General features: G+C 36.1%; 2 protein-coding genes and 1 long non-coding RNA gene across 4 annotated transcripts; 1 reads left to right on the forward strand and 2 right to left on the reverse strand.

The window, feature by feature from the left end:
* Positions 1–14,117: 14,117 nt before the first annotated feature.
* LOC133789963 (uncharacterized) lies at positions 14,118–17,683 on the reverse strand. 2 transcript variants are annotated; one of them, XR_009873809.1, is made up of 3 exons: positions 17,266–17,683; positions 17,105–17,183; positions 14,118–14,359 (listed from the first exon to the last, which is right to left on the reverse strand). It is a non-coding gene; the product is annotated as an uncharacterized LOC133789963 (long non-coding RNA). The 2 variants fall into 2 exon arrangements; XR_009873810.1 differs by lacking the exon at positions 14,118–14,359 and adding an exon at positions 15,031–15,557.
* A 3,397-nt stretch (positions 17,684–21,080) lies between these two features.
* Positions 21,081–22,454, reverse strand: LOC133792308 (uncharacterized). The gene has a single exon (XM_062230213.1). The coding sequence runs from the start codon at positions 22,452–22,454 to the stop codon at positions 21,141–21,143; it is 1,314 nt and encodes a 437-aa protein (XP_062086197.1). The 3' UTR covers positions 21,081–21,140.
* A 1,464-nt stretch (positions 22,455–23,918) lies between these two features.
* Positions 23,919–25,007, forward strand: LOC133792309 (glutathione S-transferase T3-like). The gene is made up of 2 exons (XM_062230214.1): positions 23,919–24,209; positions 24,294–25,007. The coding sequence occupies exons 1-2, from the start codon at positions 23,919–23,921 to the stop codon at positions 25,005–25,007; spliced, it is 1,005 nt and encodes a 334-aa protein (XP_062086198.1).
* Positions 25,008–72,089: the final 47,082 nt, after the last annotated feature.

The following is a 72,089-nucleotide window of genomic DNA, read 5'->3' on the forward strand; positions in this document are numbered from 1 at the left end:
AAACTGATCAAGGTCTGAGATAGAGCCAAGGTAAGCTTTGAATTTTCATTTCTGAGGTTAGGAATTTAGAGAAATGGCTGAGTCTTAAATATCTGTGGTTTTGGCATTTAAGGTGGAAATTGAGGCTTGAAACTTTGAAGATAGGTCATGGGACTCTTGAAGAAGTGATTCTACAACTAAGGTAAGGTTTAATTTAAAGTTTTATGATTGAATTTGAGAGCTTTCATGGCTGGTTTTGAGTTTTGTAGGTTTGAAATCTCATAAATTGGAATTGGGATTTTGGTGAGTGTTAGGCTGGATTTTTGGTGGAGTTGTGTTGTTTAAATCATTCTAATGTTGTTATTATTAATTGGTATTGAGTTGGGGGCTTTGGGATGGCTTAAGGTGAGGTTTAGAGATTGAAAATGGTGGTTTTTTATGGGTTCGAAGGGTCGGGCCGCAGCATGGTTCTTGGTGAGTCGTGGCCCTTCGAGGCTGTTGCATGCTGGGGAAGGAGGGCGGGCCGCAGCATGGCCCTAGCAATGTCGCGGCCCTTACCTATTTTTGTGCCTTAGATGGTTCTGTTTGGGGGCCATGCCGCGGCATGGGTGGCCTATGCCGAGGCGCTTAAGGGATTTTGAGATTTTAGGCTTGGGAATTTAACCTAAGGTGTTCGGGATTGAATCTGTTACCATATTTGGTGAAGTTCAATGATCCGGGGACTAGAACTTGGTTTGGAAACTCATTTAAGATTATTAATGGTATCTTTCATCATAGTTGTGACTAGGTGTTAAGCTAGGGCTCGAGGATCGGATCACGCTCAAGGAGTATCGCCCGTAGCTAATTCATCTAGAAGCTAAAGGTAAGAAAACTACACCCGGTTGAATATTTGAATGGGACTAAGGGCTCCCTGATATATATGATTGAAAGAATGGTATTATGCCATGTAAATTGTAAACCAATGGCCTAAGCGTTCCACGGTTAACTTGTACAATTGGCACGGCTCAGACACTGGCATCCGAGGACAGCTTAATATGTACTGAGCTCGGTTTAAGCGGGCCAGAGTCAGTGGGTTAAGCAGAGGGTGCGACCTAAGGTGTCGACCCTAGTATTTGTGTTAATTGATTATTATATTTGGCTATGAATGTGATTAAAGAGATTGTTGAATAATCTGAGTATAGTTGAGGTTACTTGTACCTTGAAGTGTGCTTATATGTTGTGGATTGGATATCTGAACATGCTTATTGGAATGTCTGTTTGATAATATTGTCTTTGCTATGTATGTTATTTTCCTGCTGGGCCTTAGCTCACGGGTGCTGTGTGGTGCAGGTAAAGGCAAGGGCAAGATCAGTCAACCTTGATTGGAGAGCTTTGCAGGGTGAATGTACATGTCAGGCCGCTCAACCGCCACGGTTGAGGAGATTACAGGGACGAGAGGACAAGAACCTTGTATTTTGCCTTAGTATGGCTAATGTTTACTCTTAACTGTTGAATTTTGTAAACCAACTTTTAAACATTGCAAGTTTTGGGGATCCTTTCTGTAAACTGTTTATAACTTATAAAATGTATCTTTTGAGGCCAAAATGTCTTTTATCCCTAGAACACTTTAGCTAATGACACGTTTTGATTAAACAACTTGATTAGCAAGTCTCACACCTTTATAAATACACAGTGTAGCGGTCTTGGCTATCCAGGGCGTTACAGAATATTCTAGAGAGAAAATTCTATACTTTTCACAAAGAGAAAAATATAACATATTATTTTCTTATATCTGAAAACTGTCTCAGACTTAATATTCCAAGATGACATAAGTTGAGAACATCTTGTGAATCAAAAAAATTTCCACCATTACTCTACGTGCACACACGTCTTGAGGACTAGAGATACAACTTGGAAGATCTTGGTCCGAGTATTCACAAGGCTACTTTGGATTGAATGTTAGTTGGAGTTACTAAACGATAGCAAGGATTCTTGATTGTTTTAAAACTAGTATATCCTCATCCTTTTCTTTCTCTTTGATTAATGTTTTGCATATCAATGGATCTAGTTATTTAAATATATTTTTTTTAAATCTTAAGGCCCACCGCCCCGTTCTTTCCGCTGCGCATATGGTAAACAAGTTACCAACAGTTGTACACGACACTAATTTAGCCAAATTTGTATTGACTGTTGATCTTGGAGAATTGCTTGTGCAACAATCTGATCAACCAGCAACATATGTTGAAACCCCTCAGCGGCCTTCCTCAGTTGTGCAGGATAATGAAGATTTTATTAATGATGATGAAGATGATATGATGGAAAACATAGAATAAGAAGATGACGAGAATGAATTGCTTATCGACCTTAGTGATGATAATGTCAAACATTTGTCCCCAACAGATGTAAACTTAATTAGTGATGATGGTGATTATTCTACTTAGATATTTGTATCTTTGTTTGGAAAACATTATGTTAAGAATTAATAAATATGTTTTCAAGGACTGTGCTTCAAATAATTTCAATATAATGCTCCATGTTTAAACTAACAAACAAATTAATAATGCTTAGTATAAAAGATGTCCTTAGATGTGGCGCGAGCACATTGTGGAGATGTTGGCGGTGACCATTCGCCAGATCTTGGAAGGATCCCCATTTCATGCGAGTTCGGTAATTTTTTTTTCTTTTTATATCTGATCCACTAATGTTGCTTCTTTGTAATAAACTAATTTTTCTAATTATTTTTCATTGTTCAAACAAATATAGCTGCCCAACCTAAGAAAATGGTTCGTGGCACAGCTACTAGAAATGATATGGATGCCAAACGTAAAATACTTGATAAACCATTGCTTCTAATATTGGATAAACGGTTAGTAGATTTGATCCCAAGCATTAGAAATTGAAACCCAGAGCCAAAAACCCGCAAAAGTACCCAAAATAGTACCCTGGAAAAATAGGGTAGTGCTACGGTGCTGCCCCCCCAGGTGCCATGGCGCTATAAGCAGGGCTGCTATGCCCTGGACAACACTGTAGCGCCCATCTTTGAGAACCCCTCTATGAACCGTCTGTAATAACCGGCCAGCCCAAGGAAACTTCGCACCTTCGAGCGTTCCTTGGCCTCGGCCAATCCCTTACTGCTTCTACCTTGGACGGATCCACCTTAATCCCTTCTGCACCAACTATATGCCCAAGAAAGGTAACCTCTGGCAACCAAAACTCACACTTCTTAAACTTGGCGTACAACTGATGCTCCCTTAACCTCTGTAAAACCTATCGGAGACGCCGCTCATGCTCTGCCTCTAAACTGGAGTATACCAAGATGTCGTCGATGAAAACAATGACGAACCGATCCAAGAAGCCCTTGAACACCCTGTTCATCAGATCCATAAAAGTTGTCGGGGCATTGGTCAAACCAAAAGACATGACCAAGAACTCATAATGCCCATACCGTGTCCAAAAGGCCATCTTCAGTATATCCTCATCTTTGATCCTCAGCTGGTGATAACCAGATCGAAGATCAATCTTTGAGAACACCGTTTTTCCCTGCAGTTGATCGAACAAGTCATCAATCCTTGGTAGAGGATACTCATTCTTGATAGTCAACTTGTTCAATTCCCTATAATCTATACACATCCTCAAAGTCTCATCCTTCTTCTTAACAAACAACAGTGGAGCGCCCCATGGAGAATAACTAGGCTTGATGAATCCCAAATCCAGAAGTTCTTGCAACTGTATCTTCAATTCCTTCAACTCTGCTGGAGCCATCCTATATGGTGTCCTTGATACTGGTTCTGTCCCCGGTGCTAACTCAATCTCAAACTGAATCTCCATGCGCAGTGGCAACCTTGGTAAATCCTCAGGAAATACATCTAAGAATTCACACACCAATCTGGTCCCTCCCGGCCCTCCCGGCATAACCCTAGTAATATCCACCACACTAGCCAGAAAACCTATACATCCACCCTGTAACAAGTCTCTGGCTCTCAATGCTGAAATCATGGGTACGCGGGGTCCAGACACCGCACCCACAAAGACAAAAGAGTCCTCGCCCTCAGGCTCAAAAGTCACCATCTTCTTCCCGTAGTCAATAGTAGCTCCATACCTGACCAACCAATCCATCCCTAAGATCATATCAAAATCCTCCATATCTAACTCAATCAGATCCACCGAAAGTTCCCTACTATCAACCATCACTGGCAATGCCCTAATCCATCTCATAGAAACTACCAGTTCCCCTGTAGGCAATAAATTCCCAAAACCTACAGTCCGATACTCACTAGGTCTACACAATCTATCAATCACTCTACTAGAAACAAAAGAATGTGTAGCACCATAATCAATCAATACTGTAAAAGGAGTGCCAGCACTAGAAAGCTGACCTGTCACTACCGAGGGACTACCCTCAGCCTCTGCCTGAGTCAAGGTGAATACTCGAGCTGGAGTCAAGCTATCCACCTTCCCTGCTTCACCTTTCTTCACCGTCGGGCAGTCTTTCCTGAGATGCCCTACTGCTCCACACACAAAGCATGCCTTGGCCCGACACTCGCCCAGATGGCGTCTTCTACACCTCGGGCGCTCCGGATAGGTCTGCCATGCCTTGCCGCCACCCTGACGGCCACCCAGTCCACCCTGACCCCTCCTATCAGGACCAACAATGGTCGAAGTATCAAGAGCCTTTCTCTTGAAGTCACTGGGGCCTCCGCCCCTACTTGCCCCTGAATAAGGAGGCACCACTCTGCGGCTTTCACACCTCACCGCACTTTCCCTCCATATCTTGTTCTCCGCTTCCTCAGTGGTAAGAGCCTTCTCAACGGCCTGGGCATAAGTTGTTCCTCCAGGTACCGTTGTGATCCTGACATCTCGGGCTATCATAGCATTAAGCCCCCTGATAAATCGTTCTTGCCTAGCAGCATCTGTAGGCACAAGATCTGGTGCAAACTTTTCAAGCCTATCAAACTTTAGGGCATATTCAGTAATAGTCATATTGCCCTGCACAAGACTCACGAACTCATTGACCTTTGCTGCTCTGACAGCAACATTGTAGTACTTCTGACTGAACAAGTCTCTGAAACCTTCCCAACTCAAGGTAGTAACATCCCTGATCTGCGATGCCACTTCCCACCAGATGCAGGCATCCTCCCTCAATATATAAGTGGCACAGGCCACTCTATCGTGCCCTTTTATCCTCATGAAATCCAGAATTGTTGTAATCATAGTTAGCCATTGCTCGACTTTCAATGGATCCGGTCCACCCTCAAAGATGGGGGTTGTTGCTTCCTGAACCGCTCATACAACGGCTCCCATCTGTTACCAACCTCCCCTGACTGCACAACTGGTACCACTGTAGGTGGTACAATAGGGGCAGCACTCCCTGATGGAGCCTGCTGTCGCAGAATACGGATATGCTCATCCTGACTCTGTAATCGAGCCTGCATATCAGCCATTAACTGCTGCCAGTTCTCAGGGACTGGCGGAGGAGTCTGGCCCTGGTCATCATCCCCGCTCCCGGACCTAGTGCTGGCTAGTCGTGTAGATTTTCTTGGACGCATAGCTATCCAAGTCAATATGCAAATAACGACTCGGCAGTCAGACGATGATGACAGGGTAAAATTTTTTCCAAGATCCACCAATAGAACATAACCAATCACAAACAATCGACATATAAGCATCCATTCTCATGCACTGGCTACTAATAAGCATGCCTCCAATCTCATTACACAATAGCTATGAAATAGGCATTCACCCATGCACAATATACAATTAATCATCCAAATATCCATTTACATGCATGACGATGCTAATAAACATGCCTCAATATTCTCACACAACAGTCAAGGGCTAGGCCCTACTAGTATCTCATGCTTCCTATTAACCCGGTAAATAACAGCATTCATATTCGTTTCAAGCATATAAGCATATAAACACATATACACATTACCAAACCCTGATTTGAGCTTGTCTCTAGCAGCGAATATACATGTCCAGCCTGTCTTCAGGAACCCTTAAACCTGGGACGCTCTGATACCAAGTTGTAACGCCCTAGATAGCCAAGACCGCTACACTGTGTACTTATAAAGGTGCAAGACTTGCTAATCAAGTCATAAATTTAAAAACGTGTCACTAAACATGTATGAGCTAGGGTTAAAAAGGTTTTGGTCTCAAAAGTTTCATTTTATACAAGTAAGCAGTTATATACACGAGATCCCAAAAGAAACAGAGTTAAAAAGTTGGATTACAGACTCCCAAAATAATACAAACAGTTGTCAGCCATACTAAGGCAAAATGGAAAATTTCTGGGTCTCGCGTCCCTGCCTAAACCTCAATCGTGGCGGTTGAGCAGCTGGCCATGTACATTCCACTCGCAGAGCTCTCCAAATCAAGGCTGATCAAGTTTACCCTTGCCTTTACCTGCACCATGTAGCACCCATGAGCCACGACCCAGCAAGAAAACATGATATGCAACACAAGTCATAATAACAGATAGTAAATTCACTAAGCATGAACTTCCACCAAGTAATCCACATTAGTCAATCAGCATATATTCAAAATCATGGATGCAATCAATCACTTATAACACTCATATCAAATAATAATCAGGGCTGACAACTTAGGCCGCACCCCCTGTTTACCCCACTGACTCCGGCCCGCTTAAACCGAGCTCAGTGCATATTAAGCTGTCCTTGGCTACCAGTGGCCAAGCCGCGCCCTGTGCGCTAGTGTAACCCTTGGTACCCTTAGGCCGTTGGTTCACTAATTAGCTTGCATGACATAATACCATCTATTCAAGCATACATAATAGGGAACCCTTACTCCCATCAGATATATTCAACCAGGTGCAGGTTTCTTACCTTTAATCTTTGCGGTTACTGATTAAGAGCAACGCTCCTCAAGCACGATCCATTCCTGAGCCTTAGCTTATATCACCTAGCCACAACCAAGGTATAGGATACCATCAACAAACTTAAATGAGCTTCTAGACAAAGTTCTAATCTTCGAAACATAGAATTTCACCAAACATGGTAAAAGATTCAATCCCGAGCACCCTAGGTTAAATTCCTAAGCCTAGAATCTCAAAATCCCAAAATCCCTTAAGGGCCGCGGCATGGCCCCAATCAGAGACCACCCAATGCCCAAAAACAGGTAAGGGTCACGGCCCTACTTAGACCATGCCGCGGCCCGCCCTCCTTCCTCAGCATCCATCAGCTTCGATGGGCCGCGGCTCACCAAGAACTATGTCGCGGCCCGACCCCTTCGAACCCAGATAAACCACAATTTTTAACTCCCAAACCTCATGCAAACTCACTCAAAACCACAACTCAATTATCCAAAAACTTCCCACAAGATTACAACAACACAACCCAGCTGAATCCTAGGCTAGAAACCCATCAAAAACCCATTTCAGTTACTGAAACTTTCTAACCCAAGAACTCAAAACCCAGCCATGCCAAACTCGAATTTAAGCCTCTAAATCATGAATTATAACTTACCTCTTCAGCTGAACTCCTTTTCTAAGCAGAATCCCTGTTAATTCCCAAGTTTTCTAGCTCCAATTCAACCTTAACATCAATATCACAATCATCTCATTACTCAGTCAAAAACTCAAAGTTTCTAACTTCAAAACACAGTTTAATTCTTACCTTAGCCTTGATTAAATGTTCCTTGGAAAATCCTTGAGTTGAGCCTCTAAATCCCCACCTCAATTCTCAGAAATTCCCAACTTGATTCACTAAATTTTCAGTGGTTTCCTCCTTGTGTTTTTCCTTGAAAGAGAGAGTAAAGAGAAGAGTTGAGAAGATAGGTCGGTCTAATATCTGTTCTACTGTTTTCCTTTAATTTTTAACCTATTCTTATCCCATTAAGTCAATCCCGAGGCTCGGGGTGCCAGAAACGTCCCCGAGGGCAAAACGGTAAAATTCCCCAATATTCCCGCCTAGACTTCCTAAACTCAAATATATCTCCATATATCTATTTTCGTATCCCGATAGTCTAAATAGCTACCCGATACCTAAAACATCCCTGACTTATTCAAAGTCAACTATTAAGCCTCGTTGTGACTTTTCCCGCTATCTAGCCCTAGCCTCGAGTCGTGCTCTGCAGATTTACCCACATAATAATGTGGTTCTCACAAGTATAACATTTAATCACATTTATATTCATATAATCATACAAGCATGCTTATCATGTAATCATGCATTAAATCAATAAATTCACACATAAACCAATTATGCCCTCCCGGCACACTAATCAAGGCCCTTAAGCCATATTAGTGATTTTGGGTCATTACAAGATGATCGTGGGAGAGGAGAACGAAGGCTCTGTTTTGCTTAAGCTTTAGTTAATTCCACAACCTTCTACTTAGTTCACATATAACCTAAGGTCAATAGACCAAAATGCCCCTAGGTTAAGTAAAACCCTTCTAAAGCTAGCAAGGTAAAATCGTCATTTCCCGTCCTTCTCGTTAATTATAATTAACGTCCTCCAATTCCCGTTATTCCCAATATTCTAAAATGCTAATAAATCATATCCCATTACCCTTTAATTCTTGGTAATTTACTAATCATCAAATTACCTCGAGACTCACCCCGAGCCCCGAAATTAACCCCGTTATGACCAAATTGCGAACTTGCATTCAAAGATCGTCTCATGTCGAATAGCTCGAACAAATCCACATTATAATGTGGCCTCATACATAATTCACCAACATGCACAAAAATATGCCTTCAACAGGCCAAATTACCAAAATACCCCTATAATGAAAAGTGGACCCACATGCATGCATTTATCATGATATAATAATATAATTCACATAATCATGCATATAATAACTTAATGGAATAATTAATCAATTATGGCCCTCCCGACCTTCTAATCCAACCATTAAGTCTCATTAGGAATTTTGGGGCATTACAGAATCAGTGCCAAAACACTACAATGGACTTGTCATTGCAAATATTAAAGTACGTAATTTATTTTAATTGTTACTAAAGAATGTGCCTTTTAAGGTGACTAATTATTTAATCAATTACTAATATGTTTTCTTTTCCATTCAGTTGTTTTATCAAATTGATGGCTGAGAGGATTCCAAACGGTGTCTAGAGGGTATCGATCAAGTGAAGAAAGATCGATACCATTACAGGAAAACAAAAAGACACCAAAATTTTGAATAATATTACAATGGACCTGAGGACTGAGAAGGGATCCTCAACAACCCACCAATGAATGTCAATTAGGACGAGTGGAAGTAGATTTGTGAGTTATTTACTAGTTCTTGTTGGATGGAGCGCTAAAAAAAGAATAAGGAAAACAGTGCGCATCAGAAATATCCAACAACCCAGGGTTCAAAATCGATGATGACTCGCCGTCACAAAAAGTAAGTAAAAATATTAACACAATTAAATTATAAGTTATGTAACCCTATGTTTATATTTTTTTAGACGAACCCAGACCTTATTGAGTATTGGAAGGATTATCACGAGATGAAAGAAACAAAAAATTTTGTCCACAAAGATGCTCAATCAAATTATGTAAGTTTACCTAATTATATCTGTGTTATTCTTAGAATTATTTTTTTGTATTCCAACTAATGTTTTCTTTAAAACATGAAAAATTGAAGGTAGATTTTATATCACAAAGTCAGTAGACATTTGTTTCTGTCTCGAATTATAATGGTTCAACCACAGTTTACCAGGCGGAGGTGCTACAAAAAGTACTACGATGGAGGCGTGGTCTTGAGCGAGGATTGGGTCACAAATTTAGGGGGACAGGGGCATCCTTTAGCCATCACTCTCAAAACACCTAGTTTCATGTGGCTCCTCAACAATAGACTTGTGAATACAGTGATTTGGTGGACAAGTTAAAAAAATTGATTGACCAAGTCAACTTCATATCTCAATTTCTTCCAAGTTGACCTAATGTGCAGGTTCCACCTCCACAAAATTCATCGTCTCAGCCTTCGGTCACTCCTGACATGTTTGCAGCTTTTTCTTCCCATTAACCCCCGATCCATCCCTACATGTACGGAGCAGCATTGCAACCCTCATCACAACTCATGGGATCTCCTTACATGTTTGGAGGAGTACCATCACAACCTCCATAAACTTATCCTTACATGTTTGGAGAATTGTGAACGTAACGTCATCCATATCCTTACTACACGTTAGGAACAAGATCATCAACATCACCTCCATAGTATCCATGGTCGCTGCCGCCACAGTCATCACGGGGTAACGATATGGACGATGCTACTAATTTAGGATAGCACGAGTAGTATATTATTGTACTGAATTGTAATTGCTACATTTTATTAACATACATTTTATAATTATGGATGTTATGGATACAATTTATTATAATTATGGATGTAAAGTGATATTTTAATTTTTAATTATTAAAAATTATTTTTATTATATTTTTAAAAGAAAATAATTATTTGGTGCGACAAATTTTACGCCTAATATTAATAAAGTCGCCGCAAATGTATTTCCACAAGTCACATCAACACAAATTTTTGGCGATTGTGAAAGTATTAAGGATGACGAGTGTCGCCACTAATAATCAAGTATTAGACGCGACTCAACCTATCACTGCTAAAAATGTTTTTAGGCACAAAGTATTGGTGGCGACCCATTAGCGGCGACATTTCGCACCTAATTGATATCAGCATCGAACTGGGCCCTTTTCAGCTGCGACGTGCCTATCACCACTAAAAGACCTTTTTCCTGTAGTGTGTAGTTATTGGAGACCTCTCACAATTTTTTTAGAGATTCTAGATAATTTTGGATGCCGAAGTTAGGATTTAAATAACTTATTGCACGCACGTATAAATATTGAAACAAACACGGGTGCAACAAAGTATTTAAATATTGATTTCGACATCCTAAATTATTCAGAATTTCCTAAAAAATTTGTGGGAGGTCCTTTGTAACCATATTATACACCATCTTGTAAAAAAAATTTAGTTCCAATTTATTTATGTATCAAAAATACTAAAAATACATGTAGATAGTTATTAAAAATAATCACTACTGTAGTGGTACAAATAGATAGATGCTAGATGGAAACAATGAACAATGCACCGTTGTTTATTTTTTTTAAATATATTATTTTATGTTTATTAAAATTTTAAATTGTCACATATATTTTAAATAAGTAAACAATATCACATTATAAAAGAAAATCTTTAATATCATGTAGGACATGAATATATTAAAAAAATTAAAGACAAATATTGTATAGTTTGAAAAAAAGTTTATTCACATATATATATCCCATACAAATTGGATGTTTAAATGTTTAAACTTCAAAATATTCCTAATATGCTTTAGTGCGTGGTACTAGTTATTATAAACTCGATAATTATAATTATAATTTTGTTTATATTATTTTTAGGACAATTATTGTTTTGGAGGTAATTTGGTTTTTCATTAGTGGGTACTAGCTTAAAGATTAATTTTATGGTGAGTGAGAATTTTATTTTTATTTATTACTATTGTACATATTTATAGAAGTATAGTTAAACCATATTGAATTTAGTTGAAATTAGGTTTGAAAATTAGTGCAGTAGGTTCTGAGAAATTTGTGTGCTGCAGTGGTATAAGGATGAAATTATGCATGTTGATTATTGTGTTTGTTTGTGTTGAATTAATAGGTACGTATGAAATTGGGATATATTATAGAAATAGAGGAAACTCTGCCCAATTTTTTAGGATTTTTTAATTGAGCATGCTTTTAAATATGTAGTATTTATTCATATAGTTATAATTTAAACTTTTTAGGTTTTGTGGTATGATTTGAATAGGATATCGGGAATTTATGTGTTGTGGTGATAACCATATGTCCCTAGTTTGCAGTAACCTTATCATGCCTCTTGGACTAGACAAGGATACTTTTAACTAGGGGGTTTATGGATACCGTCAAAATTCAAGGCAATCATTCAAGATGAAAATGGATTAACATGAGTTCTATTGTCATTGGAGACTAAACTTTGCTTTTCGGTATGAGGTATTCATCCAATTTCCAATAAACTTGACATGATTATGCTTATTTTCTCTGTGAACTGTTGCAAATTTTAGTTGTAAATTGAATGTCAACAAGTTTGGGTAGTCCTATTTATAGCGGAAATTCTGCTAAATTTTTTTAGAAATATTTAATACTTAAGAAATTTCAATATTTCAAATAATTACTTAGGTGAACTTCACATGTTTAGTTGTATGAACATATTAGATTTTTATGTGGTACTTAGCTTTTATTTATGTTTGAATGTGTATATATATGTACATTAAGTCTATATAGTTTGTGAATTTATTTTATTTTAAGTTTATTGGAATGTTCAAATATATTTATTAATATTAAAATAATTACAAATTAGAATTAAAAAAATAATTATTAAAATATTTTATAAAGAACCAAATTAATAATACAAATAAAATAAATATACTTTTTAAGGAAAAAATACATTTAACTTCAGTTATTATGTAAAAACCGAAGTTAAAGGGTACCCTTTAACTTCGGTTTTTATGTAAAAACCTGTAACGCCCTAATTTCTCATAAATTATCGAGAACATAACATTGGATCATAAACATAAGCATTGCTCTTTTATTGATTGAAATTTTAAAATAAGTAAATGGATCCATGGCTTTACAAAAATAAAATAGTTGTCTTTAACATAATAAAATGAGCAACATTCAATAAAACATTAAAAGAAACATGCTTTAATAAAAATAGGCCTGCTTGATCTTTCTCGACTAAATGGTCCCCACGTGTACATCATGAAGCTTCTAGGTCCACTCGCCACCACCCTTTCTATCTTTAATTGCTTGAAATAACAACATCATAAGAGGTGAGCTTCTAATCCCAATAAGAAAAATACAAACAAGAGTTAGTCATTTAATCATATAATCAAACATATCATAAATTTTACAAGGGTCATAACAAAATGTATTTATACTAATCATACAACATCATAAAACCCTAGCTCATATCATAGCCTAGTCATAATCATAAATCATAATCTAAGTCATAGTTCATAGTTCATAGTCATAATTTATAGGTCATAAGTCATAATCATAGGTCATAATAACAAGACATATATAATAAAAAGATAAGTGCTTATACAACGGTGGCAAGTAAGCCCCTCACAATAGTCTGTCATACATCGAACATCAACTTAGGTCCGTCATAAATTTTGGCAACCAAGCCTACCAGACATAGGTCTGTCATACATCATTGGACACCTTAGGTCCAGCCACACTTATCCCTTTATTGTACCTGAAATGTTAGATCATACAAAACATAAACTAGGCCCTAAACTAAACTAACTAATTTTCTTACCTTAGTGTGGAGAGAAAAAGAAAGAGAAGAGATTGCTTACTATAGAAAATGTCCATTCAACGTTATATACAACATAAGATCTTTATATTAGAGCCTTATAATAAAACTATACTTTCAAGGATTTTCTAAACCTCATAAAGTCATACCTTCAATCTAGAACTAAAATGATGAAATCTCGAGTCTTCTCTCTAATGTCTATCTATAACAACAACACCAAGATGATACTTTGGTAGATTTTGGCTATATATTGGCTTGATGCGGTTAAATATTTAAGTTATAATAGGGTTTAGAAAGGCAATAGTGTTTAAGGCAAAATAAAGAAAATAGAAGAAAAAGATCCCAAGCACTATAAGGACTAGTGTTTCGGCTATGGCTATGTAGAGTGTTTATGGAAAACTGGAGAGAGCTTTCTAGACTATAGATTTCAAAATTATGAGAGGTTTTTGAGAGCTTTTGAGTGTGAGAAAAATGGTGAAGGGTAAGTCTATTTATAGGCTTCAAACCCCAACTCACTTCCTTGATTTTCTCCACACTATTCAACTTAAATTTTAAAAATCAAACCTTCCATCCACTATATGGTTTTATCTAGCCTAGTCTTACTACCTTCTTGTTGCTACATCCACTACAAGAAAATAGACTTTTGCCAGCACAATTCGTAGTTGCGCCGGCAAAAAAAACCATTACCAGCGCAAGTGGTGAAATGCGCCGGCAAAAACAAGGTCTTTTGCCGGCGCTTATTTGTGCTAGAAAAAGTTTATCAGAAAATAAAGAAGAGACTTTTGCCGGCGCGTTTTGTAACGACCCGGATTTTCAAGACTCGATAATGCGGAAATATAAATGTTTTCATTTAACAAAATGTCTCAAAAACCCATAGAAAAAAAAACTTTTTAAAAAGTCGTATGGCCATACTTAACATTTAGTTACAAACATGTTTTATAAAGATTAGAGTGAGCCTAGTTTAGGAAAATTACACAACATTTCCAAAAATAAAAAGGCTTCCCAAAAGGTCGGTCCACATGTACATTTGCAAGGAAGACTCCAGCGCTCACTGCTCTGCCTTGCCCTTGCACTTACCTACAACATGAAACAACTAGGTAAGCGAAAACGCTTAGTAAGATCAACTTTCAAACAAAGCATGTAGAGAATTAGGGTTCCGGACCCATCCGGACCCTACACAATCAATTTCAAGAACGCTAAAGCGTCCTGGAAAACTTATGGTCATGCCTGATAACCAATGATAAATTAATTCGTAACTAGATAAAAAATCCTGCACTCAGAAAAATCCCAGAACAAGCAGATATATTATATCACAACTATATCTTATCAACAATTATATCCCTGCACTCAGAAAATCCCAGAGCAAGCAGATATATTATATCACAACTATATCTTATCAACAATTATATCCCTGCACTCAGAAAATCCCAGAGCAAGCAGATATATTATATCACAACTATATCTTATCAACAATTATATCCCTGCACTCAGAAAATCCCAGAGCAAGCAGATATATTATATCACAACATAATTCGAGACCAACGCTCGACAATTTCTAACAATTCATGCGTAACGCGCCCTCCAACATAATTGCTAATCTGTAAAAGAGAACCGAGTCTCCACACTAAGTTCTAGCCAATAAATATTCTCATCAAGGGTAACTATCGTGTTACCTAGGGCATCGCTACTTATTCAAGAGTGTAATCCAATTTACACGGTTTTACGGAGACTTCTATATTAATCAGTGGTGCTGGTGAGCAGCTGCCCCTAGGGTGTTCAACCTCACTCAAACTTGGCAACCCCTAGTATCTCTAGGCACTCTCACGGAATGGCCAATATTCACGGCTGCTATCCGGGAATAACTTATCAGAGCACTTGCTCGGATTCTAACCGTCCAATGATTAAGTAAGCATGAGGGCCCCTAGGTCCCATTTATCTTGGCGCCCCTAGGTTTAACCAGCTTATCCTCATCTCATGGCCACTCGTCGCGGTAATGAACCGGACATAAATAAAATCAAGCAGTGTGACGGGGATCAACCGTCTAGGATATGACGGACTTCTACCGTTCATATTTTCTAAATCAGCACTCACTAGACTAACGTCTCTAAGCAACCTTCTATGACAGCCTATATATATGCATGTATCCCTATACTAACATACAAGACAATAATCATTTCATGTTGCAGCCATACAATATAAGTTGACTTACTTGGAGTCCTTAGCGCTCAGCAGGTTTTCACCCTCCAACGTTCAGTCCAGTTACGCTTAGCCAATACTGTAGTTATCCATACAGTATACTCGGATTAATTATGGCACTAATAATTCATTATTATTATTTTGGGCAGTTTGGTCATTTTAATAAAAGTCATTTGTAAGGATTTATAATCCTTATTTGGTTTTAAACCTATTAAGGAAAGTTATACAAAATATTCGAGACTAAACCCTAAGTCTCGGGGAGACCTATCCTAAGGTCTCGATACCTAGGCTCGGGTATCACAATGGTATTTCCCACAATCCGCTAAAAATCTTATTCTTTCAAGGTATCGCTATTAACCCGCACTTTCGACTAGTCGGTTAAAATATGTAAGATTTTAGCCGGTATTATATCCAGAAAATACAAATAAATTCCTTAATTATTTTTAAAGAAAATAAACTCTTTAAATTTTCCTTTTATTTTTCTTAAGGTTTTAATATCTAAAAATTGTTTTAAGAAAATTGCCTAATTTGTCTTAATTAGGAAAACCGTTATAAATTTCTCATCTTGACTAATTAATTTTCCAAAAGCAATTAATCAATTTTACTTACTAGGAAAATAATTTATTTAATTATTTTCTCAAAATATAGGGTTTTAAACCCTCTTTTAATTTATTAACTATTAATAAATTAAATCTCTTATTTTTAGAAAGAATAAAAACTCTTTAATAAAAATAATTCATTTAAACTCAAAGGGATAATTTTAGTGAAAATATGATTTCAAGACTTACCAATTTATATCTTGAAATAAGCAAAATTTTACTTTTTACCTTATGTTCCAAAATCTCATTTTTACACTAAGTGTGAAAAACCTATTTTTCACATTTTTAACTACATACTTCGTTAGTTCATAACTTGAAATTTACTTACCCAATTGTTACCAAAATTTCCCAATTCCATTTTTGTTATGCCATTTAGGTCTTTGAAAAATCTTAGGTCAAAATGAGCATTTTTGATTGGTGAAATCATTTTCCAACAATGAGGTAAAAATGACATTATTTTCAAGCCCTTATTTTTTCCAAACTTTGACAGTTAATAACTTTCAAACCGTTCAATATTTTCTTACCAAATTTTACAGTGGAATAATAGGTTATGCCAGTAATATGTCCAAAAAATTTTAGAAAAAACTGGGTTCATTTGCCCTATACAGTGGCTGTCCAAACTTGGTTCCGAAAATAAGAATACGAAAAAAACAGTTTTTTACCTAAACTTTGAAATAGCATAACTTACTCATTTCTAAACATTTTTTTGTGTTTCAAAAGCTCAATTTTATGTACTCAATCTCAACAACATCACAGTACAATTTAATTTTACAAAAACAATATACAATGGCTGCTTGACCCCTTGGAAGTCACAGCTCAAAACATTTTTTGTTTTAGGGTATCCTACAAAACCCTTGGGGGTTTTGGTTCCCATTTTCAAAAATCAATACACATGCATCATAAAAATTATTAAACAACTACCATAACCTTATTACATCACCAACAAGAAACTTTAAGCATTAGATATACAAAATAATGCTTAAAACTAAAAACCCTACAACAAAATCATCAAAAGTAAACTTTTTACCTCTTTGGTGTTCTTGCTTAAGGTTTGGACCTTCCTATTAGCTTTGGCTCCTCCAATACCTTTCAAAAACCCTAACCAACTTCCCCCAACAACATAGTTAATTAGCTATTTGAAACTCTAAGCTTAAAACTTTACAAAAGCCTAGATTAGTGAATGTTTACCTTAGGGAAAATACTTCCTAGACCAAGACTTAGCCTCCAAGTTTTCCTTGGTGTTCTTGAGGTTGAATATTGAGAGAACACTTTGAATGGTCTAAAAAAATCAGATGAGTGAATGAGAGAGGGTGGTGTGGTCGGTTGGGGAGGGATGGAAGAGTTATATACTATCTAATTTATCTCAAAAACACTCAAGTGTTTTCCTCCCACTTGCCCACTTGACTTGACTTAGTTAAAATGAGATTTATCTTTATTAAGTTGGGTTCACACCACCTAAAACACCACATGGCCGGCCAACCCTTGATATATATAATCATTTCATTTTTTTTTTTTTAATAAAGGTTAAAAAAGGTTTCATAAGAAGAAAAGTCCAAATTGGCTTTTGACACATTTTTCACTCTTATTAAGTTTTAATCACCAAACTTAACATTAATTAATTAAATTAAATGTCTCTCACATTTAATTTAATTAATCACATAATAAAATTTAACCTAAGGTCCATTCATGAAATAAAATTCCCCATTTCGGTAGAATTAGGCATTTAACACAAAATGCCCTAAAATTTCCATTTTCTTTTAGGTTTATTATTTTTTACCAAACTTTAACTTTTATGAATGTATTTTATGCCCAAAATATAATTGCCATGATTTTTCGTTTTATTTTCCGAGATTTTTACCCGATCAGGGTTTTTGTGTCGGTCCAGGACCGAAAGTCTTATCTTGACTTTTAAAATCACAAAATTCATATTTTGGCTAGCAATAACTCATGGAATACTTACAAACAAAATATAATATTATTTAAAATAATATTCTTAACCCGGGGGAAAAATCCCGACCCGAGTCGTTTAAAGGTACCCGAAAACGTAGGACGTTACACGTTTCACCTAACGCGCCGGCAAAAGTCAACGCAGATATTAAATTGATGCACGTTTTTAAAGAGGTAGGTGGCCAGACTTTTGCCAGCGCGTTTTGTTGCGCCGGAAAAAGTCTCAAAATGCATCGGCAAAAGTGTACTTATTTAAACGATGTCGTTTTGCATTAGGGTTTTTTTGATAAACTTTTCCCGGCGCATTTTTATACTTTTGTCGGCGCAATGAAACGCGCCGACAAAAGTCATAACGATATACCACAGCCGCCCGAGCCTTCTTCCCCATTTTTGCAATTTTCAATTTTCTCTTTCCCTTCTTCCCCTTCTTCCCTTCTTCAATGGCACCATCACCACACCCACCCTCCACCACCCCCACCAGCCGCACCCCAAGCCCACCCCACCCTGAGCCCACCCACCCCGACGGCACCCCACCCCACCCGAGTCCCCACCCCACCCCGACAGCCACCCCACCCCGACAACCATCCCACCCCGACAGCCACCCCACCCCACCCGAGCCCCACCCCGACGACAGCCCATGCCCACCCACCCCACCCAACAACCACCCCACCCCACCCCACCCCACCCGAGCCCCACCCCGACGCCACCGCGAGCCCACCACTGCCGCTCTCCTCCTCCTCCAAGCTGCCTCCTAAGGTAAGTTTTATAATATAGTTTTGTATTTTATTTTATTTATGTATTGAATTTAATTTTTATTTGTTTCTATGGAGTCTCCGAGCCACTGCCGAAGTGGAGCCACTTATTTATAAAATTTTAATTTTAATTTTATTTCTAACTAAATAATATTACAAAAAAATTAAATAATTATTAATATATTAAAATCAAAATTTGTTAATTAATATTAATATATTGAAAATAAAATTAGTAATATAATAAAAAAAGATTATTTAAAGAATACTTTTACCGGCGCAAAATTACGTCGGCAAAAGTCTCAACCCTCACTGCATATATACACCTTTCCCAGTGCAAAAACGCGCCACTAAAAGAGTCATCTTTTGCCGTCGCATTTTTGTGCCGCTAAAAGTGTTTTCCACAACAACGCGACAAAATTTTTTGCCGACGCATTACGTTTTGCGTCAGCAAAAGTGAAATTAGCGACGAGGTACACCGCGGACCTTTGCCGACGCAAATTTGCACCGGCAAAAGTGGGGTTTTTTGTAGTGATCATCTCCAAGTATGCCACATAATCTCCATTTGGTTCAAACTTTAGTCAAAGTCCAAACTACTATTCTATATCTCATAACTCTGGACCCTTATGTAGTAAAATTAACCTAACTAGAGTTGTATGAGTCTGATTTGAACTATTTTTATAATGTTGGAAAGCTAATTCAATTGTCTAGAACTTTGTAGAAATACGATTTTTTTTAAATCAGAATATAACTGGGTCAAAACTAGGTCCGAAGTTACATCACCCTAAAGTTACAAAAACTTCATTTACTTATCTAACTCTTAGTTCAACCATCACACTACTATCTCTACTTAGTTATTTGAATACTTAAATTAAATCTTTTAAATCATCACTTATCTAACTCTTCATGACACATAGTCACTTAATTCAAATAGATTTAATATTGCCCATCTTTAAAATTTAAAAAGAGTCAAATGCTTCCTATTTTTTTGTGTCAAACCTAAAAGTAAGCTATTTTGGTTTTCATTTTAATTCTAATACTTGGACTAAGTTTAATGCCACATGTTCACTTCTTAACCCATCAAATAACATGTGCATTTAATACTTAATAAAACTATATACTAATTTAATCATATGCTAAAATATTTATAATTACACAAACTATAATTATTTCTAAGTCATAAAATCATAACTTAAATAATTTAAACTTAAAGAAATCTTTATTCCACAACTCAAGTCATAACTAAATCTAGCCTGAGATCATATTTAAGGAGCTTATTACAAAGCCGAAGTTAAAGCCCTTTAACTTCAGTTTTTAGATACTTTTAACTTCGCTCGGATTAACTTCGGTTAATATCTCCGTGAGATTTGAAGCATAACAAGCAAAAAAATTGAAGTTAAAGCCTATTTTTGTAATAGTACTTATGTATCAACCGAGCAAAACAAGAGAAATAATTTTAATTAGAACAAACTAAAGATGCCTCAAAGTTGCTGATCTCTTTATTTGGTGAATGTTTTTATATATGATAATCTGTATTATGCTTAAAAAATCATAATTAACATTTCTAGAAATATACAAATATGAGAAACTAATTAAGATGAAAGAAACACTTATTAATTGATTTATTTAGTGTTCTTTGTTGGATGAATCCACCAACTAATGAGAACAAGAAAATAAATAAACAAGTGAAACAAATATATTAAATGAGTTAATTACATTTGTCAAAAAAAAAGAATTAATTACGAAAGATGTACAATATTTCCTTGATGAAAAATAATGACCGGAAGCATTATCCGTGGTAATGAATTAGGATTATAATAGTTAGTTAGCAAGTTTGATACTTTGTAACTAATGTTAAGTACACATAACTAATTTATCTTTGGCTATATTAGTAAGGCCTTTTCTAGTAATTACACATTCAATTATGATGTCAATAATAGAAAAGGGATTTCTCTTTTTAAGAGCATCTTCAACCTTGACACCTTATTTGGTGTTACACCAACATCAAATTTGGTGTCAAAAACTATTTTCACTCCAATCACAACACTAAAAACTACACACAAAAAAATATTATTTATTATTATATTATTTTTTTAAATAAATTTAATTTTATTTTTATTATTATATTAATTTATCAAAAGCATCACAATTATTATATCTAATTAATATTTTAAATAAAACTACTCATTAATTACATGACAATAATACTATATAAATAATTAAAACTCGATAAATTAAAAAATCATATTGCATGTAGTAACATAAAGATTGCGTCACTAGAGAAAAAATATTACATTCATAGAAAAAAAAATATTACAATACATTAGATTAAATTAAACCTAAAAGACACACTTGAAAATATATATTTTAATTTTGTGAGTTACCATATTCGTCCCACAAGTGCTCAATTAATGCATTTCGAAGCTCAATGTGAGCTTTCTTATCCTTGATTTTTCTATGTCTAGTAAGAAATTCTTGAAACCGAGCATTATCATCTTCTTCCATCTGAACTTCTGGACTTGGCACTTCGACTCGCTCTTCAATTGATGCATTAATATCACGTTCATCTTCAATTATCATATTATGCATAATAATACATGAAGTCATTATATCATGTAATACTTTTTTATTCCAAAGACGTGCCGGTCCAGCAATAATTGCAAATCTAGAGTGCAGTACTCCAAATGCACGTTCCACATCTTTTCTACATGCTTCTTGTTTCATTGCAAATAATTTCTTTTTTGGATGACGTGGATCATGAATACTTTGAACAAGAGTAGACCATTTTGGATATATACCATCAGCTAAATAATGACCCATATTATACTCTTTTCCTTTAATAACATAATTAGCAGGTGGAGCAATACCTTCAGCAAGATTAGCAAAAAGATGGGATGCCTCCAGCACATTAATGTCATTATTAGATCCCGGTAAACCAAAATATGCATGCCATATCCAGAGATCATAGTCAGCTACAGATTCAAGAATAATAGTTGGGGACCCACTACGACCGGCATATTGTCCTCCCCAAGCAGTTGGGCAATTTTTCCATTTCCAATGCATACAATCTAAACTTCCCAACATTCCTGGAAAACCTCGACGTTCACCAATCTGGAGTAGTCTTGCAACATCATTAGCATTAGGTGATCGGAGATAGCGGGCTCCAAACACCTCGACAACAGCACGACAAAATCGCTTCAAGCTTTCTATAGTTGTAGATTCTCCTATTTTGATGTATTTATCGGTAGCATCTGCTGGTACACCATACGCCAACATTCGAAATACAGCTGTTACTTTTTGCAAACCTGATAACCCGAGTTTACCCATTCCATCCCTTCGCTGGATGAAGTATTTGTCATGTCTTTGTATAGCATCCAAAATATGAAGGAATAAAGGACGACCCATTCGAAATCTTCGCCGAAACATCAAATCGGTAAATCGAGGATTCTCTGCAAAATAGTCGTTGAAGAGATTGCGATCAGCACTTTCCCGGTCACGGTTGATAACTATATGACCAGGAATCGAGCCTCGACGTGAGCCTTTGTTTTTTTGGTGTTGAGCAACGCAAAAATTATTGTTAGCAGTAATTTGACCTACTACTTGCATTTCTATATCATCATAATAGTCATCGTCTGAAGAAGATGATGATAAATAAGATGAACTACCAGGATAAGAATTCATATTTTATCAAAGTTAAACTGTATATATATTTTTCGGTGTACCCTATATCATGTGTGATATTCATGTTTTATAGTGTAAATCTCCTTATCTTCTGAATCCAAAATCAGAAGATAAGAAATCTCACGGATTAATCTTGGCCGCTGAAATAATTTGACCACAATCTCAACCGCTGCATTGTGTTGTCAAATCACATCTTATCTTCTGAGTCCAAAATCAGAAGATAAGAAATCTCACGGATTAATCTTGGTCGCTGAAATAATTTGACCACAATCTCAACCGCTGCATTGTGTTGTCAAATCACATCTTATCTTATGAGTCCAAAATCAGAAGATAAGAAATCTCACGGATTAATCTTGGCCGCTGAAATAATTTGACCACAATCTCAACCGCTGCATTGTGTTGTCAAATCACATCTTATCTTCTGAGTCCAAAATCAGAAGATAAGAAATCTCACGGATTAATCTTGGCCGCTGAAATAATTTTACCACAATCTCAACCGCTGCATTGTGTTGTCAAATCACATCTTATCTTCTGAGTCCAAAATCAGAAGATAAGAAATCTCACGGATTAATCTTGGCCGCTGAAATAATTTTACCACAATCTCAACCGCTGCATTGTGTTGTCAAATCACATCTTATCTTCTGAGTCCAAAATCAGAAGATAAGAAATCTCACGGATTAATCTTGGCCGCTGAAATAATTTTACCACAATCTCAACCGCTGCATTGTGTTGTCAAATCACATCTTATCTTCTGAGTCCAAAATCAGAAGATAAGAAATCTCACGGATTAATCTTGGCCGCTGAAATAATTTTACCACAATCTCAACCGCTGCATTGTGTTGTCAAATCACATCTTATCTTCTGAGTCCAAAATCAGAAGATAAGAAATCTCACGGATTAATCTTGGCCGCTGAAATAATTTGACCACAATCTCAACCGCTGCATTGTGTTGTCAAATCACATCTTATCTTCTGAGTCCAAAATCAGAAGATAAGAAATCTCACGGATTAATCTTGGCCGCTGAAATAATTTTACCACAATCTCAACCGCTGCATTGTGTTGTCAAATCACATCTTATCTTCTGAGTCCAAAATCAGAAGATAAGAAATCTCACGGATTAATCTTGGCCGCTGAAATAATTTTACCACAATCTCAACCGCTGCATTGTGTTGTCAAATCACATCTTATCTTCTGAGTCCAAAATCAGAAGATAAGAAATCTCACGGATTAATCTTGGCCGCTGAAATAATTTTACCACAATCTCAACCGCTGCATTGTGTTGTCAAATCACATCTTATCTTCTGAATCCAAAATCAGAAGATAAGAAATCAAATCTTATGTAGCTTTTTCATCCCTATATAATCCCACAGTACTCATTCAAACGGATTACCTCTTCCACACTACTCATTCAAATTGATCACATCTCTTCAACATATTTTCAAAACAACTACATTTTCTTCCAAAATGTCTTCCAGTCGCACTGCTTCATACTCACTTGAAGAAGATATGCACTTGTGTCATGTATATATTGACATTTCTCAAGATCCAATCATAGGAAGAAACCAATCAGGTAATAGTTTTTGGGCAAGAGTTAAATCAGACTACCACAAGAATGAGAAATTTAGTAATCAACCTCGACCAAGAAGATCTTTGCAAACTCGAATGACTACCATTATTGGTGCAGTTGCAAAATTAAGGGGATGCATCAACCAAATCCAAAATAAAAATCCAAGTGGTGCTTCACAAGAAGATATTGTAAGTGTTTGTTATAATTTACTTATTGTTACTAAATTGTTTTTAAATTTTATTGACACTATTATTTTATTTGTGTTTTAATAGTTAAATCAAGCGAAGATGTTATTAGCCCAAGAAAAAAAATATAGTAGAGGCTTCAAATTTGATCATGTGTGGCCCATCCTCAAACACATTAAGAAATTTACAAGTGATGACAACATCAATGGACCAAGTAGATTCCAACAAGATGGTCCTAATTTTACTTCGTCAAAATCATCATCTCACAATTTTGATTCTCCGACGTCAGCATCCACCGGTATGAGTTCATTTGATCTTAATATAAATAATGAGGAAATCATTACTAATTCAACTGAAAGACCTATTGGTGTGAAAAAAGCAAAGGCAAAACAATTAGGTGATGATCAATTTAACAAACTAATGGAACAAAGTAAAAAACTCGTTCAAGTTATTGAAAAGAGTAACACAGATAGAAATGAACGTCATAAAAGAAAAACTGAAGATAAAATTGTATTCACGGATTTGGATTCTATATCCGATCCAGAGTTTCGCCAGTACATTCAAAGCGAAAGAAGAAGAATTTACAGAGAAAGAGCACGAACATCCGAAGTTGGAGAACAAGGAGAAGGATCTCAATATCAGGGATCACAATATCGAGCATCTCAATATCAAGGACAAAGTGCTCAAGATGAAGGGCAACGATCTCAAGATCAAGGTGAAAGATCTGAAAATAACTCACAAGATTATAGTCCATATTTTGACTATCTTGGCGGAACAGGGAATAATTTTCCACATTATTGAATTGTTGTCTTTGTATCTCATAAGGTTCATTTCTATGTTATTGCTTTCCGTTTGATTTTGGCGTGCTTAATTTTAATTTTCCAATGTATGTTTAAGTTTGTAACATTTTTATTGTGTAATATTGATTATGATTTAAGTTTATAATGTTTTATTGTATAATTTTGAGTATGTTTCGTATGCATTACTATGATTAATATTAAAAAAAAATTGTAATGTGATTGTGAATGTTGAGAATGTGTACTATTAATTATAATGATAATGTGATATTTAATGTGTTCAATTTTAATTTTTTTAATGTGTTTTTAAATTTGTAATGTTTCTATTGTGTAATATTAAAAAAATACAAATATTTAATAATGTTTTATTTAAATTATAATTAAAAAAAATAATTTGTAGTATATACAATTTAATTTCTACATAATAAACTAAATTCTAAATTATATATATAATAATATAAATATATATATAAATAATAATATAAATATATATAATAATAATTAAATATAATAAAATAATGAAAGAAAGAAAAAAAAAAAAAAAAAGTATGCCGTGTGCTACAGTACATGGCATATATGCTGTGTATTGTAGCCAAGACATCAAATTTGATATATGTATGCTGCTTCATTGGAGTGCCTACTACTGCATATATGCAATTTTAGGGACACGTTGGAGAAGCCCTAATATGGTATCCAAAGAACACGATTTCTAAACCTAAATTTTTTTTCCTTCACCTTTCTCTTCTTCGATCCACCTTCATGGCTCGTACAAGAACAATATCCACAAGGGAACAACCTTCATCCTCCATTGATTCCATTCTACCACCTCCTTCTCCACCTCCGACATCCGCAGCTGGACATGGAGTCAACACCTCTACTTTGATTCTTTTTTCAAATCCCCCTATTCGTGATCAACCTGCTCTAGAAGTTACAAACAATCCCTACTTCATGGGCAATGAAGATGACCAAGGCTTGATTATTGCTTCCCCTCCCCTCACGGACACCAATTTCAAACAATGGGCCTGTGATTTCAACATTTCAGTTGGTTCCAAGAACAAATATGGCTTTCTCGCTGGTTCTATTCCCCAACCCCCTTTGAACATCACTATTTTGATTCTTGTAACTGGTGCAACCAAATGGTTATGTCATGGGTTATTCATTCGATCTCACTAGAAATCAAAAGAAGCATCATGGTTCTTGATACAACTGCTGCAATGTGGACCGAACTCAACACTAGATTCAATCAAGGATACAACCCTCGCATCTTCGATCTTCAGGAATCTCTCATCACTCTTCATCAAGGAGATGATTCTGTTTGTGCATATTTCACAAAGCTCAAAGCCATTTGGGACGAAATTCATGAACTCTGACCATGCACACCTTGTACTTGTGTTGTTGCCTCTAATAACATTGAGCTCCAAAATCTCGAACAAGCTTTGAAATTTCCTACTAGCCTTAATGAGTCTTACAATGTCGTTCGTGCCCAGGTACTTCTCATTGAGACTTTTTCATCAATTTCAAAAGCTTTTTCTACAATTGTGCAAGAATAAATACAGAAGAAATTGAGGCCCTCGACTACAATAACTTTGATTGTTGCATCCACTTCCAACATTCCTTCTTCCAATCCAACTTGAATTCCGTAATAAAAAACCAAAACGATGTGCCCTACATGCTCTCATTGCCAAAATCCAGGGCACCTCAAAGAAAAATGCTATTTCATCCATGGTTTCCCTCCTCGAGATGGCACCAAGAATTTCTCCTCCAAACGTACTGTTAATCAAACCACTGCTTACAGTTCTACTCCTCATGAACTGAGTAATCAAGTTGTCATTTTGAATCTGATTGCTTTGCTGAGTTCTCAGCTTCAGTAAGCCTCTTCGTTCTCTACCGATGCCCAACCCGTGGTCTCCAATCTTTCTGGTAACTTTGTATCTTACTTAAGTGCCTATTGGGTTGTAGACAGTGACACCATGTCTATTGTGATATGTAGTCCTTTGCATATTTTTCAAAGAAATTAGTAGCAATTTACCTTGCTTTACCTACTGGTTTGAGAGTTTAAGTATAAAATTATGGCATTATCAACTTAAATCATAATCTATGCATATATAATGTGTTATATGTCCCAGATTTTCAATTCAATCTCCTTTCAGTTCCTGCATTATTACAAACTAACCAATTTATACTATATTTCTCTCATTATCACTCTCTCATATAGGACACCACCTAGAACAAGATGCTTGAGATTCCTAAGCGCATGGGACATCTCTATTTTTAGCAACAAGACAAGTTTTATTCACCTTCTTGATCATTTGTTCATTCTAAAAATTCTTGTATTGATGTCCATACTTGGCATACCCAGTTAGAACATCCCTCCATGAACGTTACAAATTTATTGAATAAAATTTTACATTTTGTAGTTTCCTATACTCACAATCCTCATTGTATATATGTCATTTAGCTAAACAAAATAAAAATTGCCTTTTGATGCTCACAATAATATTGCACCTACTGCTTTTGATTTAGTGCATATGGATATTTAGGGCCCATATTTAGTTTCTACATTGGAAAGACATAGATATTTTCTTATAATTGTTGATGACCGCACTAGATTAACTTGGGTCTATTGCAAATCTGATGTTCAAAAATATATTCCACAATTTTATACATACATTCTAACTCAATTTTCGGACCCAATAAAAACCATATGATCAGATAATGCTAAAGAGCTAAACTTAAGTTCTTTTTATTCAGAAAAAAGCATTCAATTATTCCATTCGTGTGTTGAGAGCCCTCAACAAAACTCGGTAGTTGAGTGCAAACACCAACTTATACTCGATGTGGCTCAGATACTAGCATAAAATCTAAATTACCTCTCTCTTATTGGAATAATTTCATAATTACTGATGTATATCTTGTCAATAGAACACCTTCTGCACGTTTAAAGTTTCATTCTTCTTTTCAACTTTTATATGGGAAAATACCTTCTTATGATCATCTTAGAAGTTATGGTTGCCTTGCTTATACAAGTTCATTTGGTAGTAACGTAAAAAGTTTACTCCTAGATCCCGCGCTTGCATGTTCATAGGCTATCCTCTAAGTATGAAAGCTTATACTCTACTTGGTTTAGCCACTAACCAAATATTCCATTCCCTTGATGTCAATTTTTATGAAACTATTTTTCCATTAACTCAATCTAGTTCAATAGACACTTTTCACCCTATTTTTTTTTTCTAAAAGTAACTCACCTACAAATTCTATTGTCGAGAGCATATCCCATGCCCCTGCTGCGGACACACATGAGCTGTTAGGGTTTATGCCCTAAAATCATGTGAAAATGATATTTGATTGATTTAATTAAAAGTACATTATTATTATATTTGAATATTATTATTGTTTGAATAAATTGTATAAATGTAAGAAAACTCCATATTTATTTATGATAATATGATCTTGTATTAGTATTAGAAAATTAAGATCATATAGAATGAATAAAATAATCGACAACATATTAAAGTACAAAATCTTTAATGAATGGTTGCTACCACGATTTACTAATCATACAACATGCGAGTAATCTATATTCGGATTACTAATGTGGATAGAAATCTTGGTAAATGTGTAGTATGCAATAGTGATTATACATGACATGATCGATATGAATTAATTATCTTACGTGCCCACACACGTCCTTGTGTGTTAGATGAACAACTTTGAAGGCTAAGTTGTGAGCTTTCATAAGTATAGGAAGATCAATGATTTTTACTAAAAGACTCAAGAACACTTGATAGTTTACGAGAGCTAATCTCTATTCCTTGTATGTGCTAATTTAATATATGTATATATTCCACTGTGTTTTGATATCTTTCTTATTTAAAACCAACAATGGGCACTAGAGCATTCCCCATATATATATATTAAATGTTGTATGGGTTTTTTGCATTTTTATATGTATGTTGATATGTAAATTAAATGGATTGTTCTATTTTTTGAATGTATGGTTGAATGATGGATCGTCAAATATATGGTGTTACTGGGTTATGAATTTTAATTTTAATTTGATCTTGTGTAAGCCATATGTGGCATAGGACTTTTTTTAAATTTATTTTTGAAATGGTATTCTAAAAATTCTGGTCACACAAGAGGAGAAAGGGACCCGAGCCACCAGCCACAAGCCAGCGGCTCGAGCCCTATCCTGCGCCCCTATGCCAGGCACCATTGCGCCTACAACTAGCCATGAATGCCCATGTGTCAGGAACCATTATGCTAGCTGCCCTTGCGTGCCTGCAGCCTGTGTAGTTGTGCACTGAGCCATAAGCCTTGGGCTCTCCTTGCCGCCAGCCCTAACCCTGCTATGGCACCAAGCCCAACAAATCCCTAATTTTGTGCAAATATCGCTTATTTAATTAATTTTAAATTGTTTGAATTTAGAAAAATAAAATATCAAATAGTTGGTTAAGATCTTATCGTAAGTTTGAATAGTTATTTGAATTTGATTCTTTTAAGTATTTAAATTTAACTAAATTAAATAGATGACAAGAAGGGTTCTTTAATTAAAAATTAGTTTTAATTAAATATATTATTTAGAAAATTAGTTTCTAATTAATTATCGAGCCTAATGGATTCCTAAGAATTATGAAGATGGGCCTATGAGAAAAGATGCAGTGTAAAGTCTTGTAAACAACTGAAGCCCACTTTGTAATTTAAATTTTTATTTTTTCAAGGCTTGTAAATTTAGAAATACCCAATAGTACGGTTCCTCATTTATTATTTATTTACTTATTGTATTTGATTGATAACATGATCATGCATAAGTCTATTACATGTAATACATGAAACCCAACACAATTTTTTTTTATTAATCATGCATCTTTTAGAAACATGATTATCTAGGATTGTCCTAAGTGTTTACATGAATTGTTTTGGTGAAATCAATTGCATGTAAACTGCTAAGTCTTAAATTAGTTAAAACTTGATAAATCATACCATAATAAGTACAATGGTTATTATAGGCCTTTAAGATAACCAACTTTATTTAAAATGTGTTTTAGTAAAGTTAGATTAATGTAATGGGTAATTATTCAGATCACATTTATTGTAGAAACATGCTCTTTTATTATTATATTGTTTTTTGGAATTAACTACATCCATAGTGATATTAAAAATGTAACACCCTATTAATTCTATAAAAATAAATTACAAAAACATAGCCTTTTCATTTGAAAAGTTCCATTAAAATTCATATAACTAAAACTTTTAGAAGTATGCGCATACTTAAAACATTAAAATTAGTTTAAACAATATTATTAACCAAAGTGAGCCTTAAGTTTAGCAAGTTTAACTAAAACATTAAAAATTTCCTGTCTCCCCACAGTCAGGCCACATATACACTCCAGGAAAGTAGAATCCAGCTCTCACTGCTCTATCTTGTCCTTGCCCTTACCTACAACTTGAAACAACTAGGTAAATGATCACACTTAATAAATCAACCTTAGAAACATAACATAAACATAAACATAAATGGGCATATATAGAATCCAGTGACTGAAATTATTGGAACAAAAAAAATAAATAAAGCATACCATTGCTAACCTAAAGGAGGGTTCAGAAAGAGTACTAAACCCTAAATTTTCCAGATAAGGGAGCCTAAGCGTCCACAATAAAGTAGTAGTACCCAACAAATAAATTTAACAAAAAACCAAACATCCATTATAACTCACAAGATAACCAACATGGTATAACACATTTCAAGGTATAACGGGACGAACAATAGCATTCTGTAATAATATCATAACCCCAAGAGTAGTCACATCACTTACTGGAGTATCGTGCTACTACGGGTTTGAGTAAATTCACACCAGTCTAATTATCGAGCAGCTATGCCTCTGGCAGATTATAAGCACAACTATACATAACTCCCATCTAGACCCAATTGGCACATAAACTTACAATATATCCATACAGGCTCAGTAGTGTTGTCGGACACAATAAATGCTAGCATAAAAAGGCACCTGATGCCATATAATATAATAATAAGCTTAGTTGGAACCCGGTTCACAACTAAAGTATGCTAGGATAACTGTCTCATAGACTTTCTATATAGCATTGGTGAATGCATGTGCTTGTGTCATTTTTTCTGAGAATAAAAATGATAGCTCGCTTCTAAAAAAATTGGATTTGCAAGGAAAATCCTCAGAATTATACATTTTCTTAAGTAAAAGGCATCGACAGGCCTAGAATACCATTCATTTAAATATCTCATTCAACATAAAAAATGTTCCTAATTCAACCCTAAGAAAAATAAATAATTCCATATACTGTTCAAAAGAGTTACAATTTTCCCAGAATTTCGCACTCACTTTTTTATTTAAAAACATGGGCATTGGACCCTATTTAGTTTCTTCCAACAACTTACCATTATCTAATCTATTTTTAAGTCTGGCCTAATATAAAATTTTTTAACCGGTTATAGAAATAGATTAAACGTCTACAAGGTCATAAACCTCACAATATTTTAAGCTCTCAAAAAATTTAAGATTTTTAAAACATACATAGGAAAATTATAGGTATTACTGTACTCATTAATTTAATGTAAAACTTTCCCAGTTAAAACTCTACTATGTTACGAGTACCATCGCAAAATTTCAAAATGATATGATAAGTTTTGAATACCAAATCACTTTTACAAAAATCGTAGGTTAGAACAACTAATCACAATAATTTTAAAACATCCATAACTTAATGAATAATAAATATTTTAGGGTGTTTTCAGTGCCTAAAATTATTAATACATCCTAAATAATAGTCTGGTAAAATAAAAATACATAAAATATTCATTTATAAAATGTTAGGCTTATTGGAAAAGCAAAGTTCAATACTGCCAAGAACTTCGCTTTTTCACTAACATTTCAAAAATCATAACTCTTAATGTACTTATTATTTTTTTATTAAACTTTCCATAAAAATTTCAAGTCATTTTAAAGAGTTTTACTGAGTAAAATAATATTTAAAAAATCCTAGGTCAAATTGCCAGATTTGGAAAAGCCAAAACTCATCTACACAAACTAAACAGAAAGCATACGTAATGAAAATACTAAAAACAAGCATGCATGGAAGGGTTATACCCCTTGGAAATCAAATCCCCAAATCTGTCAAAAATGATTTTTTACTTAGTCGATGGAAACATTTGGATTTCCATGCTTCTAAGCTATCCTACACAATAATGCATCAATAATACAAAACAAACAACCCTAAAACAAGCTTAACAAATTAACTCAAAACTCTTAAACCCTCACAAACAGCCAGCCATAAACTTAAAGAAATACCTTCACTAAAGTCACCATATTTTACCTTTCTAGGTTTGGCTCGGAATGAAGATGTTTTCCTCTAATTATTTTCCCACCTTCTGGCACCTTAAACACTAAGAAAAGAAAAAGGTCCACACAAACTCAACAAAGTGTACAATATTTAGTTTTAGACATGAGATGGAAAACAATCCCTAAACTTGAATAGATCTTACCTTTGTTTCTTGAAAATCCTAGCTTGTACAAGTCCTCTATTCCCATCAAGTTTGTAAGAGCCTCTATACAGCCTCAACCTTGTATGCATTAAAGATTAGTGAGTATAGAAATCATAATAGATGGAGATGAAGAGACCTAAGGTTCGGCCTTAGTTGAAAGGAAAGAAGAAGAGAAGAAAAACTATCATTTCTCACCTTGAAACTTGCTTGCTCGGAGCCTAGCTTTAAAGAGCTTCAATGGAGGTTCTCTCCTTGATAGAGAAAGAGGGGGAGAAACAAAATGGAGAGGGACAACAGAGGGAGAAGCCTCTGAAAACTGAGTGAAATAAATTTGAAATGATAGAGAAGAGGTTTGATTGGATGTAGGAAAAGAGAGTTAAAAAAAGAGGGGAAAACCTTTGCATGGCTCTTATTTTTCCCAACTAACTATGGCTGACCTAAACTTATTCTCTAGGCTTAATTATCATCATTATCAGCCATTTCAACTCCCAAAACTTAACTCACCATTTCACCCGTCATCTTTTCTTTATTTGAAACTGACAACCCCAACAAAACCTAGAAATCTCACAAAAAACCTCATTAGTTTTTCCTAGGTATTAAAACCATATGGTAAAATAAATCTTAGGAAAATTAATTAGAAGGTGACACATTAAAAACAATTTTATGTGTCACTTAATTAATCCATACAATTTATTTTTTGAAATAAAATTTTCCCAAATAATTATTTATGTAGTCCACAAAAAGGGTGACATGAGCATTTTTTTCATCCAAATTGCAACAATAGGGATTCCATCTCTTAGAATTTTATTAAATGAAATTCTATCATAAATTTATTAGTATTCCTATGCCCAAAATAATGATTTTCAATAATTATTCAAGAATTACATGTTCCAATTTTTTTCCCCGATAATGGCTTCTAAGTTAGTTTCGAAACGAGCTTTCATAATTTCGACTAGGATGATTCAATTTCTTGTTTTGATTTGAAATTCACCAAAAAGAATAATATTTGGGACAAAAATTCTTCATTAATAATGTTTAGAATTCCACAAAAGTTTTGTACATTACAAATAAACTAGCAATTAATTTATTAGTTTAATATATACATATATTTTAAAATAGTAAGTGGGAGAAGGTTAACTTCTCAATGTGAACTATGGTCTCCATTATTAGTACAAACCTTTGAAATATGATTAGGGCTTCGAGGTGACTTTGTTTCTGTCCCCCTAAGGAATATTTCTAGTCATATTAATACTAAGGTTGGCTTCTTATGAAGATATGAAAGAGTGATGTATTTTAGGTTTGACCGATCCTAAGGTGACATTCTCTAAGTTAACTCATAAACTATGAAATAATGTGTTACATATACAAAGATATAATTAAGTTTTTGTAGTGGATAATTGTATCTTGACCCAAGAAGTGGTACTCTATTTTAAAAGAGAAAATATGAGTTATTTTTAGTTTTAAATAATAAACATAAAAGTGTCTTATAAGCTATCAGGAATCAATTTGACCGACCCTAAGGAGACACTTTATTTGTTGGGAAGTTTTATTGTTGAATAGTGAATGTTTAGTTTATGTGTTTGAATTGTTACATTAATAAATTTGTTGTTAATCTGTGAGAACCATAAATTTGTCATAACTGAGGAATGTCTTCAAGAGCCTGCCACCAATGCACTGAAAAATATTTGGGACAAATATAATGTTGTATTCAATCCAACAAAAAGGCTAAGTGTTACATGCTTGTGAGCATGAATGATCTTCTTGGAACAAAGCATGAACCCATGGAAACTGCTTTTGAGATAATGGAATCGACACAGGCCATGTTTGGGTAGCAATCTAATCAATGTAGACATGAGGCTACTAGAATCTACATGACTACTAAGATGAAGATGTGTGTTTATGTGCGTGAACATGTCTTTAGCATGATTAATGTGATGCATGAAGCCGAAATACATGGGACTGTCATTGATTAGCGTACAAAAGTGACCATCATTCTTAAATCACTCACTCCTTTCTATACATTCAAAACCAGCTATATTATGAATAAGTTGGAGTTCAGCATGACCCGGCTGTTGAATAAACCGCAGACATTTGAGTCTCTTAACAAAACCATAACTAAAAAGGCAGAGGCAAATGTGGCATAGAAGATGTAGGAAATACTTATTGCAGAATCTTTATTTATTTTCATGCAATTTACTTATTATAAAAAAAACATGAAAATTTCTAGAACATGCTCCTATGAAATTGATATAAATACAGAGTAAAGTGAAAAATTACATTAAGCAGCAGAACTGGAACAACTCCTTCCTTCATTCTCTCTAACCCTTGATTCCTTTTTGTAGCAGAGTATTATCAAGAGATTGAACTAGATCAGCAACACAGTCTTCCTCACCAAGCCTTTGATCAACCTAGAACTAGTGTGGGTTGGTTCTCAACACATGAGACAGAGATCTAGAAGAGAAGAAGAAGAGTGAGTGGCCAAGAAAGGATTAGACTATCTAGGTTTTCACTTACCCATGAATCAATTGAGAGACTGACTTCCATATGAAAACCCTAGATATCATATTCCTTATATAGGAAACTTAATGAGCTTTATTTAAATTTAAACTAATTAAAATAATAAACAAAAAGATAAATGCCTTGGGCACCTGTAATGACCAAACAATTTGTAAGACCCTGGACCATTAAAAACTACTAGACATAGCTACTATTATTTTGATACAAACATAGGAAATAACATAACTTTATTGAAAACCCAAAATAAATATTTTATCAATAACATAAAAGTATAAAATAAAATGTGATATGGTATGGGATCCCATTGTTTATAAAACATAAAACATAAAACATAAACTTTAATTCAATTGTTTAAATACTATTCGTGGAATTACAAAATAAATATAATTCAAAAGACTAAATGATGTCATCCTTGATTGACACGCAGTCCATTCATCCTTAACACACAAGCCAAGCTGCCGAGAATCCTTCCGCCTTCCATAATCATTTACCCGCATTACACTAAAAATAAAGGAATGAGCCTAATGTCCAGCAAAGAAAAGTCTACTAACAACTTATAACAAAAATCATAAGCATAAGACTACATCATAACCGTACACTATAAAACATATGACTATAAAAAAAAACACATATATTGTATAGGACTACAATATTAATGGCCATCATAAATTCTTGGGGCTTGTTAGCTAAGCAAGTCATATTCCCATAAATTTGTGGGGCTTGCTAGCTAAGCAAGTCATATGCCCATAAATTCTTGGGGCTTGTTATCTAAACAAGTCATATGCCCAAGGACTACAAGACATATTATACATATACATATCATAACATATAAGCACATAAAATCTATCATATTTTCCTTACCAAACGTCGAGATATTTGGGAACAAGAACGGGATTAGAACACTCCTATAAACCAACAGTAAAAATGGTGAGAATCCAAAGAAAAAGAGATGAAAAGAACACTAAGAAAAAACTTACCAAGAAGAACCTTAAGTTTCAAGAACTTAAATACCTAATCAACAATCATAAACAAGAGTTAGGTTTTGAATAAAAGAAAACTATAGAATCATGAAGAACTGAACTTAGGGATAAGAATACCTTGAATGATATTATGGATTGGTCTAAACCTCAATACCGAAATCACACTAAATCTCACTTCCCAAGTGTTTAGAAAAACTTAGAATAATAAAGCTTTTATCCCAAACCCAAGTGTATCTCTCTACAGTAACACTAGCACCTTGGAGGCTTTGATCAAATGCTTGAAGAATGAAGAAAATGACTGAGTACAAGGTCCTATTTATAGAGTTCAAGGAGTGAAACTGTAGAGTCCAAGAACTTTACTTAGCTAAGTTAGATAGTAGTATAATAGTAATAATAGTAATAACAGTATTATCTTTATGACTGTGGATTTTTGGTTCAGACCGGGATTTATTTGGACACTCATAGTAGTACTTGTAGATTTTCTAAGTTTAACCTATAGTTTAGGAATATTAATTTTAACCTAAGGTTTGATTAATATGACTGATATTGAGGATAATATTTAATATACAATAAGGTTTAGATAAGAACCAATTAGATAATAGCACATGTTATGTATGGGTTTATTAATGATTAAGTATTTTGAGGATTAAATTTATTAAGGTTAAAATTTGAATACTCTAAGGTCAGTCAGCAGCTTTGAAAATGTTAGAGGGCTTAGTCAAGGCTGTTTACTCAATTCAAATTAAGCTAAAAATGTGTAATTTCGTGTTTAAATAATCAGCGTATGCCGATATATCGCAGCTATAGGGGGCGATATATCGCAGCACGAAGATACGAAAAACACGAAACGTTGCACGATTGCCTCGGGCATACTGGCCCAGGCGATATATCACCTACAGGGGGTGATATATCGCCCCTCTCAGCATATTTTGAAAGTTTTCAAAAACGTTCTCCATTCAAACCTTCAACCTCTTGATGTGTCCAGGATCTTTTTGAACGAGTCTTCAGCCTCTGCTGAATGATAATTCAAATGTTTTTCACTTAAAAAACCATTATTTTTATTCAAGTTAAATGAAGATCTCTTCATTCCTAAACTCTATAAATAGGACCTAGTACCCAGCCATTTATTCATCTATTACTCTAAGTTCAGAGGCTGCAAGTTGCTAGGTGAGTGTGAGAGTGTAAACACTTGGGTTGGAAATTATAAGCTTGATCACTATAAGATTATCAAACACTTGGGAAGTAAGGTTCTATACACATTTCAGTGTAAGGTTTAGATTGATCATAGAAGTACTCAAGGTATCCCAAACTTTAGTCCATTTCTGTATTATGTTCTTTAAAAATCTCATAGTCTTCTACTCATTCTAACCTTATTCTTGGTTAGGAAATCCAAGTTCTTAAGCACAAGGTTTTTGGTAAGTATATTTTGATAGTATAGTTCCTTCTTCACTTTCATCCCTTTTTCTTCAATATACTCACCATATTACAAATGGTTTTTAGGAGTGTTCCAAGTTCCCAAATCAGTTCTCATATCCCGGTTATTTTGGTAAGGAAAATAGGATAGGATTTATGTGAGTTATATGATTTTTATATGTTATCTTATGATTTTATGTTATGCAATATGTTATGATAAGTATGATTGTAGACTTGGGCATATGACCGATATGACTAACAAGCCCCAAATAGATTATGGGCATATGACTTGCTTAGCTAGCAAGACCCCACTAATCTAATGGGCATATGACTTGTTTAGTTTATGGGACCCCAAGTAATAATGGCCATTATAGTATGTATGTGACATAAGTGTTATGGTATGTTTTTATGTTGCATTATGAATTTTTATGTATATGGCTATATGTTAGATTTTCCTTGCTGGGCATTAGGCTCACTCCTTTTTGTTTATATGTGCAGGAAAATAGTTTTAGTGGTGAGTAAGGTTCTTGGCAGCTTGGGGAATGTGTATTGAGGCGGAATGGATTCAAGGAGTCGAGAGTTTTGGTTTCGAGGATGTAGTCTTTATTTATGGTTTATGTGTATTTTTCCGCACCTATTTATGTAATCTCTTTTCATTACAATTAAGTTATGTTTTTTTTTTAAAACAATGGGATCCCATATCCTACTTGAGATTTTATGTAAGTTTGACCTTTGTTTTCTAGTTTTAATAAAGTTATGATCTTATCACTTGTAAGTGTTATTAAGAATTAGTGTTTATGTATAGTTTTCGTTAATGGTCCAAAAGTCTAGAGTAGTTGGGTCATTATAGAAACTAATTTAATTTAAATAAATAAATGAATATAAAATGAAAAAGATTTGAATTTTCGTTCAACTGATGCCCAGAACTCGATCAAAATTGTTCAAAGGCAGGTCTAAGTGGTTAAGGCTATTTTTAAAATTAAAATCACAAACTTTAAAAAATTTGAGTTGGAGCCGATATATCGCCCCCTATTTCCGAGCCCCGCTTGATCATTCATGCAAAGTCGATGTGTTTTCCATATCTTCCCTGGGCGATATATCGGCCCCTATAGCTGCGATATATCAACATACGTTGATATATCAAACACGTACTCACACTTTTTTAGCATATTTTGAATTGATAAAATAGCTTTGATTGAGTCATAATACGTTCTTAACAGTTTCTGGAAGGTTCTAGAGCTTCTAGATCTTTCTTTTATTAAAACTATTCATCAAAATAATTAATTCTAGGATCAATGTCATGATTATGACAAGTGTCATGCTCTTAATGGTTCTATCTAAACCTTAGGTTATAATAAACAATATATCTAGGACCAACAATATTAATCAAAACTTATGTTATAATTAATATTCTTAAACTATAGGTTAAACTTATAAAATCCATAATTGTTGCTATGAGTTTCCAACTAATTCCCGACTTCAACCAAAATCTGCGGAATCTATCATACTACAAACTACTACTAACTACTATTACTATCTAGCTAGCTAAGTAAATATTCAGGGACACTACAACCCCACAAATGAACTTGGGTCCACTCTCTTTGTTTTAAATTTAAATCCCAATTGGGCCTAAAATCAAAACCTTTTATTTATTTAGTTATTTATTTTTAATTAATTAATTAAATCCTTATTCAAATTAACTATTTATAATTTGAAACTTGATTTAATATTATTTGTTTATACTAACACCAATTTATCAATATTAATAAATTTACCCAAAGATTCTCTTTTATTCTCTATATCTCATATCCCTGTAAATTTTCCAAAATTGACCTAGTCAACTTTAAAAATCCTAATTGATAATTAAATCAATTAATTGAGACATTCTAAATGATTTACTCAAAGGTGATGTGAGGACCATGGATCCAGGAAATTGTCTCCAATAAGTTACCGTGAATTTACTTACAAATAATTTCACCACCTTATTAATTCCTCGTGACTCTACTATAGACTCAGAATTAAACTCTTGAACTCATAAAACGTATTTTCCAAACCATAAATACGTTATCCATTGTTATAACCATTATAGTCAGTCAATCCTATATCGATGACTTACTAACGAGCTAGGTGCAAATTACCATTTTACCCCTCATCCGTATTTTATCCTTAACTCCCACTAAGTTCCTTATAAATGATATTTCCATGAACTTAATCACAAAAATATGATCTCAATCATTTAACCTTTTGAACAAAGCAATTATGGAAATCATATTTTCCCTTCTCATACAGAAATTATAGATTTCATATCTATGAATAGTACTCCCACTCAATTATACTATTGGATCTCCAAGATGTAAGTATGGGCTAGACCGTAGGGTAAGCTGATAACGAACAAGTCAAAACATTTAAATAATATAATTAGCTTAATATTATCATTCAAAATTATGATTGACTTAACCTATGGTCAACGTTATGACATTGATTAAATTCGATAACAACAATACTTATTTATTAACCAATAATCAATATCAGTCCTAGTCTAATGCAACGAAATAAATTCGATCTCAACTACTTGGTCAATGCCTTGGACAAGACATCACACCCTGAATATATAAGTAGATCATATCGTAGATTTCCTAATCAGTGAAAATCTAATGCATTGATCTAATCTTAGGACTCATTTTGTTTAACATAAAATTATAACTATAATCCACTGTGACCTAGTCACTATAATTGTAACTATCCATATGTTCGAGATTTTATAAATGTTTGTATTATTTCAATAATCATGTAATTAAACAAGCAAGTAACATAGTTGTCAAAATAAATGATTTCTACTACTTTTATAGACAATATAAATTCGCGTTAGATCTCCGACATGGTTTTATAAGGGCATAAAACCCAACAAACTCCCACTTTCCCTTTTAAAACAAATGGGAAATGTTTCTCAAAACCATGCATTCTACATGATTAACAATTATGCTCTATGCTTATACCTTTGTTAAGGGATATGAAAGATTTCCTTCCAATGCGATCTTCATCACCTTCACATCACGCTTTGGCCACACAACCTCAATAATGTGGTATTTTCTCTCTATATGCGTTGCCCTTTTGTAGCTTTGAGGTTCTTTCGAATTTTCTATTGCCTCATTACAAGATCTAAGAAAAATTAAGAGTACATAGACTCTATTTCCTGGTACTTGGCTTCGAGTGAAAGATCCCTTTCAAACTTACCCATTATCTATTTAATGGCCATCAGATCATTGTTACTTGTGTCCCCCACCAACTTGTGGGTTTCACTATCCATATCATAGGTACCGGGTTCTGAGAAGCCCTCCCACTATGATGAGGCATCGTAACTTTCTGACTTGGATTAGTGGTTTTAAAATCTACCATGTTTGCCTCAGTGAGGATGGAATAATAGTTTATCGTTTTTCCATCTAATACTATTTTTCTATGAGACTTGAAATTCATTATGTACTCGTTATCCAGAAAAGTAGCATTTGTAGAGCCAAACACTTTCTTGTCTACTGGACTATAAAACAGACCACCCTAAGTACCTTTAGAATAGCCAGCAAACAAGCAAACCTCAGTTCGTTGTTCTAGCTTTCCTACCTTTGTCCTTAGGACATAAACAAGACACCCCTAAATTCCATAATGATGTAAACCAGGTTCACGACCATTTCATAATTTTAGTGGTGTCTTGGAGATAGCTTTGAGACTGCACAACATTTAAAAAATGTCACATGTGGTCTAGGTAGTATGTATCCTGAAAAGATATGTGTAAGAAGTTTCTAGAGTTGAATAGCTTATCATAGAATACACATTTTCATAAACATGTGATTCACACTGCTAAGCAACACTGTTCTGTTGCGAAGTCCTTGGGATAGTTTCTTTAGACAATTCTCTAAGTTCAATTAAATGATCTTGGTTCTGATTATCCAAATATCCTCCACCCCAGTCAAATCGCAAGATCTTTAACATTTTACCTAATATGTTTTTAAAGCCATATCAATGAATTCTTTGAACTTCTTAACAAATTTGCAGAATTCCTATGCTTTAGGTACTTACATGAGTCTCTAGAGAAATCATCGATGAAGGTGACAAAATACTCATAACCACTCCTCACTTGAACATTCATATGTCCCCAGACATTTGAACATACTATCCCTAGTGGTTCTTTGGCCTTTTCTTCTATCACAAAGAATGGATGCTTTGAAATTCTACCATCGAGAATAGATTCACAAACAGGTTGGTCACCCTAGGGGAGTTCCCTCAAAGGCCCAGCCATTGTTAGTCTTTGAATCCTATCATAGCAAATATGACCAAAGAGAAAATGTCAAAGGTACTTCATTTATAACGTTATTGACCTTTTCTCATTTGACGATCCTAGATTTAACTACCTTAAACAACTCATTAGTTAGAACATAGGGTTCGTTTAGTTGCAATAGGTATAGCCCGTTTTTCATACATCCACCCCACAATTAACATCCATTTAAAGAAATAGGATTTTATTACATGTGAAAGTAACTACAAATTGTTGTTGATGTAATAGGAAAAACTTAAATTAAAAATGTCATTTTTCCTTGTTTGATACGAACAACCCTTAATGGATTCCAAGTTGTGGCTTTTTATCCTTCAAGGATTACCCAATATTAAAAAGGTGCAAAAAAATACATGCATGTTTAGTAGATCTTGATTCAGCAATCTAAAATCGAAGTATCATCCTTTAAAATCACATGTATCCAAGACAAATTTAATTATCTTGGGTTCCATATGCCTTGAGTGCTGAGGAATCTTATTCCAATTCCCAATCTCCTTGCAGTTGGAAACACTCCCCTTTATTGTACTTATAATCAAGCATTGCTCGAAGATGCTTTGCAACATTTGGTGCCTTGCCAGTGGACTTCTTACTCTTTTTGTTTGAATTTCTTCATCATTTGCTCTTCGAAGAAGAAGCTTAGAGCAGCTTCTGCTTGAGCTTGTTTAGTAGTATTAGCATCGTTTTCGTTGCTCGAACCACCATCAACAATACTCTTTTGAAGGATTTGGTGATCGTTGCATAGGAAAAAAAAAGGAATATATTTGATTATCACGAATTCAATGTTGTCCATAATCAACACCATGCTGATGTTGGACAAATATTTCGTGAGGTTCTCACCATAGAGTGACCTTTTAGAGATTAGATAAAATATGAGGTGGTAAGCCTAGAGCTACGATTACCAACTAAGTAGAAATCAACGCATTTCTTGACAAACATTTATTCATAAATTTTTTAGAAATAACATAACATGCAAATTTTTTTGAGATAAGGAAAATACTAAAACACTTATCTTCAATTTCTTAGGTAATTTAACTAGCCATGAACTCATGTGTCCGATAGGCAAGAGTCACAAATAGTCACTTAGTTAAATAAAGAAACATCTCAATTAATAAAACGTCATAGACTTTTAGTAACTACCTATTCCATTCGATCAAAGTAACGAAAATTCATGTGTCCTGGTAGGCGAGAGTCACAAATATATCTTACTTTATGAGTTTGACCCACGGTTTCGATTATTAATGACTTAATTCCTATAGTCACCGTAGGGATTAGTCTATAGAAGGTCCATCTATAACCATCTATCCGAAGAAATTTAACCATGTTAAGAAGTCCCGTGAACACCTTCCGTAGGCAGACGAAATCAAAGCGCCATGTGGCCCCACTGAACTCTAACCTTGTTAAATCAAAGGTGGAGATCGAATTTAAATTTTAAAAACTAATTATTAAATATTTTTGTATTTTATTCTTTTTGAAAAATATCAACTTAGGTTTGGCAAATTATTAAAATAATTAATAAACCAACTTAAGTTTTCCAAATTATCAAAATAATTAATAAATCAACTCAGGCTTGCAAAATTATAAAAATAATTAGTAAACCAAATTAGATTTGCCAAATTAATAAGCCATAGTTTATAATTTTTCCATTAATTCTAAAATTACCATTGAAAATTAATCCAAAAATTAGAATTAATTTGTTTCTAATCAATTATTAGGTCCAATTAAAAAGAATAACCTAATACAATTAAGTCCAACTTAGGTAAATGGGCCTTAACAATTCGAGCTTGCATGGAAGAGAGATGGGTTCAGTATGTCGGACACACTACTAAGGCTCCCTAACTTCCACACAAAGCTCAAAAAGACAAGAATTTGAACCTTCATTTTATTAATTGTTGATGGAATCTAGTAATGCAAAGCAAATGAGCATTCACATGGCGGCAGTGGTGGGCTCGCGGTGGGCTAGACCGTAGGGTAAGCTGGTAACGAACAAGTCAAAACATGTAAATAATATAATAAGGAGAATATTATCATTCAGAATTAAGATCGACTTAACCTATGGTCAACGTTGTGACATTGATTAGATTCGATAACAACGATACTTATTTATCAATCAAAAATAAATATCGGTCCTAGTCCGATTTAATGAAATACATCCAATCTTTTCTACTTTGTCAATCCCTTGGACAAGACATCACACCCTTAATGTGTAAGTAGATCATGTTGTAGATTGCCTAATCAGTGAAAATCCAATGCAGTGATCTAATGTTAGGACTCGTTCTTTTGAACATATAATTAGAACTATAATCCACTGTGACCTAGTCACTATAATTGTAAATATCCATATGTTCGGGTTTTTATAAATGTTTGTATTATTTCAATAATCATGTAATAAAATAAGTGAGAAACGCGGTTGTCAAACTAAATGATTTCTATTACTTTTATTGACAATATAAAATCACGTTACATGTCCGACATGGTATAATAAGGGCATAATACCCAACATGAGAAACCTTCATCCTTTGAGGATAAAATCATGAAGAGGAAGAAGAAGAATAACAGGGACAAGAGTATGGGGAAGAAGTCCAAGAAAGGAAATAAGGCACCAAAAGCCAAGGATAACAAGAATGACAATACCTCCAAAAATAAGGAACCAATGGGAAATTGTTTCCAAAGTGGAGTTGAAGGTCACTGGAAAAGAAATTGTAAAAAGTATCTCGTTGAGTTGAAAAATTAAGGTAAATCAGATTTGCTTATACTTGAAGCTTTTGTAGTCGAAGACAATATGGGATCATCGGTCATTGATTTAGGAGCCACTAACCATGTTTGTTCTCTATGTAGATACATGAGTCATCAAGGGAACTTGCTATTGGAGAGGTGACTATGCAAGTTGGAAGTAGAGCGCTTGTTTCAGCATGTGCATTGAGAAAAGTTTGTTTATATTTTGGGAACAATTTTCTTATTTTGAATAATGTTTATTTTATTTCTGAAATTTTGAGAAACTTAGTTTCTTTATAAATGTTGCATGAACAATCTTTTGACATTGGTTTTGATAATAATGTATTGTTATTTTTAAGAATGGTCTTAAGATTTGTGAAGTGGAACAAACAAACAGACTGTATATGCTCAAGCCTAATGAACGATCACTAAATAACTCTAAATTATTTAAAGTACTTAAATCGAAAGGTAACAAAAAACGCAAAGTTTTGAATGAGGATGATACATATCTTTGACATTTTAGACTAGGTCATATTGGTCTAGAAAAAATAAACCAATTAACAATAGATGGACCATTAAGAGAACTATATGTTGGAACTCTTCTAGTTTGTGAGTCTTGTATAGAAGGGAAAATTACCAAACGTCCTTTTTAAGCGAAAGGCAATAGAGCCAAAGGGTCGTTATAGCTTGTAAACAGTGATGTTTGTGGTCCAATCTATTGGGTTTTATTCCCTTATAAATTCATGTCGAACATGTAGCGCGATTTTATATTGTCAGTAAAAGTAGTAGAAATCATTTAGTTTGGCAACCGTGTTGCTTGCTTGTTTTATTACATGATTATTAGAATAATATTTTTTTTATAAAATACCTAAAATAAAAATAGTTACAATTACAGTGACTAGGTGACAGTGGACTATGATTGTAATTATATGTTCAAATGAACAAGTCTTAAGATTAGATCAGTGCATTCAGTTTTCACTATTCTGGTAATCTACGATATGATCTACTTACACATTTGGGGTGTGATGTCTTATCCAAGGCATTGAACAAGTAGATAAGATCGGATGTATATGTGTACATTCGACTATGACTGATATTGATTATTGATAGATGAATAAGTATTATTGTTATTTAATCTTATCAATGTCAGAAAATTGACCATAGGTCAAGTCGATCTTATAGTTTTAAGTGATAATATTATGCTAATTATATTATTTAAATCTTTGGACTTGTTCGTTACCAGGTTATCCTACGGTCAAGCCTATACTTACGTCTTGGAGATTTAGTAATGTAATTGAGTGGGAGTATTATTCATAGATAAGAAATCTATAACTTATGTATGAGAAGTGAAGATATGATTTCCTTAATTGCTTTGTTCAAAAGATTAAATGATTGAGATCTCATTTCTCTGATTAAGATCACATAAAAATCATTTATAAGGAACTTGGTGGGAGTTAAGGATAAAATACTGACCAGGGGTAAAAACGATAATTTACACCCAACTCGTTCGTAAGTCATCGATAGAGGATTGAATGACTATAATTGTTATAACAATGGACACGTATTTGTAGTTTGGAAAATACGTTCTTTGAATTCAAGAGTTCAATTCTTAGTCTATAGTGGAGTCACCAAGGATTAATAAGGTAGTGAAATTATTCATATATAAATTCACAGCAACTTATTGGAGCTTGATTTCATGGATCCATGGTCCATGCATCACCATTGAGTAAATCATCTACAGTGTCTCAATTAATTGATTTAATTATCAATTAGGATTTTTGAAGTTGACTACGTCAATTTTGGAAAATTTTACAGAGATATGAGAATTAGAGAATATAAGAGATTCTTTTGGCAAATTTATTAATATTGATAAATTAGTGTCAATATAAAGAAATAATATTAAAGAAAGTTTAAAATTATAATTAGATAATTTGAATAAGGATTTATTTAATTAATTTAAAGATAAATAGATAAAAAGGTTTTGAATTTAGGCCCAATGGAGATTTAAATTGAAAACAAAAAGATTAGGCCCAAGTCCAATTGTGGGAGCCGAATGCATTGATTCTTTTGTTTATTATTTGAATGAATTTAAATTTAATTAAAACCCATTAAGTTGCCTATATAAGGAATATGATAGATAGGGTTTTCAATGAGTTAGTTTTAGTAGATTCATTAGCTAAGTGAAAACCTAGACAGTCTATTATTTTCTTAGCCACTCACTCTCTTATAGATCTCTATCTCATGTGTTGAGAACCAACCCACATTAGTTATAAGTTGATCAAAGGCTTGGTGAGGAAGACTGTGTTGATGATCTAGTTCAATCCCTTAATAAGACTACACTACAAAAAGGAATCAAGGGTTATAGAGATTGAATGAAGGAGTTGTTCTAGTTCCGCTATGTATATGTAAGTTTTTGTACTTTACTATGATTTTGTATCAATTTCATAAGAGCATGTTCTAGGAATTTACATGTTTGTTTGATAGTATGTAAATTACATGAAAATAAACAAAGATCATTTAACATGCATATCCTACACAATCAATGTACATGCTAGAGGGGGTTATGTGCACTTCGTCACTTTCATTGACGATTACTCAAGATATGGTCTTACTTACCTAATGTTTAGGAATTTAGAAACCTTTAACAAGTTTGAGAACTTCAAATCCGAGGATGAGAAGCAGCTAAGTAAGACTCTTAAAAAACTTCGATGAGATCGAGGTTGTGAATATTTTGATTTAGAATTCAAAGATTTCATGCTGGAGCATGGTATTCTATCCCAACTCACAACACCTGGAACGCCACACCTAGAATGCTAGACATGGTCAGGTCTATGTTGAGCTACTCATCTCTTCCTCTCTCATTTTGGGATATGCACTTCAAACAATGACTTACATTTTGAATGTAGTCCCATCTAAGACCATAAGCAAGACGCCACTAGAACTGTGGAGTGGTAACAAACCTATTTTGCACCATTTCCCATTTCGGATTGTCCAGCTGATGTTCTTAGACCTAAGTCAGGGAAACTTGACTCGAAGTCTGAAGTGTGCATTTTCATGGGCTATGCTCCAGAGACACGAGGTGGTTCTTTCTATAGTCACAAGGACCAAAATGTATTTGTTTCCACAAATGCAACATTCCTTGAACACGACTATATGACTAACTATAAACCATAGAGCAAGATAATTTTTGAGGAACTTACAGCTGATAAAATTCCATCACCGTCATCTTCATCTTTAAATGATAAATGGAGAACCGAGGAAACCACTATTCCAGAAAAGGAAGCCCTAGTGCAACATCATACCTTGAGGATTGTGAGACAACCTGATCGCGATGAACATGAGGCACATGTCCTTGCTTCTAACACAGACAAGGACGACCCACTACACCTTTAAAGAGGCAATAGAAGATTCTGAAAAGGAAAATTGGCAAGAATCCATGAACCAAGATGTCAGACCCATTGGGTGCAAATGGATCTTCAAGAAGAAAAGAGGTGTAGATGGGAAAGTAGAGACTTTCAAAGTGAGGCTAGTAGCCAAAGGTTACACACATAGAGAGGGTGTTTATTATGAAGAAACATTTTCTTCTGTGGCCATGCTAAAATCCATACGCATCCTCTGATTGATAGTTGCCACCTAAGATTATGAGATATGACAGATGGACGTCAAGACAACTTTCTTTAATGTCTATCTTGATGAGAGTATCTACAAGGTACAACCAGAAGTGTTCATGAAGAAAGTGTAAGATCATAAGATGTATAAATTGCTAAAATCCATTTATGTATTGAAGCAAGCATCTAGATCTTGTAACATCACCTTTGATGAGAAAATTAAAACATATGGCTTCGAACAAAATGTCAACGAAGAATTTGTATATGAATATGTCAAAGGTAAAGTGGTGTTTTTCTTTGTTCCTTACGGTGATGACATTTTCCTCATTGGCAATGATGTAGAGACACTATCAAATATAAAGAATTGGTTAGCTGAAAAGTTCCAAATGAACAATTTGGTCAAAGCAAGCTATGTTCTGGGAATCCAAATCCAAAGGGATTGGAAGAACAAGCTCCTAACACTTTCTTAAGCTAATTATATTGATAAGGTGGTTGAAAGGTTCTCTATGGAGAATTCCAAGAAAAGTCAGTTACAGACCAAACATGGAATTTCTCTTTCCAAAGAGAATTTCCAAAGACACATCACAAAGAAGAGAACATGAGAAAGTATCCATATGCTTCAGCAGTTGGGGGTCTAATGTATGCTATGTTGTGTACTAGGCCTGGCGTATGCTATGTAGTAGGGATTGTAAGTTGTTATCAATCAAATCCTTGTTTGGAACATTGGATTGCAATAAAGCACAGTCTCAAGTATTTTCGGAGAAGGAGACATTATTTGCTTGTATATTCAAGTGGTGAGTTAAACCCTACTGGATACACTAATTCTGATTTCCAATCTAACAAAGACAGTAGACATCTAGGTCAGTGTTTACTCTTGGTCGAGGAGTTGTAGTCTGGAGAAGTATTAAACAATCAAGCATTGTAGATCCAACCATGGAAGCCGAGTATATAACAGCTTGTGAAGTAACTAAGGAAGCAGTTTGGCTTAGGAAGTTCATCACCGATTTGGAAGTAATTCCAAATATTAAGAAGCCACTAATCCTGTACTTTGATAATAGTGGAGCAGTAGCTAACTCCGAGGAACCTAGAAGCCACAAGAGAGGAAAGCATACAGAATGGAAGTATTGTCTCGTAAGAGAAATTGTGCACCGAAGTGATGTGACAGTTATGAAGATCACGTCAGAACAAAACCTGACAGACCCATTCACCAATAGACCTCCTAAAACATGTAAACAACACGAGATTAAGAGAGACGCATCACTTGCTTTGAGGGAAAGTGGGCTATTGTTAGGGTATATGGCCTAAAAGCATGTGAAAAGACATTTTATTGATTTAAATAAAAGTACAATTTTATTTTATTTGAATATTATAATTATTGTTATAATAATTTGTATAAATATCATAAAATTCCATATTCATTTATGAGAATATGATCTTTTATTAGTACGAGAGAATTAAGATCATATATAATGAATAAAATAGTAAAAAACATATTAAAGTACAAAATCTTTAATGAATGGTCATAAGCACAGTTTACTAAGCATACACGATGTGAGTAATCTAGATTTGAATTACTAGTATGGATAGACATCTTGGTAATTGTATTATAAATTATTGTGATTATCTATGAAATGGCCAATATGAACTAATTAACTTTATAAACTTACCATTTGCTGTAAAGATTTAATTCATATCGTAATAGATGATCATTTGTAGATTAGTCTAAATCCTTAGTAATAATGAACTCCTGTTTGTCCTTATTGGATCTTTTGATTCATTCATAAGGTCTCTTCATATAATGAAGCTACTAACTTTTGTTTTGGAGATTGAATATTATGAATGGGTGAGAACATGGTTATATAATAATGGAATCCATGCTTTCCTAAAGAATCAAATATTATTTCTTCCCTTAAGGGTTAATTCTGGAATTGATGAATAGTTATTGGGCTCAAATCTATAATATGATTATAGATTAATTATTCGCTAGTGAATTAATAGTACTTAAGGTGATAGAGTAGTTTTTTTTTATATTTTTTTGGAGAGTTGTTTTATGAAATATTCAGCTTATTTATTCATGTTTGTGTGCTTTTGTTGCTTGTGTTTGCTAATGTTTCATGATCTATGGAAAAATTGAAAAATGGACCAAGTTATGGTGATTTTATGAGATTCTGAGTTAGGAGATGTATGTTGAAGTAGAATTGATGGTTGATACTATGTCTGGTCTCGAAAAGATGTGTTTTCGTGAAAAATCAATTTGAGCCACAGGGGATTACCTTAAGGGTCATGGCATTGTGTTAGACAGAGATGACCAAAATTATGGGAAGTAGAGCTGTGGTGCACCACCTTAAGGGTCCCGACGATTGTCGAGGTAGAGGCAAGAAAAATACTAAATATCGGACACAGCCCGCGATGCTTCATAATAGGGCCGCGACACTTCAGTCAGTCAGATTACAAATTAGGGCATTTTAAGCAGGTAAAAGAAGCAGAATTTCACATTTAACAGAGAAGAAACTATTTGAGCATCATTATGACGATTTTGAAAGCGGAGAACCCAAAGGCGAGACTCAAGAAAATATTTTTCCGAAGCAAAGGAGTGAAGATCTAGTAGTTTTTATCATTCTTCTTCTTCTTTTACTTTCTATTGTAGTGATGTCTCACTTAGTTTAATGGATCAGATTATGTTTATCATGAACTAATTTCTTATTCAGAATGTTAATGGACTCTTCTTGAAACCATATGATTATCCAATGCAATTTTTATGAATTTCTTATCAATATTGTGAATTATTTGTCTCATGTTTAATGCTTGTGAATGTTTAATCACCGTTTGCATGATTTATATAATTTTAGTATGAGATCTTAGAAGTGAAGGATAAATATGCTATAGTCAAATAATCATAAATTTAAATTGGACGAGAGTACCGGTGTGATTTGTGTAGCTTAGGGATTACATGTTTAATGCTTGCAATATGTTGATTTAACACAGAGATGTAGGATATTTGCTTATTGTAGAGAGGTAAGTCCTAGTAAGAATATAATTTACAATTGTAATATGCTATCACAATAGAGATATGAATTCTTGAATTCATATTAAAGAGGCATAGGTGGATAGTTGATGAAATTAATAACTCTATATCTGTATCCATTGAATTAATATATATTTATTATTGAGTTCTTTATTGTTCTGATTAATTGTTTATAAATCTTGGTTTAGTAAATTCTATATTCATTATTCATCAAATCAATTAGAAATAAATATTTATTCTTGCTACTTAGTAACAGTGCTTATGGGAAAGATATCCTACTACGTTCCACATCTGTAAATCATGTCCCCAGCCATCTACGTTAATTAGCCCCCAAAACAAAAGTTTTTAGCCTGATCATTCTTACAGACACTAACGAGTAAATCAATGGACCCAAATAACATAAACAAGAGTTCACGATAACTTCATGATTTAGATCGATTTGCATATGATCATCGAGTGATATGATAATAACTATTCATAGTGAATGGTATTTTAATAAAGAGTTAAATACATATCTGGTCCAGTCCTATACAGTCTTATTGTATAAAGCACCTCCACTAAGATGTCCTACTACAACAGTGATTCAGATCTAGATCACATCTATTCATAATATTAGCAGACCGTACTAGCATTGTCTAATTAAAGATTCCATAACTTTAATATAAAATGCTTACTATTTAATTCATTATCTATAATCTTTATCCTCTCGTATCAATACAAGATTATAGCTACATTAATGAATTAGGAATTTTTTGATATGTATGTAAATATTATTCAGTAATAATATATATTAATTATAAAGAAAAATATTTCTTTTATAAATTTCATAAATGATGAAGTACTTTCATTGCTTTAAGGGCACTATGCCTAACAATCTCCCGCTTGCCCTAAAGCAAATGAGACATCTTCTTTAGCCCCATACTCAGTACACCAACCTAAGAAGACTTGGAAGATAATGTCTTGGGTAACAGATCCATAAAGTTCTATTCTGACGTTATTTGAATAATAGTTACGTCACTTGGTGCATTGACCTCGATGTGGGACTTCGACCATCATTGTCTGATTGAAAATCAGAATTAGTGAATTCACTGGGGTCCATGTTTTTTTGAGTATACCAATATATTGTTTCTTATTATCCTAAGATACTTGAGAATGTGTTTTACTCCAATCATGAATTGGATTGATAATGATTAACCATCCATTCTGCATAATAAATGCTAGGTCTCATTTACAGCATGGAATACATTAGAATGCCTATAATTAAGACATAGGGAATTTTCCTAATATCCTCTTCCTCACGAGGTGTCTTAGGACACTACTCATTGGAATTCTGCGTATTAAAATGCATGTGCACCTTATCAATATAAAATGCATGAGACAGAGCATGAGCTTTGTTCTAATGATCCCTTAGGATTTACATGCCCAGAACATAGCTTACTCATTACTCAGCTAGCTATTTCTTTAACACTAGATAATATTTCTATATCACTCGCAATGAGTGAAATATAATCAATATAGAAACCTCATTTTTATCATATTTGTTGTCTATGCTCCATAAACTCATGATTCCTCTGTAACTAGGATATCACCAGAGATAACGGGGTGACGAGCTAGTTGAACCCCAGAGTATTAAGACTGTGCGGATCTGGGCAAGGATCAGTGAGACTGGTTTTAAGTTGATCACAGTTTTGGTCACTGTTGGCCGTACATGGAGTATTCTGTACTCCATGTTGAGGACATGGGTTGGAGAAACTCATGTGTTGATTGATAGGAATCTGCAGTTAAAGATGGAGTTGTTCCAGGTGGAGTGATCAGCTCAGTTATGAGATAGAAAGAATAAGGTTTTGAGGAACAGGATTATACCTTGGGGTAAGGTAACGCTCCAGAAATGGTAGGGTCAAGGAATGATCGGGGTAACTGGGATCAGTTGTACGGAATTTATATTCTGGGCAGGTTAGATAAAATTTCGGGGACGAAATTTCTGTAAGGAGGGGATAGTTGTAACGACCCAAATTTCCTAATAAGGTTTAGGACCTTGATTAGGAGGCCGGGAGGGCCATAATTGATTTACTGTGCTATTATATGATTATATGCATGATTATGTGGGTCATATTATTATATGATGATAAAGGCATACATGGGGCTATATACTCTGCTGTGAGGGTATTTTGGTAATTTGGCTCATTGAGAGCGTAATTGTGTACTTGTGTGTATATTGGTAGGCTAATGTTGAGACCACATTATTATGTGGATATATCTGTGATCTGTGACTCGAGACGATCCTAGTGAGCAGATTAGCGAAAAAGTCATGGCGGGGATTTCTACCCGGCTCGGGGTGAGCTTGGGGGTATAAATGGGAATTTAGTGAGTATATTGGGGTCTATTTTGACATTGAGGAATATTATTGGTGGTTAATTAGGTATTGGGTAGTAAGCGGTAAATATTAGAGACACTCGAGGAGTTAGTGGGGATTGGGGTAAAATGACTAAAATGCCCTTAAGTGGATTAAAGGGTTAGAAATAAAAGGGAGGGCATTAAGGTCATTTGGCATTTTAAAGATGGGTATTACTGAGGCTTTATGTTAGTGGAAGTGGTAGAATACTATAGAAGTTTGAAGAAGGAAAAGAAAGAAAAGAGAAAGTAGAGGAAAACAGAGAGTTTCTTCTAGGGTCGGTTTGTGGTTCTCTCACCACTTTTCTTGGGTTTTCTTGGAGCAAAGCTCAGAGGAGAGCTGGGTTAGGCTGAGCATCAAGGATCCTAAGCTAGGTTTGAAGAACTGGCAGGGGTTTAGCAAGAACACACCATCACCTGAGGTAAGACTTTAGAGTTCTTCAGTTTCTGGTTTTAGTTTTGAACTATGGTGTTTAAGTTGAATCTGATGGGAACTTTAGGGAATTCAGGCCAAATATTGAGGGAGAGAAAGCTAAGGAGGTGTAGAGGTTGTCTTGAAACCGAATTCCCACTAAAGGTAAGAAATTCTAAGCTATTAACTTTGATGTTTTGACTGGTTTCTGCTGAGTTTTGATATCTAGAAGTGGCTATGGTGAATTTTGAGATTAGGGATGCATGTGTTTGAGTTTTGGGTATTTGGGGTGCTTGGCATGAGTGGAGTGTGTTAATAAGGTTGTTTTTGAGTTTGGTGAAGGTTTGGAGAGGTTTTGGTTGAGTTTGGCTCGAGGAAATCGCAGGAGGAAAAACTGGGGTATTGCCTGTTTGTGACTAGCGCTACAGCGCTAGCCTTTGGGCGCTGTAGTGCTAGGCCAACCTTTCTGGGGGAATTTGGTTCTGCTTGTTGCGCTGTAGCGCCCTCCTAAGAGCGCTGTAGCGCTGCCCTATTTCCAGAAAGGGATTTTAGGGTTATTTGCAAGGGTTTTTGACCAAGGGTTTGGGGTTTGGTTCCACCACCTTGTTTGGTGGAACTAGGACTTCCCAGGTGCTCGGGATTGGTCCCGAGGCTAGGTTTTGGACTTGAGGTTTGGTGATGAATTTGACCTATGATTGTGTTTAGGTGAGCGCTAGGGCTCGAGAGGGATCGTGCTCAAGGAGTCAAGTGATCAAAGCTATCGAATCGAAAGGTAAGAAAGCTGCACCTGATTATGTGGTTAGGTTGGGACTAAGTGTTCCCTATGTTTGTGTGCTTTGTTATATGAATGTGATTAACCATATGAACATGATGGGACTAAGAGCTCCCTATATTTGTATATCATGTCATGAGGTGGTATTATGCCATGGGACATGCGATAACCGGCCTAAGGGTGTCAGATTCAACATTTGCGCATAGGGCGCGGCTCGGCCACTGGTAGCTGAGGCAGCTTATTTATCACTAAGATCGGTTAAGCTGGCCGAAGTCAGTGAGTATTACACTAGGGGCGGCCCAAGTGAGCCGAAGACAGTGTGTTAAATAGAGGGTGCGACCTAAGGGCGCTGACCTTGAATATCAATTGTTGGATGTGATAGACTGTTGATTATGAACGTGAATATTGTGTTATGGATTATGATTGGTTGACCGTCTAGATGTTAAACTATTTATCTGCTGAGTGTTATCACTGATTGGGTAAATGCTTTGAATTGCTGAATTCCTGGTTGTGCATTGTGGAATGTTTGATTAATGATGTTGATCTTGCTATGATATCATGCTTTCTTGCTGGGCCTCGGCTCACGGGTGCTACGTGTTTCAGGTAAAGGCAAGGGTAGGCTGAATCAACCATGAGTTGGAGAGCTCTGGGGGCGAGGTGTACATTGTCAGCTGCTCGGCCGCCACGGTCAAGGAATTGTACAGGGACAGAAACCTAAAATGTATATTTTTCCATTAGAGTGGCTTGAATTATTTGTAACTCTTGGAATTTGCTGTAACTAAGTCGTCTAAACCCTGTTTTGACTTTCCATGTATTAAACTGTCATTTTTAATGAAAATAGCCTATTTGTGACCAAAATCTTTTATTCCTAATCCGTTGATGACATTGAATTCACATTTTGTTTAAATGACTTGATTAGTAAGTCTTGCACTATTTTAAACACACAGTGTAACAATCTTGGTTATACAGGGCGTTACATCGTCAATGTTTTGTTCATAACTGTACATTTTCACAGTTTCATCAAATATAAGAATCCAAGACCTAGAAGCTTTCTTTATTTCATTTTATGTACCACAACAACATACAAGACTTTTATTCTTGGTCTTTTTCCTTGAACCCTTATGGTTGACCATATGTATGGTCTTGTCACAATAGTTATTGTGAAATGCTATCTTGAAAATCGTTTGGCAAATATCAAAGTTCAATACTAGCGACAATAGATAAAAGAGTGTGTCTAGACTTGAGCAAGGCTACAAGTCTGTCTCTGAAAGTTTGTACTTTTAAGTATACATCTTCTTTTCTTCTTGAAGATTCATTTCCGTCCAATTGGCCTGACTTGTTTACGTGGATCTTACAAGTTTCCAGATAGAATTGGAATACATTAACCCCATTTCTTTGTTCATAGTATCTTGTCAGAATTATCAATTACCTTCTCAAGAGTAAATGGACTACCCTAGTTTGTGTCTAACACTAAAACTCATGTATTGTGTTCGTAGTGAACATGATGTCTTACGATCCTCCCACTACGACAAGGCACTCGGGTATTCTAACTATAATTAATGGTTTCTTGATGTAGTAAATCTCATGGTGATATGGATTAACTAATCTAGTTAGAATCCAATTTCCTCTAGTACAACTTTAATTTGAGTTTTATAGTTTGTCTTTAACTCATGTTCGAGAAAGGTTGCAAAGACAATTTCCTTACTAAGAGTATAAAAGTAACCTCCATTTGTTTAGGGAGCATAGACAACAAATAAGCATACTACACATCATTAGTCAAACTTCTCAATCTTTGTTTTCCAAAAACAAAACATGAGTGGTACACCCCTATATGTGAAAATGGCGTTAACTAGGTTTAGTGCCATTTCACAACTCTAAAGGTGTCTTTATACAGACTTGAGCGGAACTACATTCAAAACATATACCGCTCTTTGAAGTGCATATCCACAGAATGTGAGTGGTAGCGTATCTAATAAGGTTCCATTTCTCCTCTCTAGAACACAATTTAGCAGTGGTGTTACAGGTGTTGTAAGTTGGGATTTAATTCCATTCTCTGGTAGATGATCCTTGAACTCAAATCAAGATATCCACATCCTCGTTCTGATCAAAGTGTTACAAGTGATTTCGCTAACTACTTTTCAGCTTCTTCTTGGAGTTCTTTGAACTTTTTAAAAGTTTTAGATTTACTTTGCAATAGGTATAACTATACGTATCTTGAGTAATTGTCAATAAAGGTGACGAGTATTCATATCTTCCTCTTGCTCGTACAATGAAAGGATTGTAGACGACACTATGTACTGGCTGAAATTGTTATTTGGCTCTTTGGTCCTGTGCAAAGAAATGTCTCCTAGTCAATTATCTTTCTAGATAGGATATACAAACTGGAAGAGTTTTAACTGTTATCATTCTTAAATGACTATCATTTACTAACCAGCTTATCTTATCAATATTGATATTTACTAACCTAAGATGCCAAATATACGTTTCATCACTTTGAGAATTTTTATGTAATTTTAATAAAGGAATAGCAACTTAAAAATTTTCAAATAACTTATCGATTGCTCATTAGGTATTCAGAGACACAATCTGTTAGATTGTTTTACATGACAATTTATTAATGCCAATCTCTTACATAATAATCTTATTAATAATGAAAGAAACATCAAAATTTTGTCCAATCTATAAAGATATAGAAATCAAATTTCTATATGATTTTAAAATTATTATTGTTCAAAATAATAAATCTGTTTTAAAATTAAACAGATTGCTCCCACTACCTTTACAAAACAATGACATCAATACCAACTCTGTAATGCCCTACTGCCTTAGAGAAATTACTAAGTGAGTTTATAATGTGCATTTAACTCGGTAATCGAGGTTTTAGGAGAAAAGTGTAATAAAACCATAATCAGAGTCATAAATTTGAAAATAAACATTTCATTGAAAATTATAAAGCGTTTAACATTTGGGATCCCAAAAATACTGTTTAGAAATATTTACAACTCAAAAACATAACCAGAGTCGACTAAACAAAAAAACTTAAGTTTAGTACAAACATCCCCCAAAGGTACCCCTGGTCGTGGCATCCAGGCAGACCAGACATGTACACGCTGCTCATCACGCTCACCATACTCAAGGTTGGTCTACTTTACCCTTGCCTTTACCTGCACCATAGAGCACACGTGAGCCGAAGCCCAGCAAGAAAACCCTCACAAGCAGATAACATATGCATAACAAACACTTAACATATAAACATGCCATCATCAGGCTATACATGTACGGCCATGCCGTCCCAGGTGCTTTACCAGGCCCTGGGTTCGGGGTCTATAATGTAAGGATATCCCAGGTATCCCTTGGGGTCTCGTCCTGGCAACTCGCACTCCGCGTGTTAAACGTTGCTCCCAACCCATTGCCGTTCTCGGCCTTCACCGTTCCCGGCCTTTGCCGTTCCTAGCCATCGTCGTTCCATTATTTATATACACACATAATATAACTAAACAGATATTTAAACGCATGTAAATTCAATCAAAGGGCCATGCCCTGCAACACAGTCATATAGGGCTGAGCCCTACAACTCAATCATATAGAGCCGAAACCTACAACACAAGCTCTATGGGAACAGTAGTTTTCTGACCTGTGTCCCGAGCTTTCCAAGCATCAATGTCCCAAGCACAGTTCCCTAGTCTGATCCTTGCTGAAACCCTAGTCACAATGCATTAACAATTTCCACTCATCAAGTTCTTATCCATTAAATAGATTTGGGTCATAATTCTAATCTCCAGAACGTTGAATTCTATTAATCCAGGTTATAAAATCCATCCTGAGCCTTAACTATTGAATTCGCGAGCCTAAATCCTCTTAAAAACCCAAAAATGCACTGAGCACTGCAGCCTTAGGGACTCATGCTGCGGCCCCCAGCTCAACCCGAGGCCCTGCCTCAAAACAGTCTACACGCGCCACGACCCTTCCTGAAGGGCGCTGCAGCGCGCCTCCATTTACAGATGCCCCAAGTAATAAGGGGTCGCGGCTCAGCAAGTACAGCGCCGCGACCCGACCCCTCATGCCCAGAAAAACCCACCATTTTCTCTACCAAAATCAAGCCAAATACCCCTGAAATCCATCTAAAAACCTTATTTATTTATCCCATAAGTTCTAATATGATTCCAGCAACAAAACCTAACAAACTCTAGCTTTAAAACTCATCAAACCCTAAAATTCAATCTCAAAGTTTAGAACCTTAAGATAACCAGAAAATCAGCCAAATAATCACAGAATTCAATGGTTAGAATCACAATTAAAGATTTACCTTAGCCCTCCTTGATACCACAGATTGATACTGAGCAATTTTCCAAGTTAGAAGCTCAAATCCTAGCTTGATTTGCAAAATTCCCCTTGGTAAAACTTAGAGAAAATAAAGAGAGAGAAGGGAGGATGCTTGGGTCGGTTTAGTGTATTCTGCATGCTTCTTTTGTTTTGTTTTATTTAACTTAGTCTCTAAGGTTACCTCAAGGCTCGGGGTACAAAAAACGTCCCCGAGGGCAAAATGGTAAATTTCTCCAATATTCCCTCCTAGACATTCTAACCTCAAATATATCTCCAAATATTTATTTCCATAACCTGATAACTCCATAAAATGACTAACACCCGAAATACCCCTCGACTCGCCCTGAGTCGGATTTTTGACCTCGTTGTGACTTTCTAGCTAACCACTCCCTAGGACTGTCTCAAATCGTGTAACACAGATATATCACAATTATCATGTTTATACCCTCAACGGGCTAAAATTACAATCATGCCCCTAATAACCAGACGGGGCCCACATGCATATTTAATTCACCTAAACATGCATAACTATTCACATATTCACACAAATAACATATTATAACAATAATTCACATATTGCCCTCCAGGCACGCTCATCAAGGCCCTGAGCCTTATTAGCAAATTTGGGTCGTTACAACTATCCCCCTCTTACAGAAACTTCGTCCTCGAAATTACTTGAATAACTCAGAATACCGCTCCCGCATCTCTGATTCTAGTTCCCATGTCGCCTCATTGACTTTGTTGTTCCTCCACATCACTTTCACCAAGGCGATGGTCTTTCTCCGCAAGACTTTGTCCTTCCAGTCAAGAATCTAAACTGGTTTCTCCTCATAAGACAAATCCTGATCCATCTCCAAATTCTCATAACTCAGAACATGTGTCGAATCAGACACATACTTTCGGAGCATAGACACGTGAAACACGTCATGAACCCCTGATAAGGCTGGTGGCATCGCCAATCTGTAAGCTACCTCTCAAACCCATTCCAGAATCTCGAAGGGGCCAACAAATCTAGGGCTCAGCTTGCCCTGAACACCAAATCGTCTCACTCCCCTCAAAGGAAAAACCCTAAGGAACACATGGTCACCAACCTGACACTCCACGCTCCCGCGTTTTAGATCTGAGTAACTGTTCTGGCGACTCTGGGAGGCAAGCATTCGAGCTCTAATCTTCTCAACTGCCTCATTGGTCCTCTGAACCATCTCAGAACCTAAGTACCTCCTCTCACCGGTCTCATCCCAATGGATAGGTGATATGCACTTCCTCCTATATAGCATCTCATACGGAGCCACTCCGACAGTCCCCTGATAACTGTTGTTGTAAAAGAAATCAATCAAAGGAAGATACTTACTCCAAGATCCCCCAAAATATAGAACACAGGCTCGTAACATGTCCTCCAATATCTGAATCGTCCTCTCAGTCTGACCATCTGTCTGAGGATGATAAGCAATACTAAACCGTAACTGTGTGCCCATAGCCTTCTGCAGACTCGCCCAGAACATGGAGGTGAAGGTGGGGTACCTATCAGATACTATCGTCCTTGGAGCCCCATGCAGTCGAACAATCTCCTTCACATATAGCTTAGCATACTGCTCCACAGTATAAGTTGCCTTGACTGGTAAAAAGTGGGCAGACTTGGTGTACCTATCCACAATCACCCACACAGAATCATGCTGTCCCACGGTCTTCGGCAACCCAACCATGAAGTCCATGGAGACATCTTCCCACTTCCACTCCAGAATCCCTAGAGGCTGCAGTAACCCTGCTGGCTTCTGCTGTTCAGCCTTAACCTGCTGACAAGTTAAGCACTTGGCCACATAATCCACCACATCCTTCTTCATGCCTGACCACGAATACAAAGCTCTCAGATCCTAGTACATATTCGTCGTACCCAGATGTAAGGAGTAGGGAGTGGTATACAATTCATCTAAAATCTCTCACCGAATATCTGAACCCATCGGAACACAGATCCAACCCTTATACTTCAGTAACCCCATCTCCGATATAGAAAAGTCCTTAGCCGCTCCGACTAAGACGTTCTCCCTGTAACCCCTCAACTGGGAATCGTTCCTCTATGCCTCCTTGATCCTCTCAAGGAGCGTGGACTGAAGAGTGATGTTGGGTAACTGACCAACCACTAACTCTATACCGGCTCTAGTCATCTCCTCTGCTAGATTATCTGATATCTGTCTCAAGCTGAACAGCTGTCCTGGGCCCTTCCGGCTCAATGCATCAGCAACTACATTAGCCATCCCAGGATGGTATAGAATGTCACAATCGTAATCCTTAACCAACTTCAACCATCATCTCTGGCGCATATTCAGATCCTTCTGAGGAAAGAAGTACTTCAAACTCTTATGGTCGGTGTATATCTCGCACTTCTCACCATATAGATAATGTCTCCAAATCTTAAGTGCGAACACCACTGCTGCTAATTCTAGATCATGCGTAGGATATCTCTGCTCATATTCCTTTAACTACCTCGATGCGTAGGCTATCACCTTTCCAGCTTGCATCAACACACACCCCAAACCTTGTTTGGAAGCATCACAGTAAACCACGTACTTCTCATTGTCCGTCGGCAGACTCAATACTAGCGCAGTGATCTATCGCTGCTTCAACTCTTTAAAAGTGTTCTCACATCTGTCTGTCCAGACATACTTCATCTTCTTCTTTGTCAACTCTGTCAATGGTGTAGCTGTTCTGGAGAACCCCTCAATGAACCGCCGTTAATACCCTGCTAATCCCAGAAAACTCCTCACCTCAAGAACACTGCTCAGTCTAGGCCAGTCTCTCGCTACCTCAATCTTATTTGGGTCGACCAGAATCCCCTCCTTACTGACGATATGGCCCATAAATGTAACTTGCAGTAGCTAGAATTCGCACCTGCTAAACTTAGCATATAACCTATGCTCCCTTAATCGATGTAAGACCAGACGTAGATGCTACTCATGCTCTGTCTCTGACTGTGAGTACACCAAAATGTCGTCGATGAACACAATCATGAACTTGTCTAAATAATCCTTAAAAACCTTATTCATCATGTGCATAAAAGCTGCTGGGGCATTGGTTAATCCAAAGGACATAACCAGGAATTCATAGTGTCCATACCTCGTGCGGAACGCGGTCTTTGGTATGCCTCCTCTTTGATCCTTAACTGGTGGTAACCTGACCGGAGATCTATTTTAGAAAACACTATCTATCCCTGCAGCTGGTAAAACAAATCATTAATCCTAGGCAGTGGGTACTTATTCTTAATGGTCAACTTGTTCAACTCCCTGTAGAAAATACACATCCTAAGATCTATCCTTCTTCTTGATGAACAACACTGGAGCACCCCATGGCGAGAAACACGGTCTGATGAACCCCAAATCCAATAACTCCTACAACTGAATCTTCAACTCCTTCAAATCCGCCGTAGCAATTCAGTAAGGTGTCCTAGATATTGGCTCCATTCCTGGTACCAACTCTATAACAAAATCAATCTCCCGTCGCAGTGACAGCCCTGGCAGATCTGCTGGAAATAAATCTAGAAACTCGCATACCAGCCTGGTCTCCCTCGATCTAACCGACACAAACTTAGAGATATCCACAACACTCACTAGGAATCCTATGAAACCTTTCTGCATCAGGTCACTAGCCTTCAATGTTGAAATGATAGGTACCCGCAGTCCACTAGCTGTTCCCACAAACACAAAGGGTACCTCCCCTTCTGGTTCAAAAGTCACCATCCTGCGCTTGCAGTCGATTGTCGCCCCACACTTCGATAGCCAATCCATCCCTATCATCCATCACAAGTTCAATCAGATCAGTAAACAATTCCCTACCATCTACCTCTACTGGTAAAGCTCTAATCCACCTCCTAGAGACTACCAGTTCCCCAGTCAGCAACAATGTCTGAAAACCCCTAGCATACAGAGCACTAGGTTTACACAGATGATCTATCACTCTAGCAGATACAAACGAATGAGTAGCTCCCAAATCAAACAATGCAGTATAAGAAGAACCAGCACTAGAGATATGACCTGTCGCAACTGAGGGGCTAGCCTCCGCCTCCATCTGAGTCATAGTAAACACCTTGGCAGGAGCGAGACCGTTGCCTTGCTTCGGCTCCCCCTTTCTGGCTTGTGGGCAGTCCTTCCTCAGATGATTGGCACTCCCACAGACAAAACAAGCCCTAATCCTGCACTCACTCTAATGTCAACGTCTGCACCAAGGACACACTAGAAAACTCCTCCAGTTGTCACTTCTGCCCTGACAGCCACTAAAACAGCCCCGTGCCCTCCTATCTGTACTGGGAGGAAGAAAGGAATCTAGGGCCTTCCTCTTCTGCTCACTGGAGCCACCATCCCGACTGGATCCAATAAAAGGAGCCACTTTCCTCCTGGCATCATGCCTAACAACGCTCTCTCTCCAAATCTGGTCCTCAGCCCCCTTAGCTGTAAGGGCTTTGTCTACAACCTGACCGTTGGTAGTAGTCTCTGGATCCAGGGTGATCTTCACATCACGGGCGATCATAACATTCAATCTCCATACAAACCTGTCTCTTCTTCCTGCATCTATCGGCACTAGATCTAGTGCAAACTTCGCCAAACGATCGAATTTCAGGGCATACTCTGTCATGTCAACCGGTTCTGTGTCAGGTTGATAAACTCATCAACCTTCGCAGCTCGGACTACAACTCTATAATACTTCTCGTTGAAAATGTTCTTGAACTCTTCCTAGGTCATAACTGTCACATTTCTCCTTTGAACTACTACATCCCACCAGATGCCGGCATCCTCTCTGAACATTTAGCTTGCACAAGCTACCATCTTGTTTCCCTCAACCTTCATAAAATCAAGAATAGAGGAGATCATATTCATCCACTGCTCTGTCCTCAGTGGGTCTAGTCCACCCTCAAAGGTGGGAGGATGCTGCTTTCTGAAACTCTCATACAGAGGTTCCCACTTGTTCTCCCCAACAGGTTGAATCGGCATTGGCGCCATAACTTGCTAAATTGTCAACCCAATGACCTATGGAGGGGCCCGTTGCCTCAACTGTCGGAGCTCTTCTTCTGTTCGTTGCAGTCTTGCTGCCATTTCGATAAACATCTGTTGCCAATTCTATGGGGTAGGTGGAGGGTCCTGACCCTGGTTATCATCCTCGCCCCGACTTCCGCGGAGTCTAGATGATTGACCAGGCATCTCAACAAATATGCCTGCAATCAAAGACGCCACTCATCAGGCATGAAAACAACATCCAAAACCACCTCCCAATCACATCAGTCAACCATGTGCAACAATCCACATAACGCACAGATAGCATATAACACACAACGGACCGTGCCCTGACATCATGCATACATTAAATCATTCATCATCCTCTATTTGGAAGAAGTTAGCAAACAGGGCATTCCAGCACAGAATCAAACATACAATTCAATTATTACCAACCAACCTTGAGTCGAGCTTGCCACTGACAGCGAGCGTACATGTTTGGTCATTCTCTAGAAACCATAACCCTTGGCTCGCTCTGATACCAAGTTATAATGCCCTACTGCCTTAGAGTCATTATTAAGTGAGTCTATAATGTGCAATTAACCCGCTAATTGAGGTTTTAGGACAAAAGTGTAATAAAACCATAATCAGAGTCACAAATTTGAAAATAAACCATTCATTGAAAATTATAAAGCGTTTAACATTTGGGATCCCAAAAAATACTGTTTAGAAATATTTACACCTGAAAAACGTCACCAGGGTCAACTAAACGACAAAACTTAAGTTTAGCACAAACATCCTCCAAAGGTACCCCTGGCCATGGCAACCAGGCAGACTAGACATGTATGCGCCGCTCGTCACGCTCACCATACTCAAGGTTGGTCAACTTTCCCTTGCCTTTACCTGCACCATAGAGCACCCGTGAGCCGAAGCCCATCAAGAAAACCCTCACAAGTAGATAACATATGCATAACAAACACTTAACATATAAACATGCCATCATCAGGCTATACATGTACGGCCATGCCGTCCCAGGCGCTTTACCGCAAGGATATCCCAGGTATCCCTTGGGGTCTCGCCCTGGCAACTCGCACTCCGCGTGCTAAACGCTGCTCCTTCGCCATTCCTAGCCTTCGCCGTTCTCGACCATCGTCGTTCCATCATTTATATACACACATAATATAACTAAAAAAATATTTAAACACATATAAATTCAATCAAAGGGCCACGCCCTGCAACACAGTCATATAGGGCCGAGCCCTGCAACTTAATCCTATAGAGTCGAGCCCTACAACACAAGCTCTATGGGAATAGTAGTTTTCTTACCGGTGTCCCGAGCTTAGTTCCTTAGTCCGAGCCTCATCGAAACCCTAGTCACAATGCATTAACAATTTCCACTCATCAAGTTCATAATTCTAATCTCCGGAATGTTGAATTCTATTAATCCGGGTGATAAAATCCATCCTAAGCCTTAACTATTGAATTCCCGAGCCTAAAACCTCTTAAAAACCAAAAAATGCACTGAGCATTGTGGCCCTAGGGACTCATGCCACGACCCCCAGCTCAACCCGAGGCCCTGCCTCAAAACAGTCTACACGCACCATGACCCTTCCTGAAGGGCGCCGCGGTGCGCCTCCATTTCCAGACGCCCCAAGTTCTAAGGGGTTGCGGCTCAGCAAGTACAACGTTGTGGCTCGACCCCTCGAGCCCAGAAAAACCCACCATTTTCTCTACCAAAATCAAGCCAAATACCCCTAAAATCCATCTAACAACCTTATTTATTTATCCCAAAAATTCTACTATGATTCCAGTAGCAAAACCTAACAAACTCTAGCTTTAAAACTCATCAAACCCCAAAATTCAATCTCAAACTTTAGAACCTTAAGATAACCAGAAAATCAGCCAAATAATCACAGAATTCAATGGTTAGAATCACAATTAAAGATTTACCTTAGCCCTCCTTGATACCACAGATTGATACTGAGCAATTTTCCAAGTTAGAAGCTCAAATCCTAGCTTTATTTGAAAAATTCCCCTTGGTAAGACTTAGAGAAAATAAAGAGAGAGAAGGGAGGATGCTTAGGTCGGTTTAGTGTATTCTGCATGCTTCTTATGTTTTGTTTTATTTAACTTAGTCTCTAAGGTTACCTCAAGGCTGGGGGTACCAAAAACGTTCCCGAGGGCAAAATGGTAAATTTCCTCAATATTCCCTCCTAGACATTCTAACCTCAAATATATCTCCAAATATTTATTTCCATAACCTGATAACAACATAAAATGACTAACACCTGAAATACCCCTCGACTCGCCCCGAGTCGGAATTTTGACCCCATTGTGAGTTTCTAGCTAACTGCTCCCTAGGATTGTCTCGGATCGTGCAACACAGATATATCACAATTATTATGTTTATACCCTTAACGGGATAAAATTACAATCATGTCCCTAATAACCAGACGGGGCCCACATGCATATTTAATTCACCTAAACATGGATCACTAATCACATATTCATACAAATCACATATTATAACAATAATTCACATGTTGCCCTCCAGACACGCTAATCAAGGCCCTGAGCCTTATTAGCGAATTTGGGTCATTAGAAACTCTCATGGTCACATTGCCTTCTGCAAACTTCTTTAAAAAACTAAACTTATTTAAATGTTTCTTCATAAGCCACATTATCCATGCTTAATAGTAGGTAATAAAAAGTCTTTTTATTAGATCATATCCAATTAAGGTGCTACTCTTTTGTTCTTTAGTTTTTGTGGTAGCTGGGACTTGAGGACATTCATCTTTCATGACAAACTTATATTTTTCATATTAATACAATATTAACATGAATTTATCACAATTTTAATTTGGGTTCGTTAAGTAATACAACAATAATAATGAGGATACGGATTAAAGATATTGAGATTGCTTAAACAATAAACAAAATATTTTTAATATAATCAAATATAATTATCGTGTTTCGAAATAGTAAACGTGATGCATGAATGTAACAATTTCAAAATAACACATAAAAATAATTGTTACTAAACCATGATAAATTAATTTGACAATTAATGGACCAACCTTAGGGTCGGTCAGACAAATTTCAAATTAGTTTTGAGACAATCTCAAATTCATAAGTGGAAACATAAAATAAACTATTTTCTCTTTCAACTAAGGAACAACTGTTAATTTGGCCAAGATGAACATCTTTGTGAGTGTAACCCATTATTTTAGATCAACGACTTAACTCAAGAGTATGCCTTAGGTTCAGTCAAACTTGAAATGCATCATTAAATTCTATTCCCAAAAATAAGAGAAGTTAACCTTGAAAACAACATAGTCAGAAACCTTCCTTAGGGGGGCACAAACAAAGGCGCCTCAAGGCCCATTCATTGTGCTTCGGTGTCAACTAACAATGGAGACCGTAGGAATTATTCTCATATCTCCTTCTCCCACTCACTATTTTATAATATGTGTTTTCTCAAAACATCCTATGTTTTCTAATTAGGATAAAATTAATCTAATTAATTTTAGATATGTAAATGGATTTAATTAGCAATCATAATGGGACTAGGTTCATTAAAAAATTTAAATCAATTTCTAATTGACCCTAAAACTATTTTGTGAACCTAAATTACATTCATGTCTTTTACATTATTGATAAATCACATTTATTAATTTTGTTTTATGGGTCTAACATAAAGCAAATGCCCATTAGGTGTGACTTAGCAAGTTTAAACTATTGAACTTAATTAATTATGTGTTGTCGTCGAATGGTGGTCATGAAGGCGCATAAACCCATTTATGCAGCTATGGAAGAGTTCATCATGGTGGTGGGTGCATCATCTAACGGTGGCAGAGCCAAGACTCTCTCGGTCTCGAACAAGTTTCCACCGTGAAGCGACTCCAAGGAGGAGGGGAGGAGAAGTAATGACATTGACTAGAGACATGCTGTGGTGTTGTCATAGATGGTGGTTGCAGAGGTGGTGGCGCATGTTACTGAGGCCCAAGGTGTTAGCCCAACTATAGCTAGACAAATAGAATTGGACTCAATTGCAATTTAGTAGCAGGTGAAAGAATGGGAGAAGGACTCGACTCAACTAATTAAAGAAACTCCTGCGTGAGAAGTACAATGGCAACACACAAGCTAGAGAGGAGGGAACCAACCAAGAGAAAGAAGGGGGAGAAGCCAGCCACAAGTGGGAAAGAGTGAAGCTGCGTTGGCTGAGGGATTACGTGATGCTATTAGGACATTGAGGAGAGAGAAAGATTGTGAAACCATATTTTGTTAGCAATGGTTTGTAGCTACTGAGTATAAATACTATTTTGTAATCTTTTTGAAAGTTTCGATATTGAATAAAATTGCAAATTGCATTTGGAGATTAGCTCTGTCTCAAAGAGAGCATTTCTTTGCTAACATTGGTGCTTTCATTGATCCATTCCTTCTTTCAGCATGAAGAACGAAGATATTGCAATACTTTTGCAAGCCATGGACCTCAGGTGGGAGAAAAAATCAAAGACTCAGATGGAGACCTTTAAGTCGATGATTATGAGTGCTTGGCCCAGGTTTCACCTTCGCCGTCTCCGGGCCCTAGTGGTGAGGCAAGCATAGTTCGAGATACGCCTCGTGAGAAGGGACGCTGCTCCGATACTGAAACACATTTTCGTGACTTGAACTCCATTCTCAAAACATTCAGAGTAAAGGTTCCTCGCTTTGATGGTTTGAATGTCGATGATTAGATTTATAAAGTTAACAAATTCTTTGATCTACACAGGGTCGAACAAACTATGAGACTATCAGTGGTACCATTTCATTTGAATGGAGCTCCATCTACCTGGTTTCAGTGGATGGAAAAGGGTGGCTCAATTACGGATTGAAGCTCTTTTCTTAAAGTCTTGCAACAACGTTTTGGAACTTTGATCTACAATGACCCATTGGGTTGAATTTCCAAACTCACTCAAACTAGTCGTGTATCCTAGTGTCACACGAAATACAAATCGCTCGTGCTGCGAATCACAGGGGTGGCTGAATCAATGTTTTTGAACTTCTTTATGTGGGGACGCAAGTTAGAGATTCGAAGAGAATTATTGATGGCTCGCCCTGCTGATTTGGTCGATCTTATGGCCAAAGCACAGATGTTGTAAGATCGTAACAATGATTTTGTGGCTCAACAGAAAGAGATTAGTAGAGCTGGTTGGTCTTTGAAAACATTCTTCACTAACCAGAGCATTCAAGCAATTGCTTTCTCACCCTATAATCATGGCTCAGCTTTGAACACTTCTTCAGATTAGCCAGCTACAACTCAGTCAAGTATCACTCATTTACCTATCAAGAAGTTGACCCCTGCTAAAATAAAAGATTGTAGGGATAAAGGTTTATGCTATATTTGTGATGAGAAGTTCAACTATGGGCATAAATGTAAAAATAAAATCCTTATTATGTGTGTAAAAAATGATGATGATGTTCAGGCAGGGTTAGACAATGAGGGGCAGGAATTCAAACCGTCTGAGGATGAAGTGAGGCTCAACTCAATTTCAAAATCCATCAACCCGCAGATTTTTCGGATTATGGTGAAACACGGTAGTGAATCGTTGGAAGTACTTGTTGATAGGGGTAGCAACAACAGTTTTATTCATAAGGCATTAGCTAACCAATTGAATCCTGCTTGGCAGGAGACTAAACAATTCATGGTTTATATGGGAAATGAAAATTTTCTCTTGTGTTCAAAAATTTGCAAAGGGGTTGACCTTGTTTTACAGAGCCATCGGTTTATGGTTGATCTTTATGTACTTCCGATTTGTGGTCTTGATGTGGTGCTTAGTATGCAATGGTTACAAACTTTGGGACCTTGTGTTCATGATCACAAGGTGTTGACAATGGAATTCTCTTGGCAAGGAAGTGTGGTGAAGTTGTCGGGTTCTACAGATGTGTCGGCACACCAACTCACTTATACTCAATTGAATGCCTGCTGCGAGAGGGTGAAGTTAGAGGTCTGTTTCGTGTGATTGCTATCACAGAAGATCCAAGTATTAAAGGTCCTGAATTAGCTGAATTGGAGGTTGTTTTTCCACTACAGGGAAGGGGATTACTCACTAAATATGCAGATGTGTTTGAGGAGCCCAAACAGCTACCACCATATAGAGTCGTGGATCACTGTATCTTCCTCCTACCGGGTTATACTCTAGTGAATGTCCGACCATACAGGTACCCGTACTTTTAGAAAGATGTCATCGAAAGATTAGTAAAATAAATGATGGAAATGGGATTTATACGTTCGAGTATCAGCCCTTATTCTTCTTCGGTGTTGCTAGTATTAAGAAAAGATGGAATATGGTGTTCTTGTGTTGATCACAGAGCTTTGAATGGCATTACAATCAAGGATAGGTTTCCTATTCCTACCATTGATGAGCTCTTGGATGAATTCGGTAATGCCGAGGTCTTTTCAAAGTTAGATCTTCGTTCTGGTTATCACCAAATAAGTATGGATCGTCGGGATGTCCACAAGATGACTTTTCAAACTCATGAGGGACATTACGAATTTGTGGTAATGCAATTTGGGCTTATGAATGCCTCTTTGACATGCCAAGCTGCTATGAACCAAGTTTTTTGACCCTACTTGCGCCACTTCAACATTGTTTTCTTTGATGATATTCTCATCTACAATAAAAATGAGGAGGATCACGTGACACATCTTGATTTTTTGCTCCAACTGCTCTGAGACTCTAGCTTCTTTGCAAAGGTAAGTGAATGCCATTTTTTCTAGCGTAAGGTGGAATATTTGGACCATTTGTTATCTTCACAAGGAGTACAACCAGACCCTTCGAAGATCACAACCATGGTAAATTGGCTTACCCCCCAATCCTTGAAACAATTGTGTGGTTTTTTGGGTCTTACGGGGTATTATGGGAGGTTTGTGGCTCATTGATCTACCATAGCAGCCCCACTTACTGAGCTATTGGAACAGGATAACTTACTATGGACCACGACAGTTGCTATTGCATTTAACCAGCTGAAGAAAGCCATGATCGAAACACCTTTGTTGAAGCTGCCGCATTTCTCTAAGGAATTTGTTGTGGAGACCGATGCATCGAGTGTGGGGATTGGTGGTGTCTTAATGAAAAAGGGAGATCCCTTGGCATATTTTAGTAAAAAACTGGGACCTCGTTTCATGGGTGCTTCTGCCTACATCCATGAGATGCGGGCCATTGTCAAGCCTTTAACAAAATGGCGCCAATGTTTGCTTGGGCGACACTTTATTTTTAGGACTGATCATAAAAGCTTACGAGAACTATTGACACGTGTTATTCAAACAGTAAAACAACAACATTTCATTCATAAGCTTCTTGGTTTCCAATTCACTATTGAGTACAAGGCGGGTACTCAAAATTTTGCTGCTGATTCCTCACCAAGACAGTTCGACGACTCTTCTTCTTCACCGTTTTTGTTCTTGAGTGCTTGCTGTTATGACCTTTTAGATGAGTTACGCCAAGAGAATGTAACTTTTCCTAATCTTTGCCTCCTTAATGAGCAATTGCAGCAGGGAAAGTTGGATAAAAATCTATATTCAAGCAGGGTGGTTTACTATACTTCCCTCATAAACTCTTTATCAGTGATCATTCAAACCAGAAGCAGCAAATTCTATAGGAATTTCATGCTTCTCCCCTCGGTGGCCATGTTGGAATGGACCGAACCGTCTTACGGTTGGGAGCTAATTTCTTTTTGGCACGTCATGGAAAAGGGTGGTCGACAATTTGTTACAGCTTGTATAGTTTTCCAAACCATTAAATATTCAATAGCAGCTCCTTATGGTCTTTCTTCTGCAACCGCTCAAAATCCCGAAATGAGTTTGGGAGGATTTGGCTATGGATTTTATTATGGGACTGCCTAACTCTCACGAGGTAACAAATATTTTGGTGGTTATTGTTAGGTTCACCAAGTATGCACATTTTGGAGCCTTGTCAACTTATTATTCAACAACCAAAGTGGCTGCTTTGTTTGCTATAATCTTGGATAGAGATCCAATTCTTACAAGTGCTTTATGGAAAAAATTATTTGAGTTGATGGGAACTACTTTAAAGATGAACTCAGCATACCACCCCTAAATAGACGGTCAAACT

Source organism: Humulus lupulus, chromosome 7, assembly GCF_963169125.1.
Source record: "Humulus lupulus chromosome 7, drHumLupu1.1, whole genome shotgun sequence".
Taxonomy (NCBI): Eukaryota; Viridiplantae; Streptophyta; class Magnoliopsida; order Rosales; family Cannabaceae; genus Humulus; species Humulus lupulus.

What these genes read in the sequence shown, in the direction of transcription:
- LOC133792308 (XM_062230213.1), bottom strand. Translation starts at nt 22,454, where the DNA reads ATGAATTCTTATCCTGGTAGTTCATCTTATTTATCATCATCTTCTTCA.
- LOC133792309 (XM_062230214.1), top strand. Translation starts at nt 23,919, where the DNA reads ATGTCTTCCAGTCGCACTGCTTCATACTCACTTGAAGAAGATATGCAC. An exon ending in GTGCTTCACAAGAAGATATT is followed by an intron (nt 24,210 to 24,293) that starts GTAAGTGTTTGT and finishes GTGTTTTAATAG; the next exon opens with TTAAATCAAGCGAAGATGTT.